General features: G+C 39.3%; 1 protein-coding gene and 1 pseudogene across 1 annotated transcript; one reads left to right on the top strand and one right to left on the bottom strand.

Annotated features, from left to right (window-relative positions):
• Window positions 1-24934: 24934 nt before the first annotated feature.
• Window positions 24935-47012, bottom strand: LOC123928091 (complement factor H-related protein 2-like). The gene is made up of 5 exons (XM_045983150.1): window positions 46847-47012; window positions 43743-43937; window positions 41545-41721; window positions 27506-27688; window positions 24935-27050 (listed from the first exon to the last, which is right to left on the bottom strand). Exons 1-5 carry the CDS (start codon window positions 46902-46904, stop codon window positions 26842-26844), a joined length of 822 nt encoding a protein of 273 aa, XP_045839106.1. The 5' UTR covers window positions 46905-47012; the 3' UTR covers window positions 24935-26841.
• Window positions 47013-53040: 6028 nt separating this feature from the next.
• Window positions 53041-54233, top strand: LOC123928090 (annotated as a pseudogene).
• The last annotated feature ends 5079 nt before the right edge of the window (window positions 54234-59312 follow it).

Genomic DNA, 59312 nt, shown 5'->3' with positions numbered 1-59312 from the left:
ACCCATCCGTATGTTGTCTACAAGAGACCCATTTTGAACCTAAGGATACATCCAGACTGAAAGTGAAGGGATGGAGAAGCATCTTTCATGACAACAGGCCTCAAAAGAAAGCTAGGGTAGTGATTCTTATATCAGATAAATTAGATTTTAAACTAAAGACTGTAGTCAGAGATAAAGAAGGACACTGCATCATTCTTAAAGGGTCTATCCACCAAGAAGATATAACGACTGTAAATATTTATGCCCCCAATATGGGAGCAGTCAACTACATAAACCAACTGTTAATCAAAATAGAGTCATATTGATATGAATACATTAATACATGCCACTTTCAGTAACAGATCATCCAAGCAGAATATCAATAAAGAATCAAGAGCTTTGAATGACACATTGAACCAGATGGACCTTATAGACATATACAGAACATTCCACCCTAAAACAACAGAATACTCATTCTTCTCAAGCACACATAGACCCTTCTTCAGAACAGACCACATACTGGGTCACAAATCAGGCCTCAACCAATATCAAAAGATTGAGATTATTCCCTGCATGTTCTCAGACCACAGTGCTTTGAAACTGGAACTCAACCACAAGAATTTTGGAAGGAATTCAAACACTTAGAAGCTAAAGACCACCCTGCTTAAGAATGTTTGGATCAGAATCGGGAGTCAAGATGGCGGAGAAGTAGCAGGCTGAGACTACATCAGGTAGCAGGAGATCAGCTCGATAGCTTATCTAAACATTGCAAACACCTACAAATCCAACGGGAGATCGAAGAGAAGAAAAACAGTAATTCTAGAAACAGAAAATCAACCACTTTCTGAAAGGTAGGACTGGCGGAGAAGTGAATCCAAAACGACGGGAAGATAGACCGCGGGGGAGGGGCTGGCTCCCGGCAAGCGGCGGAGCAACAGAGCACAAAATCAGGACTTTTAAAAGTCTGTTCCACTGAAGGACATTGCTCCAGAGGCTAAACCGGGGTGAAACCCACACGGGGTCAGCGTGGCCCCAGGTCCCACAGGGTCACAGAAGTATCGGGGGTGTCAGAGTGTCGCAGAGCTCGCAGGTATTAGAATGGGAAAACCGGCTACAGAGACAGAGTCGAGGACTGAACCTTGAACCAGTCGCGGGCTGGGTGAGCTCGGAGCGCGGCTGGAGGCCGGGAATACAGGAGTGATTGGGTGCTGTTCTCTGGGGGCGCACTGAGGAGTGGGGCCCCAGCCACTCGGCTCCTCCGGGCCGGAGTCTGGGAGGCCGCCATTTTCATTCTCGTCCTCCGGAACTCTACGGAAAGCGTTCAGGGAACAAAAACTCCCAAAAGTGAACTCGAGTGGATTAATTAGTCCGGCCCCCGGTAAGGGCGGTGCAATTCCGCCTCAGGCAAAGACACTTGAGAATCACTACAACAGGCCCCTTCCCCAGAAGATCAACAAAATATCCAGCCAGGACGAAGTTCATCTATCAAGGAAAGCAGGTTCAATTCCTAGGACAGCAACGGAATTCCAGAGGAGGAGAAAGCAAAGCACGGAACTCATGGCTTTCTCCCAATGATTCTTTAGTCTTGCGGTTAATTCAATTTTTTTTCAATTTTTTTTTCATTCTTTTTTCTTCTTCTGCTAAATTTTTTAAAACATTTACCTTTTCTAACGTTTTCTGACTAGTTTATCTAATATATATATTTTTTTTTCTTTTAATTTTTTCTGAACCTCTTTTTATCCCCTTTCTCCCCCCCCCCACACAATTAGAGGTCTCTTCTGATTTGGTTACAGCGCATTTTTCTGGGGTCTTTGCCACCCTTTTAGTATTTTATTGGATCTTTCATATCCTCTTATCTAGACAAAATGACAAGGTGGAAAAAATCACCACAAACAAAAGAACAAGAGGCAGTACCGAAGGCTAGAGACCTAATCAATACAGACATTGGTAATATGTCAGATCTCGAGTTCAGAATGATGATTCTCAAGGTTCTAGCCGGGCTCGAAAAAGGCATGGAAGATATTAGAGAAACCCTCTCTGGAGATATAAAAGCCCTTTCCGGAGAAATTAAAGAACTAAAATCTAACCAAGTTGAAATAAAAAAAGCGATTAATGAGGTGCAATCAAAAATGGAGGCTCTCACTGCTAGGATAAATGAGGCAGAATAAAGAATTAGTGATCTAGAAGACCAAATGACAGAGAATAAAGAAGCTGAGCGAAAGAGGAACAAACAGCTACTGGACCACGAGGGGAGAATTCGAGAGATAAGTGACATCATAAGATACAACAACATTAGAATAATTGGGATTCCAGAAGAAGAAAGAGAGAAGGGAGCAGAAGGTCTATTGGAGAGAATTATTGGAGAGAATTGCCCTAATATGGCAAAGGGAACAAGCACCAAAATCCAGGAGGTGCAGAGAACCCCCCTCAACATCGACAAGAATAGGCCCACACCCCGTCACCTAATAGTAAAATTTACAAGTCTTAGTGACAAAGAGAAAATCCTGAAAGCAGCCCGGGAAAAGAAGTCTGTAACATACAATGGTAAAAATATTAGATTGGCAGCAGACTTATCCACAGAGACCTGGCAGGCCAGAAAGAGCTGGCATGATATATTCAGAGAACTAAATGAGAAAAACATGCGGCCAAGAATACTCTATCCAGCTAGGCTATCATTGAAAATAGGAGAGAGAAAAACCTTCCAGGACAAACAAAAACTGAAAGAATTTGCAAACACCAAACCAGCTCTACAGGAAATATTGAAAGCGGTCCTCTAAGCAAAGAGAGAGCCTAAAAGTAGTAGATCAGAAAGGTACAGAGACAGTATACAGTAACAGTCATCTTACAGGCAATATAATGGCACTAAATTCATATCTCTCAATAGTTACCCTGAATGTTAATGGGCTAAATGCCCCAATCAAAAGACACAGGGTATCAGAATGGATAAAAAAACAAAACCCATCAGTATGTTGCCTACAAGAAACTCATTTTAGACGCGAAGACACCTCCAGATTTAAAGTGAGGGGGTGGAAAACAATTCACCATGCTAATGGGCATCAGAAGAAAGCTGGGGTGGCAATCCTTATATCAGATCAATTAGATTTTAAGCCAAAGACTATAATAAGAGATGAGGAAGGACACTATATCCTACTCAAAGGTCTGTCCTACAAGAAGATCTAACAATTTTAAATATCTACACCCCTAACGTGGGAGCAGCCAACTATATAAACCAATTAATAACAAAATCAAAGAAACACATCAATAATAATACAATAATAGTAGGGGACTTTAACACTCCCCTCACTGAAATGGACAGATCATCCAAGCAAAAGATCAACAAGGAAATAAAGGCCTTAAATGACACACTGGACCAGATGGACATCACAGATATATTCAGAACATTTCAACCCAAAGCAACAGAATACACATTCTTCCTTAGTGCACATGGAACATTCTCCAGAATAGATCACATCCTGGGTCACAAATCAGGTCTCAACCGGTATCAAAAGATTAGGATCATTCCCTGCATATTTTCAGACCGCAATGCTCTGAAGCTAGAACTCAATCACAAGAGGAAAGCTGAAAAGAGCCCAAATACATGGAGACTAAACAGCATCCTTCTAAAGAATGAATGGGTCAACCAGGAAATTAAAGAAGAATTGAAAAAATTCATGGAAACAAATGATAATGAAAACACAACGGTTCAAAATCTGTGGGACACAGCAAAGGCAGTCCTGAGAGGAAAATATATAGCGGTACAAGCCTCTCTCAAGAAACAAGAAAGGTCTCAAGTACACAACCTAACCCTACACCTAAAGGAGCTGGAGAAAGAACAAGAAAGAAACCCTAAACCCAGCAGGAGAAGAGAAATCATAAAGATTAGAGCATAAATCAATGAAATAGAAACCAAAAAAAAAAAAAAATAGAAAAAAATCAATGAAACTAGGAGCTGGTTCTTTGAAAGAATCAATAAGATTGATAAAGCCCTGGCTCATCAAAAAGAAAAGAGAAAGGACCCAAATAAATAAAATCATGAATGAAAGAGGAGAGATCACAACTAACACCAAAGAAATACAGACGATTATAAGAACATACTAAGAGCAATTCTACGCCAACAAATTTGACAATCTGGAAGAAATGGATGCATTCCTAGAGACATATAAACTACCACAACTGAACCAGGAAGAAATAGAAAACCTGAACAGGCCCATAACCAGTAAGGAGATTGAAACAGTCATCCAAAATCTCCAAACAAACAGAAGCCCAGGGCCAGATGGCTTCCCAGGGGAAACATTTAAAGAAGAACTAATTCCTTTTCTCCTGAAACTGTTCCAAAAAATAGAAATGGAAGGAAAACTTCCAAACTCATTTTATGAGGCCAGCATCACCTTGATCCCAAAACCAGACAAGGATCCCACCAAAAAAGAGAACTACAGACCAATATCCTTGATGAACACAGATGCAAAAATTCTCACCAAAATACTAACTAATAGGATTCAACAGTACATTAAAAGGATTATTCACCACGACCAAGTGGGATTTATTCCAGGGCTGCAAGGTTGGTTCAACATCCGCAAATCAATCAATGTGATACAACACATTAATAAAAGAACAAGAACCATATGATACTCTCAATAGATGCTGAAAAAGCATTTGACAAAGTACAGCATCCCTTCCTGATCAAAACTCTTCAAAGTGTAGGGATAGAGGGCACACACCTCAATATTATCAAAGCCATCTATGAAAAACCCACCGCAAATATCATTCTCAATGGAGAAAAACTGAAAGCTTTTCCGTTAAGGTCAGGAACATGGCAGGGATGTCCATTATCACCACTGCTATTCAACATAGTATTAGAAGTCCTAGCCTCAGCAATCAGACAACAAAAAGAAATTAAAGGCATCCAAATCGGCAAAGAAGTCAAACTATCACTCTTCGCAGATGATATGATACTATATGTGGAAAACCCAAAAGACTCCACTCCAATACTGCTAGAACTTGTACAGGAATTCAGTAAAGTGTCAGGATATAAAATCAATGCACAGAATTCATTTGCATTTCTGTACACCAACAACAAGACAGAAGAAAGAGAAATTAAGGAGTCAATCCCATTTACAATTGCACCCAAAACTATAAGATACCTAGGAATAAACCTAACCAAAGAGGCTAAGAATCTACATGCAGAAAACTATAAAGTACTCATGAAAGAAATTGAGGAAGACACAAAGAAATGGAAAAATGTTCCATGCTCCTGGATTGGAAGAATAAATATTGTGAAAATGTCCATTCTACCTAAAGCAATCTACACATTTAATGCAATCCCTATCAAAATACCATCCTTTTTTTTCAAAGAAATGGAACAAATAATCCTCAAATTTATATGGAACCAGAAAAGACCTCGAATAGCCAAAGGAATATTGAAAAACAAAGCCAAAGTTGGTGACATCACAATTCCGGACTTCAAGCTCTATTACAAAACTGTCATCATCAAGACAGCATGGTACTGGCACAAAAACAGGCACATAGATCTATGGAACAGAATAGAGAGCCCAGAAATAGACCCTCAACTCTATGGTCAACTCATCTTCGACAAAGCAGGAAAGAATGTCCAGTGGAAAAAAGACAGCCTCTTCAATAAATGGTGCTGGGAAAATTGGACAGCCACATGCAGAAAAATGAAATTGGACCACTTCCTTACACCACACACGAAAATAGACTCAAAATGGATGAAGGACCTCAATGTGATATAGGAATCCATCAAAATTCTTGAGGAGAATGCAGGCAGCAACCTCTTCGACCTCAGTCGCAGCAAGATCTTCCTAGGAACATTGGCAAAGGCAAGAGAAGCAAGGGCAAAAATGAACTATTGGGATTTCATCAAGATCAAAAGCTTCTGCACAGCAAAGGAAACAGTTAACAAAACCAAAAGACAACTGACAGAATGGGAGAAGATATTTGCAAACGACTTATCAGGTAAAGGGCTAGTTTCCAAAATCTATAAGGAACTTAGCAAACTCAACACCCAAAGAACAAACAATCCAATCAAGAAATGGGCAGAGGGGGCACCTGGGTGGCTCGGTGGGTTAAGCCTCTGCCTTCAGCTCGGGTCATGATCTCAGGGTCCTGGGATCGAGCCCCACATGGGGCTCTCTGCTCAGCAGGGAGCCTTCTTCCTCCACTCTCTCTATCTGCCTCTCTGCCTACTTGTGATCTCTCTGTCAAATAAATAAATAAAATCTTAAAAAAAAAAAAAAAGAAATGGGCAGAGGACATGAACAGACATTTCTGCAAAGAAGACATCCAGATGGCCAACAGACACATAAAAAAGTGCTCCACATCATTCGGCATCAGGGAAATACAAATCAAAACCACAATGAGATATCACCTCACACCAGTCAGAATGGCTAAAATTAACAAGTCAGGAAATGACAGATGCTGGCGAGGATATGGAGAAAGGGGAACCCTCCTCCACTGTTGGTGGGAATGCAAGCTGGTGCAACCACTCTGGAAAACAGCATGGAAGTTCCTCAAAATGTTGAAAATAGAACTACCCTATGACCCAGCAATTGCACTACTGGGTATTTACCCTAAAGATACAAACGGAGTGATCCGAAGGGGCACGTGTACCCGAATGTTTATAGCAGCAATGTCTACAATAGCCAAACTATGGAAAGAACCTAGATGTCCATCACCAGATGAATGGATAAAGAAGAGGTGGTATATATACACAATGAAATACTATGCAGCCATCAAAAGAAATGAAATCTTGCCATTTGCGACGAGTGGATGGAACTAGAGGGTATCATGCTTAGTGAAATAAGTCAATCGGAGAAAGACAACTATCATATGATTTCCCTGATATGAGGACGTGGAGATGCAACATGGGGAGTTAGGGGGATAGAAGAAGAATAAATGAAACAAGATGGGATTGGGAGGGAAACAAACCATAAGTGACTCTTAATTTCACAAAACAAACTGAGGGTTGCTGGGGGGAGGGGGGTTATGGACATTGGGGAGGGTATGTGCTATGGTGAATGCTGTGAAGTGTGTAAACCTGGTGATTCACAGACCTGTACCCCTGGGGATAAAATACATTATATGTTTATAAAAAATAAGAAATAAATAAAAATTAAAAAATCAAAAAAAAAAAAAAGAATGTTTGGATCAACCAGGAAATCAAAGAACTTAAACAATTCATGGAAACCAATGAGAATGAAAACACATTGGTCCAAAACCTATGGAATATGGCAAAGACGGTTCTAAGGGGGAAATACATAGCCATCCAAGCCTCACTCAAAATTTGAAAAACTCAGAATACACTAGCTCTCTTTACACCTTAAACACCTGGAAAATCAACAACAAATTAAGCCAACTCCGTGCAAAAGAAGGGAAAGAATCAAGATTAGAGGAGAGATCAATGAGATAGAAACTAGAGATACAGTAGAACACATCAACGAAAATAGAAGCTGGTTCTCTGAAAGAATCAATAAGATCGATAAACCACTGGCCAAACTAATCCAAAAGAAAAGAGAAAAGGCCCAAATTAATAAAATTATGAATGAAAGGGGAGCAATCACGACTAACACCAAGGAAATAGAAACAATCAACAGAAATATTATCAACAGTTATATGTCTATAAGTTAAGCAACCTAGAAGAAATGGATGCATTCATGGAAAGTATAAACTTCCAAGACTGAATCAGGAAGAAATGACAATCTTTTTTTTTTTAAAGATTTTATTTATTTATTTGACAGACAGAGATCACAAGTAGGTGGAAAGGCAGGCAGAGAGAGGAAGGGAAGCAGGCTCCCTGCTGAGCAGAGAGCCCGATGTGGGGCTCGATCCCAGGACCCTGGGATCATGACCTGAGCCGAAGGCAGCGGCTTAATCCACTGAGCCACCCAGGCGCCCCAAGAAATGACAATCTTAATAGACCAATATCTAGTAACAAGATCAAAGCAGTGATCAAAAATCTCCCAAAACACAAGAGCCCAGGACCTGCTGGATTCCATGGGAAATTCTACCAAACATGCAAAGAAGAAATAATACCTATTCTCTTGAAACTGTTTCAAAAAATAGAAACAGAAGGAAAACTTTCAGACTCTATGAAGCCAGCATTACCCTAATACCCAAACCAGGCAAAGACCCCATCAAAAAGGAGAATTTCAGGGGCACCTGGGTGGCTCAGTGGGTTAAGCCGCTGCCTTCGGCTCAGGTCATGATCTCAGGGTCCTGGGATCGAGCCCCACATTGGGTTCTCTACTCAGCAGGGAGCCTGCATCCCCCTCTCTTTCTGCCTGCCTCTCTACTTGTGATCTCTCTCTCTCTCTCTCTCTCTCTCTCTCTGTGTCAAATAAATAAATAAAACCTTTTAAAAAAAAAAAAAAAAAAAAAGGAGAATTTCAGGTCAATATCCCTGATGAATATGGATGCCAAGATTCCCAACAAGATCCTAGCTAATAGGATCCAACAGTATATTTAAAAGTTTATCCACCATGACTAGGTGGGATTTATCCCTGGGATGCGAGGGTTATTCAACATTCACAAATCAATCAATGTGATAGAACAAATCCATAAGAGAAGAGAGAAGAACCACACGGTCCTCTCAATTGATGCAGAAGAAACATTTGACAAGATATAGCATATGTTTCTAATTAAAATGCTTTCAAAGTATATGGATAGAGAGAACATTCCTCAACTTCATAAAATCTATTTATGAAAAACCCACAGCGAGTATCATTCTCAATGGAGAAAAGCTGATAGCCTTCCCTCTGAGATCAGGAACATGACAAGGATGCCCAGTCACCACTGTTGTTCAACATAGTACTAGAAGTCCTAGAAACAGCCATCAGAAAACAAAAAGAAATAAAATGTATTCAAATTGGCAAAGATGTCAAACTCTCTCTCTTCACAGATGACATAACACTTTATGTGGAAAACCCAAAAGACTCCACCCCCGAACTATGAGAACCCATACAGCAATTCAGCAACAAGGCAGGATACAAAACCAATAGACAGAAATCAGTTGCTTTCTTATACACTAACAATGAACATATAGAAAGGGAAATTAGAAAATCAATTCCATTTACTATAGCACCAAGAACCATAAGATACCTGGGAATAAACCTAACCAAAGAGGTAAAGGATCTGTACTTGAAAAACCACAGAACACTCATGAAAGAAATTGAAGAAGACACAAAAAGATGGGAAAGATTCCATGCTCATGAATCAGAAGAATAAACATTATTAAAATGTCTATACTGCCTAGAGCAATCTATACTTTCAATGCCATCCTGATCAAAATTCCACCAGCAGTTTTCTAAGCGCTGAAACAAACAATCCTAAAATTTGTATGGAACCAGAAGAGACCCTGAATTGCTAAGGAAATGTTGTAAAAGAAAAACAGAACTGGGGGCATCACGTTGCCTGATTTCAAGCTTTACTACAAAGCTGGGATCACTAAGACAGCATGCTACTGGCACAAAAACAGACCAGTGGAACAGAGTAGAGAGCCCAGATATGGACCTGCAACTCTATGGTCAACTAATCTTTGACAAAGCAGGAAAAAATATCCAGTGGAAAAAAGACAGTCTCTTCAATTAATGGTGCTGGGAAAACTGGTCAGCTATGTATAGAAGAATGAAACTCGACCATTCTCTTACACCATACAAAAAGATAAACTCAAAATGGATAAAAGACCTCAACATGAGGCAGGAGTCTATCAAAATCCTAGAGGGGAACATAGGCAGTATGTTCTTTGACATAGGCCACAGCAACTTCTTTCAAGACATGTCTCCAAAGTCAAAGTAAACAAAAGTGAAAATGAACTTTTGGGACTTCATCAAAATCAAAAGCTTCTGCACAGCAAAGGAAACAATCAACAAAACAAAAAGACAACCCACAGGATGGGAGAAGATATTCATAAATGACACTACAGAGAAGGGGCTGATATCAAAGATCTATAAAGAACTCCTCAAACTCAGGGCACTTGGGTGGCTCAGTGGGTTAAGCCTCTGCCTTCAGCTCAGGTCATGATCTCAGGGTCCTGGGATCGAGCCCCACATTGGGCTCTCTGCTCAGTGGGGAGCCTGCTTCCTCCTCTCTCTCTGCCTGCCTCTCTGCCTACTTGTGATCTCTCTGTGTTAAATAAATAAAATCTTTAAAAAAAAAAAAAAACTCCTCAAACTCAACACTCAAAAAATAATCAACATCATCATCATCATGTCAAAAAATGAGCAGAAGACATGAACAGACACTTCTTCAAAGAAGACATACAAATGGCTAGTAGACACATGAAAAAATGCTCATCATTAGCCATCAGGGAGATTCAAATCAAAACCACATTGAGATACCAACGTACACCATTAGAATGGCCAAAATTAAGACAATCAATGAGTGTTGGAAAGGCTGTGGAGAAAGGGGAACCCTCTTACACTGTTGGTGGGAATGCAAGTTGGTGGCAGCCACTTTGGAAAACAGTGTGGAGATTCCTTAAGAAATTAAAAATAGAGCTACCCTATGGCCCTGTAATTGCACTAGTGGGTATTTACCCCCAAAGATACAGACATAGTGCAAAGAAGGGCCATATGCACCCCAGTGTTCATAGCAGCAATGGCCATAGTCACCAAACTGTGGAAAGAGTCAAGATGCCCTTCAACAGACAAATGCATAAAGAAGATATGGTCCGTATATACAATGGAGTATTATGCCTCCATCGGAAAGGATGAATACCCAACTTTTATATCAACATGGACGAGACTGGAGGAGATTATGCTGAGTCAGATAAGTCAAGCAGAGAGTGTGAATTATCATATGGTTTCATTTACTTGTGGAGCATAAGGAATAACATGAAGGACACTGGGAGAAGGAGAGAGGAAGTGAATTGGGGGAAATCAGAGGGGAAGATAAACCATAAGAGACTGTGGACTCTGAGAAACAAAATGAGGGTTTTGGAGGGGAGGGGGCTGGGGGTTTGGGAGAGCCTGGTGCTGGGTATTAAGGAGGGCATGTATTGCATGCAGCACTGGGTGTGGTGCATAAACAATGAATCTTGGAGCACTGAAAAAATAAAATTCAATTTTAAAAAAATGTGTTCACAAAGAAAACTGAAAAAAAAAATTCAGCTCAGTGTTCCCCCCTGTCTAGCGCCACTGATATCAAAATGTTTGCAACAATAACATCTTTTAAAAACCTAAAAAGAAAAAAGACACAATTAAGAAATAACTAGGAAGAGTAGGGAAATTAGATGAACAGATTCAAGAGGCAGCCTATTTGAAAAATGCTATCACGACTTCTTAATATATTGGCATCAGTTAATGAAGACTCCAAATATAGAGTGCTTGTACTCAAAAGAGTTTACAACATAGTCACTGTGGACTAAACCACTGCAGGACCCAAAGTGTTACCCAACTGCATTTTGGGCTTAGAAGTTCCCGTGGTCCGAGAACATATACCAACCAATTGAAATACTCACTTAGGCCCTCTATGAGGCCCTACAAAATACAGAGCCACTCACAGAAAGTACACCAGTTAACAACCTATCCTGGAATGGGTAAAGCAGATCCCTGACAAACAGAGTAACTATTCCTGACCATAAACCCTTAATGTGAGAATGGTATACTTCTGAGCAGGACATATGGATAGAGGGTCAGCCCTCAGCACGAACTGAGGTTATCTCAGCAAAGCCAATGATGGTGCCAGAATTTTGAAGGGGTGAGCCCATCCAAGTTCAAGCAGTTGGGCAATCAGGAGCACCCTGGCCTGTGGAACTCAACAACACATGGTTTATAAATAATCACCTCCATGATACCATCTGAATGATCTGGCAGTTCGTGGCCTTGAGAACTAATGATGATCTAACACTGCTAGAATCAGGCTCAGAAAAATCAGCACAATCTGTTGACCAAATAGTCATAAAATAAGTAACTGAAGGTTAATGAAAATCTGGTAATGAAAATCAGAATGAGGTATTATCTTTTCTCAGACTAATGGACAGTAGCTAATGGAACAGTTCTTTTGGTCAGGAACATGTTGGGGAAATGACTAGAAAATGGGAAATAAGAACACAGAGGGGAAGGACATATGGCAGAATACAGCACTGGCTGACATTGCCATATTCAAAACACATGTCTCTGCACACCAAAAGCACAATGCTGAAGTAACCAGGTAGACACTAGGAAAACTAAGGAGGCAAGGATTCCTAAAATTTAAATAGAGAATGATTCACTGCTAAGGAGGAAATCAACACAAAATGTAACCACATACATACAAGAAAGGCAATGCAACATACAACTTGAACCCACAGACATGCCAGTTGATAGGATCAATGCATGGGCACATCACCAAGCAAGTCATGTGGCACACATGGCTACAGAACATGGTTAGAGGAAAAAAAACACACACAAACTACCAAAACCCTCCAAATTCAAATTAAATGTGGGAATTGCAAAAAGTTCAAAGCTTGTAGGTCACGAATGAATAGTCTAGATATAGTCAAAGACCCTCCCAAATTATTATGTAGGACACTTGCGTATATCCGAGAATAAACTATATGTGTACACCATTGTAGGGACATGGTCAGAAATAAGAGTACCCTATCCTTGCAGCAAAGAGAATTGTAAAAAAAAAAAAAAAAAAAAAAAAAAAAAAAAAAAAAACAACAACAAAAAAACCCCACTATCAGAGAATTAGAAACCTGGATGCTGGCTAGGATACCCCAACCGTCATAAAAATCAGTTCAGGGCACACACTTCACAGGAAAGCAAATACAAGAATGTACTAAGAAACAAGGAATAATATGGAATTTCCACTTAACCTATAACCCAACTGCCCCTGGATTCACAGAAAAGTGTAATGGCTTATTCAACAAAAACTTAGGTTGCTTACTAATTATCTAGATATCAAAGCTTGGAATAAAGCTGTCTGGGAGGCCGTAAGATCTCTACACTGTAACTATAGAAAGGATCGGAAAACTATTGAATTCAAATTGCAGATGCCACAGAGATAAGCATTAGCACTAACAACATCCCAGAATCTAAATTAAAAGTGTTAATAAATATGATGTATGTACATATATATTAAAAATCTTGGGGAAACTATAGCACCTGCCACTAATAAAACCTACTGGGTGTCTGAAGGAAAAGACTTATTACCTCAAGTCACAGAAAATAACATGATGTCTCTATAAAAATCTCAGGCACAAAGAACATCATCTTTTACTGTATCAACACCAGATACCAAATGTTTAGCTAAGCATGATGTCAGGTGATCATGCTTGGGGAAAGATTACCAGTAATGGCCACTATGACGTAGATTTCCTTGACTGGCAAGAAAAGGGAGAGTTAAAAATTTACAGGATACTATCTCTATTTTACAGGCATGAATCCAGTATGTATCTTAATCCTCTAAAAATTATTAAATGGTTAGGGAAGCATGCTGCCTTTGGCTATATTGTTTCGCCGATTGCTCACCATTAGATATAATACTCATTGCAACTATAGATACCCCTTTCACAGCTCTAGAATTATCAGTTGTGCCACTGTTCCAGTTAGATTGCTACTTTCTGGTCCAGTACAATGTCACTGTCTGTGACATCCTCTGCTCCCTCCATGGACCATCATCCTGTTCACCTTCTTACAGATGAAGACTCATTAGCATCACCAACACCGCCAGCATCACCTAAACCCAACCTTTCCACTCCACTCTTTCTATCCACACCATCTAAACCCTAGGAAATGTTCAACCAAGGGAGAAACCAAATACTTAGGAAAGCTTAAAAAGTAGAAACCTCCACTTCAATCTTCACAAGAATCAATGAGGACCCTGAACAACATCGTCAATAGACACTGACTTAGAGGATAAAGATTGGCCTGAACTACTAATTTGCTGTTGATATTATAATCCATCATATATAACAAGACAACTATATCATATCTTATTGAATTGAGTGAAGTGTTGGACATTTAGCAGACTATTGAAATAAATTCAATTCAATTCCTGATTTACTTTGTGATTTAGTGTTTTATAAAATGCTGAATATACAGATTATATCTTTAAATATAAATTAATATAAATGGGCCAAAATTGTACTCCCAATTTTCACTGTTAAATCAATACTTATCAGAAAATGAACAGATCCATGGACACCTTATCCAGACTTTAGAAGAACATGGATGGACACCTTGTAAGGTTTATAGGGGACACATAGGGAGACTTAACATATAACATATAATATTATACTTCAGGTACATTAAGGCTTCTATCTCACACCACAGACTTCTACCCCAAGTATAAGGAAACCTGTTAACAACAAAATCAAAAGTAAACTATTGAGAGTATAACAAAATAAAAAGTTTTTGTGAAGGACACCATTAACAAAATGAAAGCCATCAACTGAAGGGAGAAGATATTTGCAAATTATACATCCAGTGAAAGTTTAATATCAAAAATATATAACAAACTTATGTACTTCAACACCAAAAAAACCTAATTAGATTAAAAATGGGCAGTAGACATGAACATATATTTTTCCAAAGACATACAGATGGCCAACAGATACAGGAAAAGTTGCTCAATATTACTTGTCATTGGAGAAATGTAAGTCAAAACCACAATGAGATATCACCTCATACCTGTCATGATGGCAAAACAAAAAATACAAGAAACAATTGTTGGCAAGGATGTGGAGGAAAAGGAACCTTCATGCATGGTTAGTGGGAATGAAATCTCGTGTAGCCATTATGGAAAAACAGTGTGGAGGTTCCTCAAAAAATTAAAAATAGAACCATATTATCCAGCAATTCCACTACTGGGTCACCCAAAGAACATGAAAACACTAATTCTAAAAAATACACGCAACTGTATGTTTATTGAAGCATTATATACAATAGCCAAACTATGGAAGCAACCCAAGTGTCCAGTGATGGAAGAATGGATAAAGAAGGTGTGTGTGTGCGTGTGCACACGCATGTGTATATAAATGGAATATTACTCAGCGATAAAAAAGAATGAACTCTTGCCATTTGGAACAACATGGATGGATCTAGAAAGTATAATGCTAAGTGAAATAAGTCAATCAGAGAAATACAAATGTTATATGATTTCACCCATATGTGTAATTTAAGAAACAAAACAAACTAAGAAAAGAGACAAACCAAAAACAGACTCTTAACTATAGAGTGGGGAGGTGGGGAGGTGAACTGATTCAAGGGGATTAAGAGTATATTCATCATGATGGGCACTGAGTAATGTATAGAATTGTTGAATCACTAAATTGTACACCTGAAACTAAGATAACACTATATGTTAACTATATTGGAATCAAAATAAAAATAAATAAAAGGATTGGTTGATATGTGGAATACACTTAGTGCAGTTATAATGTTATGCAATACTGGCTGCCGGAGATAACGGAAACCCAAGCAAAAGTAAGTAGGTGCCACATCCTAATGGCTGTGATTTCTGGGCAGTGGAATTAGACCATTGGCACTTAAAAGAGGGAACATGACATTGGGTCGCCACACTTTTATGGCTCCCCAGTATCAGCAAGGAGAGCAGAGCCTAGAGAAGATAGAAAACCAACCTACGATAGAAGGAAAACATATTCCCAAGGATATTTGTTGGAATGAAACCAAAATACCTTTATTACTACTAGACTTTGGCTATACCTATGGTACAAATCTGTAACTATGGCTATGGCTTTGATACTTCCTCAACCACTTATACCTAACATGGGAAACTGGACCAGGATAGTATAGTAAGCAAAACCTTGCCCTAACCTACTGGAGTCAAAGGGAAAATAAGGAACATAAAACATGATGAGATGTGTGCAAGAACAAAAAGAAAAAAAGAAAAAGAGAAGGAAAACGAGGTTATTGTGGTCAGTAAAAGAGAAAGGAACTATTTAAACAACCAGGGGGAGGGGTGTCTGGGTGGCTCTGTGGGTTAAAACCTCTGCCTTCAGCTCAGGTCATGATCCTAGGGTCCTGGGATTGAGCCCCACATCGGGCTCTCTGCTCAGCAGGGAGCCTGCTTCCCCCTCTCTCTCTGCCTGCCTCTCTGCCTACTTGTGATCTGTCTGTCAAATAAATAAATAAAATCTTTAAAACACACACACACACACACACACACAAAACCAGGGAAATAATTCACACTGAACCTCCTAAAAGTAATCCAGTAAATGCAAATCATACATTAGAAAAGACAAGTAATGGCATATTTGGAAGACGAGACCAATAAAGTCAAAATAACTTTGCAGGAATTGAAAAGAGAACAAAAACATGCATTCCTAAAACAATGACAGGCTTGAATCCTGATGTTACGGCAACTGATAGTGCTGTGCAGGTCTGTGTCCCCTGGAGCTTTGTAGAAATGATCTCTACTTAGAAATGTATTTGTGAAGGAAGTTAAGCTGAGTGGTCTAAGAAAGTTTTTTAGTTATTTAGCAACTGGATATGGTATCATGGTAGAGAGTATGTTTATGTTGAAAATATTAGGAATATGGTTGCTTAAACTGGTCATTAAACTACGGTCTAAAAGAATGTGTGTCGAGCAAAAAATATTCCCAAAAGATGAATGAGTGTGATGAAGATGGTAAGTTATGTAGACTCAGAGGCTGGATTGATATATTTGTGAACTTGATAGACTTGTACTGGTCATTAGACCTTTCATATTAATTACTGTAGACATGATGAGAGATCACCAGTGGATGTTGTGAGTTGGTCTGATATGATTTCAGATCCACTTATTTATGCCAAAGACCAGAAACACTTGGTTAAAGCTGTTCTGATACAAGGATGAAGTAAGTTGTGTCAGAATGCCATCTCATGGGTTCTCAGCCCTCAGAACTCCGTGGCTCAGCTCATGGGGGTCCTGCTGGGAGATTCTTAATAAAAACCTACGAGGAAGCAATTGTGCAAGGGGCCATCAGGCTGTAAATAAGAGTTCCTGAGGGTGAGGAGAGCCCGCTCCGGCTGCACAAGGCTACATTTCTCCCACCTAAAATAGCTTTCTGAAGGCCAGGGGGCAATTAGCTCCTGCCTGATAAAGATAAGTCCTTCACCTATAGTGGCAAGAGCTACGCAGTCACCCCTTGATGACGGTCATCTTGTCTGTCTACACCAGCAGCATCACTCCTTAGCAACGTGCTCTAGCAACGGGAGGCTCGCACTCTTGCACTGGCAGCAGGACGTCAGCTCTCCCTTGGCTCAGCCCAGATCCCCGGTGCCAACATCTATAACCATACCTATCCACTAAGACTCACTCCTTTCATTTCCCCTTGCTTGGAACAAGAGCGTGATTAATCTAACACTGTTTTTGGAGTATGTCATTTCTTTAATGGCTAATTAGAAGAAACTGTTCCATAAGCTGTTGGCTCGCAAAATTCTCGCAGTGGGGGCATCTGGGTGACTCAGTGGGTTAAAGCCTCTGCCTTCAGCTCAGGTCAGGATTCCAGGGTCCTAGGATCTAGACCCGCCTCCGGCTATCTGCTCAGCGGGGAGCCTGCTTCCTCCTTCCTCTCTGCCTGCCTCTCGGCCTACTTGTGATCTCTGTCTGTTAAATAAATTAATAAATAAGCTTTAAAAAAATTCATACAATGAACAAATGCAATGACATTGCTGGCAAAGTCATGGGGCACCTGGCTGGCTTGGTCGGTGGAGCAGGTGACTCTTGACCCCAGGGCTGTAGGTTCGAGCCCCATTATAGGTATAAAGATTATTTAAAAGTAAAAATTAGGGGGCACCTGGGTGGCTCAGTGGGTTAAGCCGCTGCCTTTGGCTCGGGTCGTGATCTCAGGGTCCTGGGATCGAGTCCCGCATCGGGCTCTCTGCTCAGCGGAGAGCCTGCTTCCCTTCCTCTCTCTCTGCCTGCCTCTCTGTGATTTCTCTCTGTCAAATAAATAAAATCTTAAAAAAAAAAAAAAAGTAAAAATTAAAGGAGTGCCTGGGTGGCTCAGTCATTAAGCATCTGCCTTCGGCTCAGGTCATGATTCCAGGGTCCTGGGATCAAACCTTGCATTGGGCTCCCTGCCGGACAGGAAGCCAGCTTCTCCATCTCCTACTCCCCCTGCTTGTATTCCCTCTCTGACTTTCTCTGTCAAATGAATAAAAAAATTAAAAAAATCTTTTAAAATTTTTTTAATTAAAATTAAAATTAAAAATCTTAAAAACAAAACAAAAACAAAAAAGACATTGGAGTCCCTGAGCATGATTTGCCTCCCTGTATCCATGGGGGGATCTGCATTTGCGTAGCTAGGGTTCAGAATTGGCAGGTTCCAGGCACTAACAACAGCCTGCTCCTGTGACCTGGCCTTGCCTGCCATCGCCCTAGCTCAAGTCTCTGGCTACCCTCCACTACACACTGGGCAGGAGCTGTCCTCACTCTGTCAGCCACCTTGACTAGCTGGAGCCCATCCCCAGCAAAATGCACTGCCTCAAAGGTGGAGGGAGCCTACCCTCCAAAAATTCAGCCCGCACCTCTTCAGCCAATCTTTGGCTACAGGCGTCCTTCAGGTCTGTGGAGCTCAGGCTCTTCCCAACCAACCAATTACCCTCTAGGGTAGAGAGTGCCAACCCCCCAAAATCTCTCTGAGGCTAAAGCTTTAAACTGGAGACTGTCCATCCCCATTTGGACTGGCTGCCTGATTGGGTCCAGCGTCCCCCGGCAGTGGAGGCACCCAGGTGTCTATTATGTCTAGAACACCCAGATTTCTACAAATGGAGAGTATCCCATCTTGCCAAGGCAGCCTCTACCCTGAGCTACACAGGCCCACACATACGCAGTCCACAACCTGTCATCCAGCATGGGTGACTGAGACATTCCACTCCTATGAAGCTCCAGCCAAACACTAACCACCTGAGCCCACCCACCCCTCCCGAAAACCTGATACTCCTGATATTCCAACTTACACTGGCAACTGTCAGTCCCCTTCTGGACTGGCTGCCTAATGGGGTCCCAGGCCTCTCCAGGAATCAAGGCACCCAGGTGTCTCCTGTTGAGGGTACTCCCGTCATCCCACCTGCCTCTGCTGGCAGGGCAGTCCAGGTTCCTCCAGCTCTGCCTTCCCAGAAAAATCTATGCATTTGTGGAGGTTAAGTCCTGGAATTAGGCACCTATGTGCTACTCCTGGTAGCTCCCTCCTGTGACCTGAACTTCACTCCAAACTGCCCTGTTTAAGGTCCCTGTCAACCTTGACCTGCATGGCTCATACATATGCAATCCTTACCCTGTCACCTGGCCCTGGGCTAGAGGGGGTGCTCTGGACCCCAACCACCCAAATGGCCTCAGGGTGGAGGGTCCTCACTTTCGAAACATGTTCTGAGGCAGCCGCTGAAATGTGAGTATAGTTTGTCCCCATTCGTACTGGCTGCCTGATGAGGTCCCAGAGTTCTCCAGGAATCAGGGCTCCCGGTGTCTCTTATTAAAGGACATACCAGCCCTGGCAAGGCAGTCCAAACTCCTCTGCTCTGCCTCCCTGTGAGCTACCCCACCCTGAAAATTATTCTGATGCAGCCACTGCAGTGGGCAATAGGCGGTCCCCGCATAGACTTACTGTGTGCTGTTGTCCCAGGCTTTAGCAGCAACCAAGTTTCCCAGATGTCTCTTATTGGAAGATTCCCAGGCCAGGCTTCCTGATCCAGCCCTGGAATGCCAGTTCAGATCACTCCGGTTCTGCCTTCAGTGAAAATACGCTCATGTGTGAGCCAACCTTCCCCATTCCCTGGATACTCTGAACTTTGCAGCCTGTGTGTGCAGTCCACACCATATCAGCCCATTCCTGCCCTTGTCAGTATGGGTTCTGCAGGCCTGCGGAGCTCAAGCAGACCTCCCAGCTACTGCTAGCCTCTGTGGAGAAAGCCCACCACCTGAACATCTGTCTGAGGCTTCAGCTTAAACTGTTATCAATCAGTCCCTGTTAGGTGTGTCTACCTATTAGGGCCTCGGGCTCCTCCAGTAATCAAGGCTCCCAGGTGTTCATGCTGGAGGGAACTCCAGCCATCCCACCCAACCTCGTCCAAGCAAGGCAGTCCAGATTCCCTCAGCTCTGCCTTGTTTGAATATACAAACATGCATATTCCCAATATGCATGTTTGTATATGTTACTCCTTGAAAACTGACATATACCGAGTCCCCCAAGAGCTCCTTCCTGTGACTTGGTCTTGCCCAACTAGCTCTGTTCCAGGTCGCCAGGCGGCCCTGACCTGTGAGGCCCGCACATGCGCAGTCAGCACCCTATCCGCCAGCCCTTAGCTGTCCCCCCCCACCCCCACCCCCCGTGGAATTTTAGCCGGTCTCCAAACACCTGTAGCTAGCCGGGTAGCACGGGCCCAACCACCACCCCGCAAAATACTTGAGACCCCATCTTAAACTGTCCTCAATTGGTCTGGCTGCCTAATGGGATCCTGGGCTTCTCTAGTAAACAAAGCTCCCAAGTGTCTCTTACTGGGCTGTACCCCGGCCATTCCACCCAGCTTGCTCTGGGAAAGCAGTCCAAGTTTCTCCAGACCTGCCTTTGGGGAAAATGCGAGCATTTATATAGGTTAAGGCTTGGAATTAGGCAGATGCCAGGTACTTCCAATAGCCCGCTCTTGTGACCTGGCCCCCCAGGATCCTTACTCCTCCAAACCTCTGGCTCCCCTGACCTGTCAGCCACTGTCTGGAGCTGCAGCCCTCTAGGCCAGGGGTGCTAGGGTCCATGCCCACCCATCGTATAGCCTCAAAGGTGGAAAGTGCCAAGCATCCCCTAATCGCTGAGACACCCTCTGAAAGGGGCGACCGTTAGCCCCCATGTAGGACTTCATGCCTGCTGAGGTCCTGAGCTTCCGTAGCTGCCAAGACTCCCAGGTGTCTCTTTCTAGAGTATTCCCAGGCTAGTCCACCGTATCCAGCCCTAGCAGGGCAGTCCAGGTTATTCTAGGTCGGCCTTCCACAGAGGTATGTACACTTGTGTAGGCGAGGGTTTGATATTAGGCAGAGGCCTCGTAACCCCAAGAGCCTGCTCCCAAGACCCGGCCCACCCAGACATCTGCCCTGCTCTGGGTCCCTGGCTATCCTGACCTGGGAGGCCCGTACTTGCACAGTATATACCCCCAAAACAACCCTGGGGCAGGCTGGGCCTCCAAGCCTGTGAAACTCTGGTCAGACTTCCAGGTCTCTCCAAATGGAGTGATACTCTGTCTTGCTGGAATGCCCCTTTGGTGGCAAGGCAGTGGAAAATTCTTCAGCTCTGCCTTTGAGGGTGGAGGGGAGCGGAGGATATGCGAATTTGTGGAGGTTACGTTTGGGATTAGGCAGAAGCCAGGCATCACAGTATCCCCTTCCTCTGACTGGGAGTCTCCTGACACTTGAGCTTTCCATGTCCCTGGCTGTTCTGACCTGCACAGCCTACAAGTGCACAGTTTTGAAAGCCCTTGGGCAGGTGCCTTGGACCACCACCCCCTACACCCGCAGGCCTGTGCCATTCCGGCCAATCCTCAACCACCGGCATGCAGTGTGGAGGGAGGCCACCCTCTGAAAACTGCTCTGAGACAGCCACAAAAATGGGCGAGATGGTAAGACGTACTTACCATCGGCTATTATCTGGGGCTTTGTCAGCAATCAAGGCTCCTGGCTGTCAGATATTGGAGGCTCCCCTGGCCAGCCTAGTGGGTTCAGCCCTGGCAAGGAAGCCCCAATTCCTCCAGCTCTGTCTTCAAAGGAAATGTGCACATTTGTGTTGGATAGGGCTTGAAATCAGGCAGATATCTGGTAATGCAAGAAGCCCACTTCCATGAGCTGGCACCCTGTTCCAGAACTTTGGCTACGCTGACCTGGAAGACCCGCGCATGCGCAGTATGTACCAGTAAGCCACGCTGGGCGGACTAGGCCCTCCACCTGGGAGACTCTGACCAGACCCCAACCACCTGAATATTGTTATAAACTAAGAGCTGCAGATGGCCCACAGGATTTACAGTCTACTGGCATCCTGCACTCCCGTAGGAACCAGGACTCCCACTTGTCTCCAAATGGAGGATAGACTGCTCTTGTGACCTGACTGCTGGGCCCTTTCTTGGCAGGGTAGTTGAAAAACCTCCAGTTCTGCCTTCAGAGGGAATATTCCATAATGGGCGGGTAGGCTTTGCATATCAGACCAACTCCTTTCCCCCTGATAGCTCTTTCCTGTGACCCAGGCTCACCCAACGTTGCCTTGTTCCAGGTCGCTGGGTACCCTGACCTATGGAGCCCACACATGGGCAGTCATGTCCCATTGCCCAGACTTAGGCTACAAGCGACATTTCAGGCTTCTTCAGGAGTGGGCGGTGGCATCTTTCTGCCCTGTAGGCTGCATGTATTTGGGACCAGCAAGAACTCCACGGGCATGGAGGGCTCCAGCTGCCTTAAGTTCTGCTGATGGGGTGCCTACTATTCATAGGCAGGCTCCAGAGCTCAGGGATCCAGAACTGGTCAAGTGTGGGGAGAGGCCAGGTCTCAAGAGCAGACCCCTGGAGGTCTATGACATCTGCCTGATCCCAAGCCCTAACCTACAAAAGTGCACATATTCCTCCTCAAATCAGCAGTGTAGATAATGCACTGCTTCAACAGGGCAGGCTGGGTAGGCTGGCGGAGGCATCCTTCAATGAGAGACACCTGGGAGCCTTGATTGCTGGAGGATTCTGGGACCCCATTAGGCAGCCAGTCCAAATGGGGACTGACTGTTACCAGTTTAAAGCTGCCACATCACAGAGACTTTTATGAGTGGTCTTCCTTTGCTCTGGACAGTAGCAGCGGGTTGGGGAATGGTTCAAACTCCACAGGCCTGGAGAGACCCAGCTGCCCAAGGCCTGTGGACAGAATGCGTAGTATGCAGGCTTGGGTCCCAGAGGTAGGGAAGCCAGGGACTGGGAACTTAAGTGTCAGGCGATACCAAGTCTCAACAACAGGTTCTTGGGGGGTGGGGGGAGCACCGTTGACATTTGTATAATTCCAAGCCCTAGTCCCCAGAAATGTGCATATGCTCCCCGAAGACAGAGCTAAAGAACCTGACTCCCTGGCCAGGGCAGGTCTGGGTAAATTGGCGAGAATATCCTCCATTGAAAGGCCCCTGGAGCCTGGGGCACTGAGAAGCCCAAACCCCATCAGGCAGCTCCTCCAAACGGAGACTGAACTGACTCTTGGTAGGATCAAGTAGCCATCTCACAAAGATGGTTGGGGTGGGCTCCCTTCACACTGGAGGCAATGTGAGTGGTTGGGAACCAGTGTTCCACATGCCTGGAAGCCCCCTGGATGCCTCTGGCTGACTGAAAGGATGCAAATTGTGCAAGCATGAGCCACCCAGGTCAGGAGAGCCAGGGAACTGGAACAGGGTATGGGTCTTGAAGGCTGGCTCATGGGAGTGTTCCATTTGGGGCACAAGGCATCTGTGTAATTCCAAGCCTTAAGAGATAAACCTGCGTAAAACCTCTGGATATGAGAGATTCTGAGAGGCCAAGTCACAGGCCTGGGTCTCAAGGGAACAACAGATCTGCCTCATTGCAAGTCCTCACCCACCCTAGGCTCCCATTCCTCCTGAAGAGATAATGGCAGGAACTGGATTGCTTTGCAGTGGAGAATGTTCTGGGAGACACCCTGGGTCCCCATCAGGCAGCAAGTCCAAGAGGGGTCACTGTCAGTTTTGCAGCCACCGTCTCAGAAAATTTGCAAAGGGACAGGCTTCCTCCATCTGAAGGGTTTGTTATTTGTTATCTGTAATAGTAAAACTCAGAATGGTCTGAGTGAGATACATTCTAAAATGAAAATAACAAGGGACAGATAAATGTGTAACAGTCTGAGGGTTTTGAAGGGGTGGGGGGTGAAGTTGGGCCAGCCTGGTGGTGGGTATTGTGGAGGGCATGTATTGCATGGAACATTGGGTGTGGTGCATAAACAATGAAAAGTAATTAAAAAAATAATTTTTTTTTAAAAAAAAGAAAGATTAGGGGAGCCAGGGTGGCTTAGTCCATTAAGTGACTTATTCTTGATTTCAGTTCAGGTCATGATCTAAGCATTGTGAGACAGAGCCCTGCATTGGGCCCCACACTGAGCATGGAGCCTGCTTAAGAGTCTCTCTCTCTGCCCCTCACCACCCACCTACTTATGGGCTCTCTCTGCCTCGCTAAAAAAAATAAAAAGAGAAAGAGAGAGATTAATGGACACTGGAAGGATGTCAGAAATTAATAAAATTATAACCTTATTCAGTGAGGGAAGAGGTATGACAGAAGGAAGACTACTCAGCGTGAAGACCCTTCTCACAGTAATCTGCCTTCTAAAACATGTAGATCTTTTCCACTTTTTTAAGTTAGATTAGAAAAATAAGCAGCAAAATCTAAAACTGAAAAAAATATGAATTCAAATAAATGTAAAACTTAATCTGATAAGAGAGTCAATCAGATAAGAATCACTTTAAGTTGCTTTTTAAGAAAGTACTCAAACTCAGAGTCAAGCATCCTGGGACAAAATAAACACATGACATTTTAACCTTCATTTTCTAGTTTAACTGGTAATAGAAATGTTTGCGTGGCACTTTTGATACTATTTTCATGGATATTGAAATATAAGAATATATACATAAAGACGAAAGGGGGAAATGTGTTAAAAAGAATTTTTGTAACCCTACATTACCATACTTGAATTGGAAAATCCAATAAGAACTAATGAATTTGAAAGTTCATTTCTATTTCAAATTGCTGACAACCAGAAGACCCTGGAAGTAAAGACACTTCAATGGTATTGAACACTTCCAACTAGCATGACTAGTACTACTTGGATTCTAAATACTGTGCTCTGATAAAAGGAATCAGAACTTCTTGGAAAGATGTACAGTTATGGGTGTTGTGCGGGGAAGTAGACAGTGAGCCTGGAATGTCATTTTGTACTAAAAAGAAGAGAAATACTCAGACTAAGGGGGATATAACAAAGCAATCAGGAGCCAGTTGCAAGCCACTCACTAGCCAAATTTGGGATTATTTATGCTTCAAAGAATAATAATTACAATTGATTGCAACAAATTGAGTAAAAATTCACAAATCCAGGCCAATACCATGTTTTAAAAGTCTTTAAAGCAATCACAGGTCACTATTACATCAAATCCTTACTCCAAAAATTGAAAATAAATAGCAAAAATAAAGATTTACCAAATCATATTAGGTGAAAGTTTAAACAGAGTTAATAAATTAGCACTCACCTTTACACAAGAATGACAAAAATTGCAAAAAAAAAAAGATACAACTGATCTTAAAAGTCACTATTTTGAAATAATTGATTTTATGCAAGTATCATATATGGATTTTACAAACATTAGGTGAGAGGTTTTGGAGAATAGTATGTATACACAAGCGCTAGCATTAATAGCAAAGATAACTTGCCAAATCTAACAGTGTTTCCTTATATGTGAGAAAACTGGCTGTTGCCAATGATTCACATTTATATAAATTGACTCCATTGGTAACAGACAGGTTTCTCATTCTAAGCAGGAATGCACTTGATTTGATGCAATGCAAAGTTACAAGATATCACCTTAAAATATTTTCATCTTAATTATGTATATCTTTATTTTCACCTTAAAGTTGTGTTTTTGTAGAAATTTAAAATGTTTATAGTCAACCAATATTAACTAATTATGTTGTTTGAAATGTATGAATATAAAAATCGTATTTCAGACTCTTGTCATTGATTGTTTCCAAAGCCCTCCATACCAGCAAAATCATGAAAATGTTTTTAGATCTGAGGATAATCACCAGAGGTCTTTATAGTTCACAATGTATCTTGTCTTACTTTTTATATATCTTTATTTTAAAATTAGATATCCAATGGTTCAAAGGTGATATATATTAAAGATAGAAAAATTGAAAAATACAGGTAAGTATAAAGGAATTAAACAGCTCCTCTTCCCTCTATTATCTGTAAATTCAATTATAGTTATTATAAATTTTTGTGCTTTCTGCCAGCCTTTATTCTATAAACATTTATTCAGTATTCAAAGCATTGTGTGTGTGTGTGTCTATAGTTGATATTGGACTTTTGAAGTCACTTTTAATGTAATAATAGTTATACACCTAATTAGATTTGTTTTTTTTTTTTTTTTGAACTCCTCTTTATGATTTGTTTGAATTATTATGTTTGCTAGATATACATAAGAGATCATGCATTTCATCATTTTTTGGCATATCTATCTATTGAGAGATAAGCAAACTAAATAAGTTCTTATATCTTATAGATAACATAGGTATGACACAGTTGGGTTTCTATGTTGTGAGGTGAAATGACTTTGAAGATGAGTGCAAGCATTTTCCCCCCATTTTTTCTGAAATAGAGAGCCTCAGGAAGCCCCAGGAGTTATGGAGAAATCTTTGAGAAAGTTAGGAGAAGGATGGAAAGGAGCAGGCATTGAAGTGACCACAATTAATTTCTTGCCACAGATATTCTGACTAGGACACATAGCATTTTAGTTCACCAAGTTTTAATATGGTGGTTTTTTAAAAGATTTTATTTTTATTTATTTGACAGACAGAGATCACAAGTAGGTGGAGAGGCAGGCAGAGAGAGAGAGGAGAAAGCAGGCCCCCGCGGAGCAGAGACCCCGACACGGGGCTCGATCCCAGGACCCTGGGACCATGACCTGAGCCAAAGGCAGAGGCTTTAACCCACTGAGCCACCCAGGCACCCCAATATGGTGTTTTTAAAAAGTGATTCATTTGTCCCTCAGGTTATATCTATCATCAACATCCTATTTAACACAAATTCTGATTTATGAATAAAAATGAGTAATAGTTGAAAAAATAACTGAGAAGAATTGGATTCATAATGGAAACTTCAGAATAAATGTACACATTTTAATTTTAGGACTGTATCTTAATCATTGCTTTGTACACAAGTGGGATACGTCAGTTTCCCTTCCTGACAGGTTGTTCGAAATGAGTCACCTTGTGACTTTCTTCGATATCCAAATTTACATGTAAATTCAATAATATCCCCTGTTTTAGAATAAACTTTTTTCTCATGTCTCCATCGCAACTGTATGTTGTGTTTTTCCATGATTTCTTCTGATACCACACATGCATCTGAAAGTACAAAAATGAACATAAAACATTAGGTAGTATGCAAATATCTGGCACAGAATTTCAAACTTTCAAGTAGAATATTCTACACTGGCCTAGCACTTCATTCTCAAAAACTTTTCCAAACTAACTCACTGAAAATCCATCATGTAGACTTAAATCATTTTAAACAAAGGATATAAAAATGAGGTACTGTGTTTACTGTGCAATAATTAGGTATTATAATCAAAGATACAAAATGTCAGCTATCACCTGAAGAGCTTTTATTAAAGAATCTTTTTTGCTATTATTGCTTGAACAAGAATTTCTCCCACTTGATTTCCTCATATATTAATATTTGGTAGTCAAGAATTCAACAGAATTGTTGTTTGTTCATCCATGAAAATTCTATAAATAGGAAAACATCGTATTCATTACATAAATTTTCCCAGGATCCATGAGAATATTAAAGTATTTACCTAAGCATTTCGGTGGTTCCGACCACTGTCCATTACTACATATTATAGTCCTGTTTCCCTGAAGTGCATAGAAGGTCTGGCATCGGTACTCAACTGATGATCCCGGAGCATAAGCTGTTAATGGGAATGAGGTAATGTCTCCATTGTCGATGGGCGGAGGGGGCCCACATTTTCCTTCAAGGTCTAAAAAACCATTATATGATTTATTGGAAGACCAAAAAAAATACAGAAAAGCAATAAAAATATAGCTCAGTCCTTAATATTAAGACATGTGATTTCTACTAACACAAAGGATTCATTGAAGAAATTTTAATCACTTCAAAGGAGAGTTACATATTTAAGTCCTTTCTTTCACCCCACATGAAAGCACCCATAAGGTGTTAGCAAATATATCTGCTTTGCCTTATTTCAGTATTTAAAAATGCTTTTCTTAGAGACTATAAGCTGAACAGATGGATGGCTTAGATACAGAAATGTCATTATTTTTACATACAACATTTTGTAATGTCTATTAGATCTCTAGTCATTTTTTTATTATGTTCAGTTACCCAACATATAGTACATCATTAGTTTTTGATGTTGTGTTCAACAATTCATTAGTTGCATATAACACCCAGTGCCCATCACAACACGTGCCCTCCTTAATACCCATCACTGGGCTACCCCTTCCCCCAGCCCGCTCCTTTCTGTAACTCTCAGTTTAGTTCCTGGAGTCCAGAATCTCTCATGGTTTGTCTCCCTCTCTGATTTCTTCCCATTCAGTTTTCCCTCCCTTCTTCTGTGGTCCTCTATGTTCTTCCTTATGTTCCACATATGTGTGAAACCTTATGACAATTGTCTTTCTCCGCTTGACTTATTTCACTTAGCATAAGTCCCTCCATGTATCCATGTCAAAGCAAATGGTATGATCTCTAGTCATTTTCTTTTGATTTTCATTTTTATTACAAAATAAATATCCTCCCCATTAGTAAAACTCAGAGAATTGCAAATTTGTATAACATGAAAGGGAACTGCTGGCTTCCTGTTCTGCCAAGATGAGGTAGAAACATTTCTGCTTCCAACATAAAAAGAGATGCCCAGAAATACAAATCAAAACCACAATGAGGGGGGACCTGGGTGGCTCAGTGGGTTAAAGCCCCTGCCTTCAGCTCAGGTCATGATCCCACGGTCCTGGGATCGAGCCCCGCATCGGGCTCTCTGCTCCGCAGGGAGCCTGCTTCCTCCTCTCTCTCTGCCTGCCTCTCTGCCTAGTTGTGATTTCTCTCTGTCAAATAAATAAAATATTAAAAAAAAACCACAATGAGATATTACCTCACACCAATCAGAATGGCTAAAATTAACAAGTCAGGAAATGACAGATGATGGTGAGGATACGGAGAAAGGGGAACCCTCCTACGCTGTTGGTGGGAATGCAAGCTGGTGCAACCACTCTGGAAAACAGCATGGAAGTTCCTCAAAATGTTGAAAATAGAACTACCCTATGACCCAGCAATTGCACTACTGGGTATTTACCCTAAAGATACAAACGGAGTGATCCGAAGGGGCACGTGCACCCGAATGTTTATAGCAGCAATGTCTACAATAGCCAAACTATGGAAAGAACCTAGATGTCCATCAACAGATGAATGGATAAAGAAGATATGGTATATATACACAACGGAATACTATGCAGCCATCAAAAGAAATGAAATCTTGCCATTTGCAACGATGTGGATGGAACTAGAGGGTATCATGCTTAGTGAAATAAGTCAATCAGAGAAAGACAACTATCATATGATTTCTCTGATAGGAGGAAGTGGAGATGCAACATGGGGGGTTAGGGGGATAGGAGAATAAATGAAACAAGATGGGATTGGGAGGGAGACAAACCATAAGTGACTCTTAATCTCACAAAACAAACTGAGGGTTGTGGGGGCAGGGGGCGTTGGGAGAGGGGGAGTGGGGTTATGGACATTGGGGAGGGTATGTGCTATCGTGAGTGCTGTGAAGTGTGTAAACCTGGCGATTCACAGACCTGTACCCCTGGGGATAAAAATACATTATAAGTTTATAAAAAATAAAAAATTTAAAATTAAAAAAAAAAGAGAGAGATGCCCAGGCCTAGCAAGACAGAGGTATCTCTTACAGTACCTGAAATATTCCAGAGAAACACCAGAGAGGAAATATAAGACCACCCTTTTGTCCACCTTGATCAAAAGAGGCCAGATGAAGAAATCAGAGAGGGAGACAAAACTATATCACATGATAATGTATGTGGAGGAAATACTTAAGAGCTTTCTGTTTAAAAATGTGGGGAGAGTAAATTGACCTAAATGGAAGCAAGTTTCCCGTATTTCACTTGATGTGGTAAAATGTCAATACCGGTGGTAGTGATAAGCTGTATGTGTGCATCTTCATACCTACAGCAACACTAATAAAACTACACAAAGAAAAACATTCAAAAACAATATAGATATATAAAATAAAATTATTTTTAAATGTTCCCAAAATCCACAGGGAAGACAAGAAAACAGGAATGAGAAACAAAAGAAACACACCCAAAATAAATAATAAAATTGTTGTTACAGCCCCTAATCTATCAATAATTACTTTAAGTGTGAATGGTTTAAATACTTCATTTAAAGGCTGAAAATGGCAGGATGACGTATAAACAAGACCCAACTATACAGTATCTATAAGAAACTCTTCAAACATGAAAACATAGGTGGGTTCAAAGTAAAAGATAAGAAAATATATATGCCAGCCAAAAGTTGATTTGAAATACTACAAAGGGCCAATATAAAAGCACCTTTGTTGGGTTCCTCTTTATTTCCAGAAAATACTAGGTACTTCTATGACCAAATACTTGGACTTAGTATTCACTAATCTCCTGGGTAAACTCAGCTAGTAAGCTACCTTGAAATATAATCCACATGCTGAAGAAGCCCCAAATTTATATCACCTTCTATGAGCACATCCTAGCTGCCTATTCCATGTCTCAAAGTGGAATTTTTGGGTTGTCAAATGTACTTAAGGTAGGTTTAATGCATTTGTTCCTCAAGAAATAATTGAGTGTCATAATGTTTGAGACAGGGAATTCTCTGTGATTCCAATTTTTCTTTTAATCTGGCCAAATCTTTCATGAAACAAATGTACTACATTACAGTTCAGCCTGCCCCCTCAAAATTGAATTTTAAGTACCATCATTTTATTTGTATTTTTTAAAATATTCCATAGAAGAGAAATGGCAACTGGTGCTGATGGTGGTTCAGACAAGACTGGACCAGAAAGGGAATGTGACCTTCCCAAAGTCACAGAGTAGTATTTGGTAGAGCTGGACAAGAACCCAAGCCTATAACTGAAGAGACCAGAGGTCTTTCTGTTACACTCTTAGGAAGTGGACGATCTTTGCAAATCATCTTGTGGGGAAAATGCCTAAAGTCAAAAGAAGCCAGAAACCTCCTTCAGATGGTTGGGAGTTGATGGAGCCAACACTGGATGAATTAGATCAGAGGATAAGAGAAGCTGCCAGAACTTCATGAGGGAAAGAGGAAAGTGCAATCTCTGTGGTCTATCTTAGCATCCACCACCAGAAAACCTACTATATTTTTGTCCTCTTTCAGAAGCAGAAATCCATAAGCAGAAACAATATGAATATTGTATTAAAGAAGGTTATGCGGATAAAAACCTGATTGCAAAATGGAAAAAGCAGAGGTATGAGAATTTATGCTGCCTGTGCTTCATTCAGACATGGGACACCAATTCTGGGGACGAACTGCAATTACTGGTTTCCCAAAAGCAAGCTGGAAGTGGGCTAGATCAATGCGAGTACATAATGTGCTGCCAGGGCCACTCTTACTCTGGCTGAGGGCCTGAAGCTTGAACCCTCCTGACCCTGAACTTTGGACTTCCCAGGTTTCAGCCGCTTGCACCACCCCCTCTCCTGGAAGCCCAGCTCTTCTCCCAGAGTGGTGCTCCCAGCCTGAGTTGGAGCATAGTCTCTACAGGTAAAGGCCTTCGTGCTTATCAGCTGTGATTTGTAGAAATAAAACTTTTAACTTTTAAAAAAATCCCAAAGTACCACTTTATGTCATATTTATAGCAATATATTTTATCTTCAATAAGTTCTCTAAAACTTGAGGGGATATAAGATAATCTTCCTTCACACTGAGGTGGTTCTGTCCAGGTTCCATTTAAACATATTACTTTGGGGTCTCCAGAGTAGCTCAGTTGGTTAAGCATCTGACTCTTGATTTCAGCTACAAAAACAGATGTTTTTTTTTTTTTAATAACACCTAACTTATCATAGAAAAAATACTATGAAACACTGCAGACTGCCTATCAATCAGCAAAGGCTAAGTGGGTAGCTTATATTTCAACCAGCCCTAACAAACAAGGTAGGGCTTGCCCTTCCCACATCAGCAGAGGCTGACTGCTTATGCAATTCTTATGTCCACAGTTGCAGCAATAAATTACTTCTCCTCTCCCATGTTATCAGTGGAAGCCAAGTGCATAGTTGGAAATGTACCTTGCTTGGTGCTCCCAGTCCAGGGAGATGTCAGCAAAGATAAGTGATAGGACTTTTACTTCTGTCCAGCACTAATAATGCATTGCCTCCTTTGTCTGCAAGAGTTTTATCTGTGGAGGACTGATCAACTAGAAGGTTTAAATAAAATCCGAATTCTCATTACATTATATCCCAATGGTCCAGGATACAACTGGAAATTACTCATCAGACCAAGATTTAGGAAAATCTCAAAAGAGAAAAGAAAATGAATATATGCTAACTCCGAGATCATTCAGATTGAGGAACTCTTTGATATCAAATTTAAAGAACTAAGTAAGAATTATACGTTGAAAAGTACGTAAGATAACATCTAAAAAATCCTCACTGGAAGGAGCTCAGTAATAAGTTAGAGATAATAGAAGAATGAATCATTGATGTTGAATATAGATGAATAGAAATTATCTAATCTAAAAGTAGAATGAAAATATACAAAATTAACAGACTGCAGGGACTTGTGGGAAAATAAATAAGATTGGCATTCTATAAAAGGGAAAGGATGTAGAGCTAAAAAAAAAAAAATACTTAAATAAATGTAGTCAAGAATTTCCCCAAATGTATGTGACATATAAATATACTTTAGGAAACTGTGCAAGCTCTACTCCATATTGAGACACATCATTATCAAATTGCTGAAAATTAAAGAAAAAGAAAAAAAATCCTATATGTAGCTGGAGAAATAATGTAGAACCAATAGGCAAACAATGATTCAAATGTATTCAAAACTAACAAAGCCAGGACAAATGACCCAAGATTTTAAAAGTGATGGAATAAAAGAACTCCCAACTTCAAATTCTATATCCTTTAGGAATATAGGAAAATAAGATAGTCTCAGACAAAAGAAAATTGAGAGAATTTGTTGCCAGCATAATTACCCTAAAGAATGACTGAAGGAGAAATCTCTAAGCAGGAAAGAAAATATAACAAAAGAGAGAAGGGGAGGAGGACAAGATGGCAGAGGAGTAGGGGATCCTATTTCAACTGGTCCCCTGAATTGAGCTATATATCTACCAGACCACTCTGAACACTCATCATATCAGCCCGAGATGTAAGAAGATATATCTGGATCTCTACAAACGGAATATCTCTAGCAGTTGTTCTCAAGGTATGAAGCAGGAAGCTGGGATTCTGAAGGCAGATATCGGAAGGGGGATAAATGGAAGGCAGATAAATGGAAGGGGGAGGGAGCCGCTATAAATGCTGGCACCAGGAAGGTGAAATAACACAGAAGTGCAAAAGCCTCTCTCACTGGGGACCAGGCACAGACTCGCAGACCAGTAACAGCAGGGAAAGGACTTTAGGGAAGCCCCCCAGACTAAAACCTGGAGCTGCAGGGCATGTGTGTGAACTGGGGTGTCTGACAGTTTTAGAAGCACAAAGCCAGAGATATGCCCATCACTGGAAGCAAGGGATGGGACTGCTGCTGTGGGGCACACAACCCAGGACACTGTGGTTTTTAGCAGCACAGACAGAAACAGAGTCAGTGTGGTCTAGAAAAGTCAGTAAAGACAGAGTGCAATCTCTCTTTTCTGAGACAAAGGTTTGGATATGGTCACTTCTGCTCTGACTCCTGGAAGAGACAGAGAAACCCACCAGGGAAAGCTGCCAGAGAACAAAAGACCCACAAAACTAGTTTTCACTGAGCCCATCCTCCACCCCACAGGGAGCAGGGCAACTCTGTCCAAAAAGGGTTGCCTGAGTAGCAGTGCAGCTGGCCCCTCCCCCAGAAGACAGGCTGAAAGGACAAGAGGCCAACAACCCTAAGGTCCCTATAAAACAGGTGCATCTTGCTTGGGTTGTGGTCAATAATTTGGGTTCTGTACATTCCCTCAACCACCCTTCAACAGAATGACTAAAAGGAGGAACCCCCACCACAGGAAAAACTCAGACTGTAACCTCTGCTCAGAACTAATGGATATGGATATAAGCAAGATAATTGCTTATATTTCAGGGTAACAGTTATGCAGAAAATAGCCAGGTTGGAGAAAACTATTAATGGCAACATAGATTCTCTAAGGGCTGAAATGAGAGCTGATCTGGCAGAACTTAAAAATACTATCAATGAGGTCTAATCTAATCTAGATATCCTAACATTAGTGATCTAGAAGGCAAAGTGATAGAAAAGGAGGAACAGGAGGAGGTGTGGAACAAACAGCTTAGAATCCATGAAAACAGAATTAGAGAAATAAATGATGCCATGAAACATTCCAATGTCAGAAATATCGGGATCCCTGAACAGGTGGAGAGAGAGAGGACTCGAAGGTATATTTGAGTAAATCCTACATGAGAACTTCCCTAATCTGGGGAATGAAACAAGCACTCCTGTCCTAGAGCAGAGCAAACCCTTTCCAAGATCAAGGAGAATCAATCAATACCCAGGCATGTAATAGTAAAACTCGTGAATCCTAAAACCAAGGAAAGCATCTTAAGGGCAGTTAGAGGGAAGATATTCCTTACATACAGAGGAAGGAACATCAGAATAATATCACAGCTATCCACAGAGACCTGGCAAACCAGAAAGAGCTGGCAAGACATATTCGGGGTACTAAATAAGAAGAAAATGTAGCCAAGAGTACTTTATCTGGCAAGGCTGTCATTTAGGATAGATAGGGCAATAAAGAGCTTCCAAAACCAGCAAAAACTGAAAGAATATGTGACCTCTAAGCCGGCCTTGCAAGAAATAGTAAGCGCACATGGTACTTTATCCAGAATAGACCACATACTGGGTCACAAATCAGGGCTCAACTGATACTAAAACACTGAGATTATTCCCTGCATATTTGTAGACCACAAAGCTTTGAAACTAGAACTCAATTAAAAGAAAAATTTGGAAGAAATTCAAACACTTGGAAGCTAAAGTCTGTCCTGCTCAAGAACATTTGGGTCAACCAGGAAATCAGAGAAGAACAGTTCATGGAAACCAATGAGAATGAAAACACATTGGTCAAAACCTATTGGGATACAGCAAAGATGGTTCTAAGGGGGAAATACATAGCTATCCAAGCCTCACTCAAAAACACTGAAAAATCCAGAATACACCAGCTTTCTTTACATCTTAAAGAACTGGAAAATCAACAAATTAAGCCTAACCCTTGCACTAGAGGGGAAGTAATTAAGATTAAACAGAGATCAATGAAATTGAAACAAGAAATACAGTAGAACACATCAACAAAACTAGAACCTGGTTCTATGAAAGAATTAATAAGATCATGAGAGACTGTGGACTCTGAAAAACAACCAGAGGGTTTTGAAGGGGCAGGGGGGTGGGAGGTTGAGGAACCAGGTAGTGGGTAATAGGGAAGGCATGTACTGCATGGAGCACTGGGTGTGGTGCAAAAACAATGAACACTGTTATGCTGAAAATAAACAAATAAAAAAAAAGAATTAATAAGATCAGTAAACCACTGGTCAGACTTATCCAAAAGAAAAGAAAAAGGCCCCAAATTAATAAAATTAGAGATCATGACTAACACCAAGGAAATAGAAACAATTATTAGGAATTATTATCAACAACTATATGCCAATAAATTAAGCAACCTGGAAGAAATGGATGCCTTCCTAGAAACCTCTAAAAAAGACTGAATCAGGAAGAAACTGACAACCGGAATAGACCAATAACCAGTAACAAGATTGAAGCAGTGATCAAAAACCTCCCAGTACCTGATGGATTCCCTGGGGAATTCTACCAAACATTCAAAGAAGAAATAATACTTATTCTCCTGAAGCTTTTTCAAAAAATAGAAACAGAAGGAAAACTTTTAGACTCTTGCTATGAGGCCAGCATTACCTTCATTCAAAAACCAGGCAAAGACCCATCAAAAAGGAGAATTTCAGGCCAGTATCCCTGATGAATATGGATGCCAAGATTCTCAACAAGATCCTAGCCAATAGTATCCAATAATACATTAAAAGGATTATCCACTGCAACCTGGTGAGATTTATCCCTGGGATGCAAGGGTCATTAATCATTTACAAATCAATAAATGTGATAGAACATATTAATAAAAGAAGAGACAAGAACCACATGGTCCTCTCAATTGATGCAGAAAAACCATTTGACAAAATACATTATCCTTTCCTGATTAAAAATTTCTAAAAATCCATCTTTGAAAAACTTACAGTGAGTAACATCAATGGAGGAAAGCTAAGAGCCTTTCCCTTAAGATCAGAAACATGAAAAGAACACCACTCTCACCACTATTGTTCAACGTAGTACAAGAAGTCCTAGCAACAGCAATCAGACAACAAAAAGAAATAAAATGTATTCAAATTGGCAAAGAAGTCAATCTCTCTTGCTTCACAGATGTGATACTGTATGTGGAAAACCCAAATGACTCCACCCTCAAATTACTAGAACTCATACAGCAGTTCAGCAACAAGGCAGGATAGAAAATCAATGGACAGAAATCAGTTGCATTTTTATACACGGACAATGAAACTGTAGAAGGAGAAATTAGAGAATTGATTCCATTTACAATGGCACAGAAAAACCATAAGATACCTTGGAATAAACGTAACTAAAGAGGTAAAGATCTATACTTTAGGAACTACAGAACACTTATAAAAGAAATTGAGGAAGACACAAAAAGATGGGAAAAGATTCCATGCTCATGGATCAGAAGAATAAACATTGTTAAAATGTCTATGCTGCCAAGGGCAATCTATACTTTCAATGCCATCCCAATCAAAATACCATCAGTATTTTTCAAAGTGCTGGAACAAACAATCCTAAAATTTGTATGGAACCAGAAGAGACCCTGAATCACCAAGGAAATGTTGAAAAAGAAAAACAAAGCTGGGGCATCACATTGCCTGATTTCAAACTATATTACAAATCTGTGATCACCAAGACAGCATAGTACTGACATGAAAACAGACACATAGATCAATGGAACAAATAGAGAGCCCAGATATGGACCTTCAACTCTGGTCAAGTAATCTTTGACAAAGCAGGAAAAAATATCCAGTGGAAAAAAGACAGTCTCTTCAATTAATGGTGTTGGGAAAACTGGACAGCTATGTATAGAAGAATGAAACTCAACCGTTCTCTTACACCATACCCAAAGATAAACTCTAAATGGATGAAAGACCTCAATGTGAGACAGTAATCCATCAAAATCCTAGAGGAGAACATAGACAGTAACCTCTTTGACATAGGCCACAACAATTTCTTTCAAGACTTGTCTCCAAAGGCAAGGGAAACAAAAGCAAAAATGAACTTTTGGAACTTCATCAAGATCAAAAGTTTCTGCACAGCAAAGGAAATAGTAAATAAAACAAAGAGGCAAACTACAGAATGGAAGAAGATATTTGCAAATGACACTACAGATGAAGGACTGATATCCAAGATCTATAAAGAACTTTTCAAACTCAACACCCAAAAAATAAATAATCAAGTCAAAAAATGGGCAGAGGACATGAACAGACACTTCTCAAAAGAAGACATACAAATGGCTAGCAAACACATGAAAATATGTTCATCATCATTAACCATCAAGAAAATTCAAATCAAAACCACATTAAGATATCACCTTACACTTGGGGCACCTAGGTGGCTCAGTGGGTTAAAGCCTCTGCCTTCAGCTCAGGTCATGATCCCAGGATCCTGGGTTCTAGCCCCGCATCGGGCTCTCTGATTGGCAGGGAGCCTGCTTCCTCCTCTCTCTCTGTCTGCCTCTCTGCCTGCTTGTGATCTCTGTCTGTCAAATAAATAAATAAAATCTTTAAAAAAAAAAAAAGATATCACCTTACACTAGTTAGAATGGCAAAAATTGACAAGGCAAGAAAAAACAAATGTTGGAGACTGTGGAGAAGGGGAACCCTCTTACATTGTCAGTGGAAATGAAAGTTGGTGCAGCCACTTTGAAAAACAGTATGGAGGTTCCTCAAAAAATTAAAAATAGTTACCTTATTACCCAGCAATTGTGCTAATGGTATTTACCCCAAAGATACAGATGTAGTAAAAAGAAGGGCCAGATGCACCCTAGTGTTCATAGCAGCAATGTCCACAATAGCCAAACTGTGGAAAGAGCAGAGATGTCCACCAACAGAAGAATGGATAAAGATGTGGTCCATATATACAATGGAATATTACTCAACCATCAGAAAGGATGAATATCCAGCTTTTGCATCAACATGGATGGGACTGGAGGAGAATATGCTGAGTGAAATAAGTCAAGCAGAGACATCAATTGTCATATGGTTTCACCTATTTGTGGAACATAAGGAATAGCATGGAGGACATTAGGATAAGGAAGAGAAAAATGAAGAGGGGACATCGGAGGGGGAGATAAACCATGAGAGACAATGGACTCCAGAAACAAACTCGGGATTTTAGAGAGGAGGGGGAGGGGGGGATGGGTGAGCCTGGTGATGGGTATTAAGGAGGGCATGTATTGCATGGAGCACTGGGTGTTATACACAAACAATGAATCATGGAACACTCATCAAAAACTAATGATGTGGGGCACCTGGGTGGCTCAGTGGGTTAAAGCCTCTGCCTTTCGCTCAGGTCATGATCCCAGGGTCCTGGGATCGAGCCCCGCATCGGGCTCTCTGCTTGGCGGGGAGCCTGCTTCCTCCTCTCTCTCTCTCTGCCTACCTCTCTCCCTACTTGTGATCTCTATCTGTCAAAAAAATAAAATTAAAAAAAAAAAAAAACTAATGATGTACTGTGTGGTGACTAACATAACATAATAAAAAAGAGAGAGATAGAATCAATGGACTTGAAGTTAGGTCAAAAGAGAAACAGTAAGAAAAAGAATGAAGAATAATAAACTACTGTTAAAATTAATAGGTGAAACTGTCCCAAATTTGATAAAAGATCTACACATCCAAGAATCTCAACAAAGTCCAAGGAGAAAACTCAAGACTCAGAGGTCTATGCTGAGATATATTAGAATCAAAGTATCAAATCAAATCCAAAGATAAGAGATAATCTTGAAAGTAGCAAAGAAGAAGCATTGCATTGCATATACGAGGTCCTAATTAACGGCAAGTCAATTTCACCTTTGAAACCATGGAATCCAGGAAGCAGGTATAAGAAATATTTAAAAGGGGAAAAAAACTATCAAGCAACAGTTTTACATCAAGCAATAACATCCTTCAAGATTGAAGAGAAATGAAGATATCCTCTAATAAATAAAAATTGAGGGAATTTGTTACAAGTAGACATGACCTATAAGAAAGGCTGACGTATCAGAACTTGAAGCTAGGGGCGCCTGGGTGGCTCAGTGGGTTAAAGCCTCTGCCTTCGGCTCAGGTCATGATCTCAGGGTCTTGGGATCGAGCCCCGCATAGGGCTCTCTGCTCAGCGGGGAGCCTGCTTTCCTTCCTCTCTCTCTCTGCCTGCCTCTCTGCCTACTTGTGATCTCTGTCAAATAAATAAAATCTTAAAAAAAAAAAAGAACTTGAAGCTAAATGAAGGTATAGAGGACAATGGTAAAGAAATGCTGAAGTAAATTCTGAAGTGTTTTTTGCAGTGCTAAGAACTTTGTTATCAGTAATTATTTTAAATGAAATAAACTCTCCAATTAAAAAGCAAAGTTTTAGAGAAAGGAAGTGGGAATCATATATTGCTGTCTACAAGAGACTTGCTTCTTTTTTCCCCAACTTTACTGAGATATAATTGACAAATAACATTGCATAAGTTCACGGTATTAAGATTCTTTTCGAGTTTTTTTTTTTTGTTTTCCGTCTATTTAAAAGTATACTTGATATACTGTAATATTCAACCTGTGCTAGACAGTTCAATTCTCTATTTTTCTACATTGCATATAACATAAACTACAACTCCAGAAAAAAAAATGCTTTTTTTTCCCATTTTATTTTACCCCAGAGAAATGAAGATATCCTCTAATAAATAAACATCTATTTGCCACATCTAGATGATGGTAACATTCTTCCTACTGGCCCCCCTCCCTTCTTCTCTTCTTGGTCACTCCAGATTCATTTTCAAAATAGCATCCATAATGATCTTGTTTTAAACTCATTTTGTGTCATTTGCCTGATGAAAATCTCCCAGAGGTTTCTTACTGCACATAGACTAAAATCCAAAATATGTGCTTTGGCCTATAACTTCTAAATTAATTAATTCAAAACTCTGCTTTATCATGAGCCAACCATATAGACCTCCTCATTTTGTTTCAATGGGTCCAAACCTTTTAATGCCTTCAGGCAATTGATCTAACTCCTATCCAGATGCCATCCTTAAGCTTGGAGAAGATTCAAAAACTATCTCATGTGAAATATGCCCTTCTTCCAGTCATTTTATTAATATTATCTTTTATGATGTACATGATTCATTATCTTTAAGTTTCTATTTTCTTTTTTGTAAAATTATTGTTAGTTTTACTGTCAGTTTTCCACTTGACATTATAGTCTGTGAATAAAGAGACACTGACTCTTGTAGAGCACTGATCTCGCATCGTTGTGGTCCTGCTTGGCATATACAAGTTCACAATAAATATTTATTAGATGAATTAATAATTAGGGGGAAAATATGAAAGGCTAGAATAGACACTGTTCCTTTGGAGACTTTGACTATGCTTTAGGAATCTTATTATTCCTTACTCACATCCAGTAATTTCTTTGTTTCCATTAAAAGTATGAGAAAATCCATGGGGAGATGGAGAGGAGAGGGAGTTGAGGGAAACTGGAAGGGGAGATGAACTATGAGAGACTATGGACTCTGAAAAACAACCAGAGGGTTATGAAGGGGTGGCGGGGGGGGTGGGGGTGGGGTGGGAGGTTGAGGAACCAGGTGGTGGGTAATAGGGAGGGCACGTACTGCATGGAGCACTGGGTGTGATGCCAAAACAATGAACACTGTTATGCTGTAAATAAACAAATAAAAATAAATTTAAAAAAATAAAAAATAAATAAATAAAAAAGTATGAGAAAATCCAGCTCTTCAGTTCCAATAGATTCCTATTTTTATGTATTTTTTTATGAAGGAATTTTCCATGTTCTAAATTATATCCTGAAAACCTGGATTTCAGAAGTATAAAGTTCTAACAATGTGGAAATTATCAATACGTTGGTGCTAGTCTTTAAGTGAGATCAATTTAGCACTTGCCAAAAAAGATAAGTGCCAAGTAGCTATGTTCCCTGGCAACAATATCATGCACATGTGGTATTTTAACTATTACACTATGTAATATTTAATATTTAATTTATCCTCATGCTGTGTCAACTAATTTTGCATAATTTCATCATAAGCATCAAGTTTGTGTTACTAAATCATGCAAGGATTTTTCAAAGATTTTCATTGTGTTCTTGACTACTGTTTTCTAATATTACCAATATTTAACTCATGTAAGTAGACAAAATGTTTTCATAGTGATTATCCAGAGACTTTCATATCTACTCAAATACAATTAGAAACCTAAACCTAAAAGGGGGATAATCACAACTGCAACGTTGCATATCTTTCATGCTGCTGCACCTTTATAAAATAAAAAAAATACAGGATCCCAAAGGATAGTATTTTACTTACCTAGCTTATTGCATTTAGGAGGAAAAGACCAGCCACGTTCTGCACATCGGATACTCTTCTGATTATATGGAAGCCTGTAACCCTTATCACAGACAATTTGTACAATGTCACCTTCCAGGTGTATCCGTCCTGAAGATGCTGAATGACCATTTTCCACCCAAGGGAAAAAGCACTGCCCTAAAAACCCAAAAGATGGTGAATATAAATCTTGTAATGAAAGAGTATTACATTTTACAAGCTTCAAAAGAGAAATCAAGAACAAAAAATTCGATTCTTAAAAATTAGTTCATGCAAGTTTAAAAGAAAAAAATATGTAACATCATCAATCACCATGTGCATATATAAAACTTCTTACATTTGCAAAATTCCTCTAGATATCAGAAAAGTTCATTTTTATTTTTCATTTGATCATCTAAATTGATTTCTGGAGAAGGAGATGTTTTTCTCTCCTTTGCCTTTGTTACTTTTCTCTTTCATGACACTGCCTTCTTCATGTCTGCTTTTTCTCTGTATTCATTGAGAGGGTGAGACAGATATAATTTTAAAAAACAAAGATGTGATCAGTAAAAACCACAAAATTAAGGAAAGTAGCTTAAAAATGCTTCTTGATCAACAAAACAAAAAGGCAACCCACGGAATGGGAGAAGATATTTGCAAATGGCAGTACAGACAAAAGATTGATATCCAGGATCTATAAAGAACTTCTCAAACTCAACACACACAAAACAGATAATCATATCAAAAAATGGGCAGAAGATATGAACAGACACTTCTCCCACGAAGACATACAAATGGCTATCAGACACATGAAAAAATGTTTATCATCACTAGCATCAGGGAGATTCAAATTAAAACAACATTGAGATACCACCTGACACCAGTTAGAATGGCCAAAATTAGCAAGACAGGAAACAACGTGTGTTGGAGAGGATGTGGAGAAAGGGGAACCCTCTTACACTGTTGGTGGGAATGCAAGTTGGTGCAGCCACTTTGGAGAACAGTGTGGAGATTCCTCAAGAAATTAAGAATAGAGCTTCCCTATGACCCTGCAACTGCACTGCTGGGTATTTACCCCAAAGATACAGATGTAGTGAAAAGAAGAGCCATCTGTACCCCAATGTTTATTGCAGCAATGGCCACAGTCACCAAACTGTGGAAAGAACCAAGATGCCCTTCAACGGATGAATGGATAAGGAAGATGTGGTACATATACACAATGGAGTATTATGCCTCCATCAGAAAGGATGAATACCCAACTTTTGTAGCAACATGGACGGGACTGGAAGAAATTATGCTGAGCAAAATAAATCAAGCAGAGAGAGTCAAGTATCATATGGTTTCACTTATTTGTGGAGCATAACAAATAACATGGAGGACATGGGGAGATGGAGAGGAGAGGGAGTTGAGGGAAACTGGAAGGGGAGATGAACCATGAGAGACTATGGACTCTGAAAAACAACCAGAGGGTTTTGAAGGGGCGGGGGGGTGGGAGGTTGAGGAACAAGGTGGTGGGTAATAGGGAGGGCACGTACTGCATGGAGCACTGGGTGTGATGCCAAAACAATGAACACTGTTATGCTGTAAATAAACAAATTTAAAAAAATGCTTCTTGAATATTCGAAGGAACAGCGCATTTTGAATCTGTTATTACACATACAAATAAACTCTTTTTTTATTTTTTATTTTTTTTATCTGAGAGAGAGTGTGTGAGCACACAAGTGGGGGAGCAGCAGGCAATGGGAGCGAAAGAAGCAGGCTTCCTGTTGAGTAAGGAGCCCCATGCAGGGCTGGATCCCAGGACCTGGCACCATGACCAGAGATGAAGGCAGATGCTTAACCAAATGAGCCACCCAGGTGCCCCACAAATAAACTCTCTTGAGAAAATCTACATTCATACAATAACCAAATGAGTGTGTTTAAATTAAATTGTAGCAGTTAACAGTATTGACTATTTATATTTAAAATGAAAGATCAGATATTCCAGAAAAGTTTGTACTTTTTTTTTTTCTGATTTGATTTCCACAACCAGCTTCTTATAAATGAGGAATGATTATCTTGCCTTTGCTGGCTCCTCCAGCCCCCAACTCTATGACAGTCTAAACTCTGTGAGCCCCCCCACCCCAGCATCGCCCTCATCCCCATCTCCCCCACTAAATGCACTGAATAATTCATGAGATAGTGACCAGGTATTTACTCACTGATACACTTTGGTGTTGGTGACCATCCCTCCTCTGTGCAGATTATTTGAGTCCAGAGTGATTGTGAAGGAGACGCAAAACTGTGATCACAGGAATAGTAGAAATATTTTCCTACAGCAGCTGGGAATCTGTGTTTATATATGTCTTCATCATATATGTTTCCATGTTTTATTTCTGGAAAATCACAAGTTCCTCCTTAAGAAAAAAAAATAGTATCATACATGAATAATTATATTTTATTTTAATAATATTGATGAATTTATTATTTTATTTAAATTAATTGTTCCATTTATGTTTGTGATTCAAGAACTGGGACAATCTATAACTAAGAGTACAAAGCTATTTGAGGCATTTGTGATGTTTAAGTTCTTCAGAAGTAGACCCAAGATTAAAATGTAAACACTGAAGAAAGAATAAAAATGGTTCTATCCAGTAGACTGCTCAGATTTAAGAATTTCACTTGGGATGGGATGGTCAGACTATTGATAGTTCTCTATTCACTTCCTGTCTCTTCCTGTGTCTTCTGCAGATCTCCCCTCAAAAATCCCTTTCTGTCCCTCTTCTCCTACTCTAGGCAACACATTACATGAGATATGCGAACATATACATATATGAAACTATAACTATAAAATGGGTGGCTTAAATATCAGGAATTAATTTTCTTGTAATTCTAGAGGCTAGAAATCAGAGATCAGATGTCAGCAGGAATGGTTTCTTCTGTGGCATCTTTCCTTTTCTTGTAGATGACCTCTTTTTCCTTGGTCTTCACATTGTCTTCCCTTTATGCATCTGTGTCCTAAATTCCTCCTCTTATATGGACATGAGTTTTATTGGGCTAGGAGCCACTCTAATGATCTTGTTGCAATTTAATTTCCCCTCTAAAGACCCTATTTCTGTATACAGTCACACTCTTGGGTCCTGGGAGTTAGGATTTCAGCATATGAATTTTGCAGGAACACAATTCAACCCATGCCAATAAACATGTAAAGATGTCTTCTGTATACAAAACAGTGTGCTTCCACTGAGCTAGTTAATTTCTCCTTTGAGAAACATTGGTGCAAACCAAACTTATAGGGCATTCATCTCAAAGGCTACTTTCAGAAAGAATTGACTGAGGGAGGGTAGTTTTAAACTAGATGAGATGTTTTGTTGTCTTTAATTGTTGCTAGTAAAGGGCATTGTCTGGATATGGTCTTCAAGAGTATATAAAACTCTGTGTACAGCAAATTACCAAAATGAATTTTAGTAAATTAGGAGTAAAGCATTGTGATTTATATTCTATTCAAAAATGGTGCAATGGAGTATCCTAACACACTTAAGAGTTTCATTTATAATGATTTGGAAATGAGAGTTTTTTATTTTAAAAGAAAGAGCCTTAAAAAGATATTATAATGAAGAATTTATAAAGACATTAAGGAAGGAAAAATGTAATTTTTATAAATAAAAATCTTAAACATTTTACATATGCAGCAAAAGGCTATTAGAACTAGTACAAAAAATTGCTCTCTAAAGTTTAAAAATCTACCAATTATATTATGTCTTGAGATATAATTTTTAATATACAAGGACTGAATTCAGAGATATAATCTAGAAAATATATTACTCAAAAGGCAAAAACAAATTAGCAAATAATTTGCTACATTTAATTCCCTGAAAATTAGTTATGTACCCAATATTTACCAGTGGACTCAACAATGTAAATTAAAATTTATTTTGATGATAATTTTATTGAAAATTAAATTGATCATAATTGTTTTTAACAGCTTTAGTTTTTTAAAAATTTGTTTATTTATTTAGAGTGCAAGCAGAAGGAAGGGGTGGGGGAGAGGGAGAGAAGCAGACTCCTTACTGATCCCAGAGCCAGACATGGGGCTTGATCCCATGACCCTGAGACCATGACCTGAGCTGAAACCAAGAGTCAGAATGGAGAAAGCAGTTTTACCAAATAAAACATAAATTACTTTATTTAACTAAACTACTAGCTTAGGACAAATGCATATTCTGTACTATAAAGATAAATATTTTTATATTTTATATTTTAAGTAGTTTTTGTTAAGTAATAAGTATATAAAGGTATACTCTAAAAGTTATATATCTACATATTATGAATAATAACATGGACTTTAAACTTATTCAAATCCACAATATTTTTTAAAGATTTTTTATATTTATTTGAAAGAGAGAGAGGGAGTGAGAGAGAGCATGAGCAGGGGGAGGGGGAGAGGCAGATTCCCCCACTGATCAGAGAGTCCAATGTTGGACTCAATCCCAGGACCCTGGGATCATGACCTGAGTTGAAGGCAGTTGCTTAACCAACTGAACCATCTAGGTGCCCCCACAAATCCAAAATATTTTAGAATGACTTTATCTCAACCAAAAAGCATCCTCTTGCATTAACAGAAATTACTATTAACTGCTGATCATTACTGATTAATTCAGATTTTTAAGTGACTTTCAGTAGTTAAAAATATGACAAATATTACACTTCTCCTAAACGTAAGAAGTTTTGACATATGAATTCATAAAACTATCACCATAACAAGATTATGTAGATATCCATTTCTTACATTAAAAATAAGAAACCTCCAGGGGTGCCTGGGTGACTCAGTAGGTTAAAGTCTCTGCCTTCAGCTCAGGTTGTGATCCCAGGGTTCTGGGATGGAGCCCCGCATCGGGCTCTGCTCCGTGGGGAGCCTGCTTCCCCTCTCTCTCTCTGCCTGCCTCTCTGCCTACTTGTGATCTCTGTCTGTCAAATAAATAAATAAATAAAAGCTTAAAAAAAAAGAAACCTCCAAATATGTTGAGTTCAGCATATCACTTTTCTTGTGAAATATTTCCAAAAGTTGTGTGAGCATCTCACACATCTCCATAATCAGCATTGAGTGTCCTTTTCCTGTCACATTTAGGAAATAGAAAACAATTCATTTTCTTTCCTTAGATAAACACAAGATAATTTTCCTATAAAATTGTGCTCTATTATGATGCCACAATACAGACTATTTTTACTAGTAAATTCATTAAAAAATATAGACACATGTAAGTAGATATGATATGAAGTTACGTCTAAGAAAGAAGGTAAGTGTTCAGACCTGTTTTCAACTTACCTTGTCCATGAGCACAGGAAACCCACAAGATGAGAATAACACTGACTAGTAACAGCATTTTTGTTATTCCAATGCTATATTAATATAAATATTCCAGTTGTGCTGTTTGAAGTTGCAAATCTGGTTCACTAGCTGTTACCAAGTGTGATCCTGACTTTAAGTGCGCTATCATGAAGCTCGTTAATTGTGATTGCTCAGTAAATATCAAAGTTCAAAGAAATTGGCAAAGTCCCTCAGTTTCTATTGGTTAATGTTTCACAATGATTTCTTGAATTCATTTCCAGATACACACTGTACAACTTTCTTTACAGACAATAATAGAACTGGCTCCAAAAGTGATGTAAAACATGAAACATTGAGTTAAACACACATTGAAAATCAATACAGCTCTGTTCTCAACCGGTTGAATTATATGCCAATAACTGAGTCCCTGTCATTGTATTTTTCTCTTGTCCTTACCTTCATTACTTCATTACTTAGGGGTCTATGAAAACCAGTGTGTATATTTGGACCCCATTCCATTATCTGTATTTTCTTATGCTTAGGGAAACACTGCTTTACTCTTAAACTCACATTAGTTTATGCTACTAAGTACAAGAGCTTCAGCATATTCTTGGCACTTAAACATTTTTTACTAATGTGCTTTAAGTCATCTTTTATTTAGGGTAAAATATGTTCAGATGCATGTAACGATTTCCCTTTTCATGTAGGAATATAGCTCAAATGTCCTCACAGTTGTCCTTTCACTGATTTATTAATTGCATTAATTCTTTATTTTTTAGATATATGTTTACATGTATATAGCCAATTATATTTGTCATCTTCTAAAATACAATTTTTTAATATAAGAGAATTGTTTTCAAGCAGATAATGAATATGGAAAATACAATATTATTATAAAGGAGGAGAAAATAAATCAGTCATCAATGTCATAGAGTTAATACATTGAAATTTATTTACTTCCTTACTATAACTACTTAGCTTTAAAATATTAAATAACTTAGTAATATAATAATTAGTACTTCCAGAATAGCAAAAGAGCTTAAAGTAACAGATATAAAATACCATAAATTTCAAAAATGAACTGATTGAGTAAATGCAAACAGAAAATGGATAGTTTCCAATCTTTGAAAGAATGGAATTAAATTGTAAACCATATTTATCCATTTCATGAATTTAGAACACACCCACATCTGTTTGATACATGGATGATAGAGCTAAGGCAGAAAGCAGGAGTCTCACCTGTGGGAAACTTAGAGATCTGAGTATGGGGCTGGGAGAGCCTCTGCCAGGTGAGAAGAGAAATGTATGGAGCCCCATCAGGGAAATCCCCATTAATCCCCATAAGTCCCCTTAAATTATTTCCTAATCTACATGAGATTGAATGGGGCAAAACTCCAAGCAGCCCAGTGGGAAGAAATTGCTGCAAGGATGAAAACTTTGAAAAATTCAAGTAGTACCTAGTGTAGAAGAGAATGAGTTTGAAGAGGAAGGTTTAGGGGCTCTGGTTGGTTAGTTTGCAGATCAAAGACAGGCTTCTAGCTGGCTCCTTGCTATCTCTAAGATTTAGTAGTCTTTCCTTAGCCAGAAGGTTTTGTAAGATCTTAAACCATCATAATACACAAAAAACATTTGTTTTTTGTTTTTTTTAATTTATTTATTTTTTCAGCGTAACAGTATTCATTGTTTTTGCACAACACCCAGTGCTCCATGCAAAACGTGCCCTCCCTATTACCCACCACCTGTTCCCCCAACCTCCCACCCCTGACCCTTCAAAACCCTCAGGTTGTTTTTCAGAGTCCATAGTCTCTTATGGTTAGCCTCCCCTTCCAATTTTTCTTTTTTATAAACATATAATGTATTTTTATCCCCACGGGTACAGGTCTGTGAATCGCCAGGTTTACACACTTCACAGCACTCACGATAGCACATACCCTCCCCAATGTCCATAACCCCCTCCCCCTCTCCCAACCCCACCTCCCCCCAGCAACCAAACATTTGGTTTTTGTATTTTTCTTTTTCTTTTTCTTTTTTTGTTTTTTTATTTAATTAACATATAATGTATTATCTTCTTCAGGGGTAAAGGTCTGTTAAATTCATTTCTTCCAATAGTTACTCTGAATGTAAATGGATTAAATGCCCCAATCAAAAGACACAGGGTATCAGAGTGGATAAAAAAAAGTAAGACCCATTCATATACTATGTGCAAGAGACTCATTTAAACCCAAAGACAACTCTAGATTGAAAGTGAGGGAGTGGAAAACCATTTATCATGCTAATGGATATATTAAAAAAAAAAGCTGGGGTGGCAACCCTTATATCAGACAAATTCGATTTAAAACCAAAGACTGTAATAAGAGATGAGGAAGGACACTATATTATAATCAAAGGGTCTGTCCAATAAAAAGATCTAACAATTATAAATATTTATGCCCCAACATGGGAGCAGCCAATTATATAAGCCAATTAATAACAAAATTAAAGAAACACATAGATAATAAAACAATAATAGTAGGGGACGTTAACACCCCCACTCAAAATAATGTACACATTATCTAAGCAGAAAATCAGCAAGGAAACAAGGGCTTTGAATAATACACTAGACCAGATGAATCTCACAGGTATATTCAGAGAATTCACCCTAAAGCAACAGAACACACATTCTTCTCAAAGACACATGGAATATTCTCCAGAACAGATCACATACTGGGTCACAAATCAGGTCTCAAGTGGTACCAAAAGATTAGGATCATTCCCTGCATATTTTCAGACCACAATGCTTTGAAACTGGAACTCAATCACAAGAGGCAATTTGGAAAGAACTCAAATCCATGGAGGCTAAAGAATAGGTCAACCGGGAATAAAGAAGAATTTTAAAAATTCATGGAAACATGAGTGTTCTGTAGTTCCTTGGGTACAGATCCTTTACCTCTTGGGTACAGATTCTTTACCTCTTCAGTTAGGTTTATTCCCAGGTATCTTATGGTTCTTGGTGCTATAATAAATGGAATCTATTCTCTAATTTCCCTTTCTGTATTTTCATTGTTAGTGTATAAGAAAGCCACTGATTTCTGTACATTGACTTTGTATCCTGCCACGTTACTGAATTGCTGTATAAGTTCTAGTAGTTTGGGGGTGGAGTCTTTGGGGTTTTCCATATAAAGAATCATGTCATCTGCGAAGAGAGAGAGTTTGGCTTCTTCATTGCCAGTTTGGATACAATTTATTTCTCTTTATTATCTGATTGCTGTTGCTAGGACTTCTAATACTATGTTGAATAAGAGTGATGAGAGTGGGCATCCTCGTCATGCTCCTGATCTCAATGAGAAGGCTGCAAGCTTTTGCCCATTGAGGATGGTATTTGCCATGGGTCTTTCATAGATACATTTTATGAAGTTCAGGAATGTTCCCTCTATCCCTACACTTTGAAGTGTTTTAATCAGGAACAGATGCTGGATTTTGTCCAATGCTTTTTCTGCATCAATTAAGAGGACCACGTGGTTCTTCTCTCTTCTCTTATTAATTTGTTCTATCACATTGATTGATTTGCGAATGTTGAACCATCCTTGTAAACCAGGGATGAATCCCACCTGGTCATGGTGGATAATCTTTTTAATGTGCTGCTGGATCCTGTTTGCTAGGATCTTGTTGAGAATCTTAACGTCCATATTCATCAGTGATATTGGTCTGAAATTCCCCTTTTTGGTAGGGTCTTTGCCTGGTTTGGGGATCAGGGTAATGCTGGCTTCATAAAAAGAGACTGGAAGTTTTCCTTCTGCTTCAATTTTTTGAAACAGCGTCAGGAGAATTGGTGTTATTTCTTCTTTGAAAGTTTGGTAGAATTCCCCAGGAATTCCCCAGGAATCTGTCAGGTCCTGGGCTCTTGTTTTTTGGGAGGTTTTTGATCACTGCTTCAATCTTGTTACTAGATATCAGTCTACTCAGGTTGCCAATTTCTTCCTGGTTCAATTTTGGGAGTTTATAATTTTCTAGGAATGCATCCATTTCATCTAGGTTGCTTAGCTTATTGGCATATAACTGTTGGTAATAATTTCTGATGATTGTTTCTATTTCCCTGGTGTTAGTTGTGATCTCTCCCTTTTCATTCATAATTTTATTAATTTGGGCTTTCTCTCTTTTCTTTTGGATTAGTGTGCCCAATGATTTATCGATCTTATCGATTCTTTCAAAAAACCAGCTTCTAGTTTCACTGATACGTTCTACTGTATCTCTGTTTTCTACCTCACTGAAATTGAAGAAGACACAAAAAGATGGAAGACCATTCCATGGTCTTGGATCAGAATAAGAATAATAAGAATAAGAATATATAATATATATATTATATATATATTATATAATATAAGAATAAGAAGAATAAACATTGTTAAAATGTCTATATGGCCTAGAGCAATCTATGCTTTTAATGCCATTCCAATCAAAATTCCACCAGTATTTTTCAAAGAGCTGGAGCAAATAATCCTAAAATTTGTATAGAATCAGAAGAGACCCTGAATTGCTAAGGAAATGTTGAAAAACAAAAACAAAACTGGCGGCATCACGTTACCTGATTTCAAGCTTTACTACAAAGCTGTGATCGCCAAGACAGCGTGGTACTTGCATAAAAACAGACACATAGACCAGTGGAACAGAGTAGAGAGCCCAGATATGGACCCTTGACTCTGTGGTCAAATAATCTTCAACAAAACAGGAAAAAATATACTGTGGAAAAAAGACAGTCTCTTCAATAAATGGTGCTGGGAAAACTGGACAGCTATATGTAGAAGAATGAAACTCGACCATTCTCTTACACCGTACACAAAGATAAACTCGAAATGGATAAAAGACCTCAATGTGAGACAGGAATCCATCAGAATCCTAGAGGAGAACATAGGCAGTAACCTCTTCGATATCAGCCACAGCAAATTCTTTCAAGATATGTCTCCAAAGGCCAAGGAAACAAAAGCGAAAATGAACTTTTGGGACTTCATCAAGATCAAAAGCTTCTGCACAGCAAAGGAAACAGTCAACAAAACAAAAAGGCAACACACGGAATGGGAGAAGATATTTGCAAATGACAGTACAGACAAAAGGTTGATATCCAGGATCTATAAAGAACTCCTCAAACTCAACACACACAAAACAGATAATCATATCAAAAAATGGGCAGAAGATATGAACAGACACTTCTCCAATGAAGACATATGAATGGCTATCAGACACATGAAAAAATGCTCATCATCACTAGCCATCAGGGAGATTCAAATTAAAACCACATTGAGATACCACCTGACACCAGTTAGAATGGCCAAAATTAGCAAGACAGGAAACAACGTGTGTTGGAGAGGATGTGGAGAAAGGGGAACCCTCTTACACTGTTGGTGGGAATGCAAGTTGGTGCAGCCACTTTGGAGAACAGTGTGGAGATTCCTCAAGAAATTAAAAATAGAGTGTCCCTATGACTGCAATTGCACTACTGGGTATTTACCCCAAAGATACAGATGTAGTGAAAAGAAGAGCCATCTGTACCCCAATGTTTATAGCAGCAATGGCCACAGTCGCCAAACTGTGGAAAGAACCAAGATGCCCTTCAACGGATGAATGGATAAGGAAGATGTGGTCCATATACACGATGGAGTATTATGCCTCCATCAGAAAGGATGAATACCCAACTTTTGTAGCAACATGGACGGGACTGGAAGAGATTATGCTGAGCGAAATAAGTCAAGCAGAGAGAGTCAAGTGTCATATGGTTTCACTTATTTGTGGAGCATAACAAATAACATGGAGGACATGGGGAGATGGAGAGGAGAAGGGAGTTGTGGGAAATTGGAAGGGGAGATGAACCATGAGAGACTATGGACTCTGAAAAACAACCTGAGGGTTTTGAAGGGGTTGGGGGTGGGAGGTTGGGGAACCAGGTGGTGGGTAATAGGGAGGGCATATATTGCATGGAGCACTGGGTGTTGTGCAAAAACAATGAATACTGTTACACTGAAAAGAAATTTTTAAAAAGTGAAAAAAATTTCATGGAAACAAATGCAAATGAAAACACAACTGTTCAAAACCTTTGGGATGGGAACTTTCCAGAACGCTCAGTGAGATTCAGAGGAGCGGCAGCTACCCGAGCTGAGCGCAGCAATGCGCTCCTTCCTGCTCCCCCACATCGGCCTCAGCCCTCTCACTGGCTATAGAAAATGGTGAAAGAAACCACTTACTATGATGTTTTGGGGGTCAAACCCAAAGCCACCCAAGAAGAACTGAAAAAGGCCTACAGGAAACTGGCCTTGAAGTACCACCCTGATAAGAATCCAAATGAAGTAGAGAAGTTTAAACAGATTTCTCAAGCTTATGAAGTACTCTCTGATGCAAAGAAAAGGGAATTAGATGACAAAGGAGGTGAACAGGCAATTAAAGAAGGTGATGCTGGTGGTGGTTTTAGTTCCCCCATGGACATCTTTGATATGTTTTTTGGAGAAGGAGGAAGAATGCAGAGAGAAAGGAGAGGTAAAAAATGTTGTGCATCAGCTCTCAGTAACCTTAGAAGATTTATATAATGGTGTAACAAGAAAACTAGCTCTGCAAAAGAATGTGATTTGCAATAAATGTGAAGGCCGAGGTGGTAAGAAAGGAGCAGTTGAGTGTTGTCCCAGTTGCAAGGTACTGGAATGCAAATAAGAATTCATCAGATAAGACCTGGAATGGTTCAGCAAATTCAGTCTGTGTGCATGGAGTGCCAGGGCCATGGGGAACAGATCAGTCCTAAAGATAGATGTAAAAGTTGCAATGGAAGGAATATAGTTTGAGAGAAAAGATTCTAGAAGTTCATATTGACAAAGGCATGAAAGATGGACAGAAGATAACATTCCATGGTGAAGGTGACCAAGAACCAGGACTGGAACCAGGAGATATTATAATTGTTTTAGATCAGAAGGACCATGCTGTTTTTACTCGGCGAGGAGAGGACCTTTTCATGTATATGGACTTACAGCTCGTTGAAGCACTGTGTGGTTTTCAAAAGCCAATATCTACTCTTGACAACCGAACCATTGTCATCACCTATCATCCAGGTCAAATTGTCAAGCATGGAGATATCAAGTGTGTGCTAAATGAAGGCATGCCAATTTATCGTAGACCATATGAGAAGAGTGGCCTCATCATCGAATTTAAGGTAAACTTTCTTGAGAATGGCTTTCTGTCTCCTGATAAACTCTCTTTGCTGGAAAAACTCCTACCTGAGAGGAAGGAAGTAGAAGAGACTGATGAAATGTACCAGGTAGAACTAGTGGACTTTGATCCAAATCAGGAAACATGGTGCCATTACAATGGGGAAGCATATGAGGATGATGAACATCATCCCAGGGGTGGTGTTCAGTGTCAGACCTCTTGATGGAGCCAATGAATAACACTGCTGGCATTTTATGTGCAGTAGTGAATGACTGAAGGACTATAATCATAGCTCACTACTTGTTATTGCTTTTGTTTTAATATTCAACTATAGTGGTTTAAAAGTTAAATGAAGAATAAACTCAAATATAAAAGCTCAAAAAAAAAAAAAAAAACTTTGGGATGCAGCAAAGGCAGTACTAAGAGAGAAGTATATAACACTATGAGTCTTTCTCAAGAAATAAGAAAGTTCTCAAATACACAACCTAACCCTACACCTAAAGGAGATGGAGAAAGAACAGCAAAGAAAGCCTAAACCCAGCAGAACAAGAGAAATAATAAAGATCAGGGAAGAAACCCATGAACTAGAAACCAAAAGAACAGTAGAACCCATTAAGGAAACTAGGGGCTGGTTCTGTGAAAAAATTAATAAGATTGATAAACCCATGGCCAGACTTACCAAAAGGAAAAGAGAAAGGACCCAAGTAAGTAAAATCATGAATGTAAGAGGAGAGATCACAATCAACACCAAAGAAATACAAACAATGATAAGAACATATTATGAGCAACTATATGCTAACAAGTTAGGCAATCTGGAAGAAATGGATGCATTCCTAGAGACAAAAAAAACTACCATAACTGAACCAGGAAGAAACAGAAAACCTAAACAGACCCATAACCAGTAAGGAGATTGAAGCAATAATCAAAAATCTCCCAACAACCAAGAGCCCGGGGCCAGACAGTTTTTCAGGGGAATTCTGCCAAACATTTCAATAATAATTAATACCTATTCTTCTGAAGCTGTTTCAGAAAATCCAAACTGAAGGAAAACTTCCAAACTCTTTCTGTGAGGACAACATAATCTTGATCACAAATCCAAAGACCCCACCAAAAAGGAAAATTAAAGCCAATAAAAAATTCTCATCAAGGTACTAGTCAATAAGATCCAATAGTATGTTAAAAGTATTATTCACCATGACCATTCGTGGGCTAAGGGGTGGTTCTACAACAGCAAGTCAATCAGTGTGATATGCTACATTAATAAAAGAAAGAACAAGAACCATATGTTCCTCTCAATAGATATAGAAAAAGCATATGACAAGCATGGGACTTCATCAAGATCAAAAGCTTTTGCACAGTAAAGGAAACAGTCAACAAAACCAACAGACAACTGACAGAATGGGAGAAGATATTCACAAATGACATAACAGATAAAAGGCTAGTATCCAAAATCTATAAAGAACTTATCAAACTCAATACCCAAAGAACAAATTATCCAATCAAGAAGTGGGCAGAGGACATGAACAGACATTTCTGCAAAGAAGACATCCAAATGACCAACATACACGAGAAAGTGCTCCACATCACTCAACATATAGGAAATACTAATCAAAACCACAGTGAGGTACCACCACACATCAGTTAGAATGGCTAAAATGAATAAGTCAGGAAACGACAGCTATTGGCGAGGATGTGGAGAAAGGAAAACCTTTCTACACTATTGGTGGGAATGCAAGCTGGTGCAGCCACTCTGGAAAACAGTATGAAGGTTCCTCAAAAACTTGAAAATAGATCTACCCTACGACCCAACAATCACACTACTGTGTATTTACACTGAAAATACAAATGTAGGGATCCGAAGGGGCACATGCACCTGAATGTTTATAGCAACAATGTCCACAATAGCCAAACTATAGAAAGAGCCTAGATGTCCATCAGCAGATGAATGGATAAAGAAGATGAGGTATATACATACAGTGGAATATTAGGCAGCCATCAAAAAAAATCTTGCCATTTGCAATGACATGGATGGAACTAGAGTGTATTATACAAAGCAAAGTAAGCCAACCAGAGGAAGACAATTATCATATGATCTCACTGATATGAGGAATTTATAAACAAGACAGAGGATCATAGGGGAAAGGAGGGAAACATGAAACAAGATAAAACCAGAGAGAGAGACAAACCATAAGAGACTCTTAATCTCAGGAAACAAACTGAGGGCTGCTGGGGGGAGGGGAGTTAAAGGGAAGGGGTGACTGAGTAATGAACATTGGAGAGAGTATGTGCTATGGTGAGTGCTGTGAATTGTGTAAGACTGATGTATCACAGACCTGTACCCCTGAAACAAATAATATATTATATGTTAATTTTAAAAAAAGAAAAATTATAACCTATTCATCAATTGCTAACATAGGATGAATAACAGCTATTATAATTTGTAACCCAACTATAACAATCCTAAATTTATTAGGCTACATTATAATAACACATACTATATTTATATTACTTAAATATAACTTACCTACCACAATACTATTGCTCTCATAATATGAAATAAAATGCCTTGATTACCATATTTATTCTTATTATATTAGTATTAGGAGGCCTCCCACCACTTTCAGGATTCTTACCCAAATGAATAATTATATAAGAAATAAAAAAATTTTAAAATAACATTATTTTGTTAACATTAATAACTATCATCACAGTACTTAATCCATATTCCTACATACAATTAATTTGCTCCACATCACTAACTGTATTTCTAGCAATAAACAACATAGAACTAAAATGACAATTAGAAAAAATGAAACAATCTTTTTATCACCACTAATAATAGTTTCAACATTATTTCTCCCTCTAACGCCAATATTATCAGTGCTAGACTAGGAATTGAGTCAGTATAGACCAAGAGCCTTCAAAATCCCAAACAAATATAATTTAATTCCTGAAAAATAAGGATTGCAAGACTTGATTCTGTATCAATTAAATGCTAATCAGACACTTATTAAGCTAAGTACTTGCTAGATTAGCAGGCTTTCACCCCCCAAATTTTTAGTCAACAGCTAAATGCCCTAGTCAACTGGCTTCAATCTACTCCCCCTCTGTTAGGGGAGAAAGCCAGAAGGAGTCCAGCAGAACTGAAGCTGCAGTCCTCCATGGAGATAATATTACATGACCACCTGCCATACAATGAGCCTTTGGTTTCATCTTCTTACTTAGAATAGGAGATCTAACAGGGATTGTTCAGCTAATTCATCCTTGGATATTATTCTGCACAACACATTTTATGTAGTAGCACATTTTTGTTATGTCTCATTGATAGGAATATAGGAGGATTTATTCACTGATTCCCATTATTCTCAAAATATACACTCAAGTCAACCTGAGCAAAAATCCACTTCATAATTATATTTGTAGGTATTAACATAACTTTCCGTAACACTTTCTTTGCTTTTCAGGAGTACCAAGATGTTACTCTGATTACCCAGATGTATATATACAACAAAAAAACCCATATCATCTGTAGGTTCATTTATCTCATTAACAGCAATAAATGAATAACTTTCATAATTTGAGAAGCATTTGTATCTAAATGAGAAGCAGCAATAGAATTAGCTACTTAATCTTGCATGACTTCATAGAATCCCTGCCCCCCATATCGTACATTTAAAGAAACTAATAACCTACTTACATAAACTTTAAATATGAAGAGAATTCTCCAGCTGGTTGCAAACCAATATTATAATCACTATTTGTTTCCTAAATGAGAAATTAGTAAAAAGAGTATAACTTTGTCAAAGTCAAATTGTAGGTTCAAACCCTATGACATTCCAGCTGAGTTTTCAAAATGCAACATGACCTCTCATAGAAGAACTTTTAAACTCTTGTGATCATACACTAATCATATTTTCCTAATTAGCTCTTTAGTACCTTATATCATTTTCCTAATATTAACAACTAAATTAACTCACATAAGCACAATAGTTACACAAGAAGTAAAAATAGTCTGAATTATCCTATCAGTCATTGTCTTAATCCTAATTGCCCTACCATCACTACAAATTCCTTACATAATAATCAATAACCCTTCCCTGACTATACATTGAAACTGTAAATATACAAATTATGAAGACTTATATTTCAGTTGCTATATAATTCTTATATCAGGCCTAAAATGAGGAGAATTACAACGATTAGAAGTTGACAATTGAGTAGTTTTACCTACAGAAATAACTTAAGCATTCATTTCATCCAAAGACTTTCTACATTCATGGGCTATCCCCTCTTTAGGCCTAAAAACAGATAACATCCCCAGACATCTAAATTGAACAGCCAGCATATCTACACAACTACGTTTATACTATAGACAATGTTCAGTGACACAGACATATGTCTATGTCTAAACATATGTTTAACACATGTCTAGACACTGGTTTGACTGGAGGTCAAACCTGTTTTATACCTATTCTTGAATTAGTTCCAATAAAATATTTCCAAAAATGGCATGCATCTATACTGTAAAGTCATTAAGAAGGTAAATAGCCTTAACATTCTAAGTTAAAGACTTAAAAGTTTAAACCTCTCCTTTAATTATATGCCACAACTAGATACATCAACATAATTTATTACCATTATATCAATAATTATAGTATTACTATATTTCAACCAAAAAAAATCAAAATATCTCCAACCTTAAAACCAAGAAGTAAAAACAATTAAAACAGAACATTTCACCTCTTGAAAAACAAAATAAATGCAAATGTATTCCCCTCTTTCACTACCCCAACAGACTACATTATTCTATTAGATTCCTAAGCATTTTGATTCCTATGCCTAATCAACTAATTTATAACTAATTTATATGCAGCCATGATTAATTCAACTTATATTTAAACAAATCATAACTATACACAATCATAAAGGACAAATTTGAACCCTAATACTTACATCATTTATTTATCAGCTCAACAAATCTATTAGGCCTTCTGCCACACTCATTTATACCTATCACACACTCCTAATACATTTAGGAATGGTTATCCCTCTATGAGCAGGAACAATAAATACTGACCTCCACCATAAAACAAAAGCATCTTTAGTTTATTTCCTACACCATAGAGCACCTATTCTACTTATTCTTATACTAGTTGTCGAAATCATTAGCCTGTTTAGTCAACTAGTAGTCTGGCCAAACAATTAACAGCTAACATTACTACCAGATATCTAATTCACCTAACTGGGGAAACAACTTTAGTCATTTTATCGTATTTATTATTCTTATCCTACTTACCATCTT

Source organism: Meles meles, chromosome 17 (genome assembly GCF_922984935.1).
Source record: "Meles meles chromosome 17, mMelMel3.1 paternal haplotype, whole genome shotgun sequence".
In the NCBI taxonomy this organism is placed as follows: domain Eukaryota; kingdom Metazoa; phylum Chordata; class Mammalia; order Carnivora; family Mustelidae; genus Meles; species Meles meles.
Note: the sequence above shows the minus strand (reverse complement) of the source record. Positions and strands in the feature narration are given on the sequence as shown.

What these genes read in the sequence shown, in the direction of transcription:
- LOC123928091 (XM_045983150.1), bottom strand. Translation starts at nt 46,904, where the DNA reads ATGCTGTTACTAGTCAGTGTTATTCTCATCTTGTGGGTTTCCTGTGCT. An exon ending in ACCAACACCAAAGTGTATCA is followed by an intron (nt 41,722 to 43,742) that starts GTGAGTAAATAC and finishes TTGGGTTTTTAG; the next exon opens with GGCAGTGCTTTTTCCCTTGG. An exon ending in GGAACCACCGAAATGCTTAG is followed by an intron (nt 27,051 to 27,505) that starts GTAAATACTTTA and finishes TTGTACTTTCAG; the next exon opens with ATGCATGTGTGGTATCAGAA.